The sequence below is a fragment of the Vipera ursinii genome (assembly GCF_947247035.1).
Source record: "Vipera ursinii genome assembly, chromosome: 3".
In the NCBI taxonomy this organism is placed as follows: domain Eukaryota; kingdom Metazoa; phylum Chordata; class Lepidosauria; order Squamata; family Viperidae; genus Vipera; species Vipera ursinii.
The window spans coordinates 34,339,663-34,411,751 of record NC_139516.1 but is presented as its reverse complement, the minus strand read 5'-3'; the positions used below and the strand labels follow the sequence as shown (position 1 = coordinate 34,411,751).

Below are 72,089 nucleotides of genomic sequence, written 5' to 3'. Positions count from 1 at the left end.
CCCTCAATTGTGCACAACCTGCGTTGGCCCTCAAAAGGCAGCAACCCCATGCTCCACACCTGGCATTCCCTCCACTTCCTGCTTAACAGGAATTATGAGTAACTAAGACCACAGGGACTGCTGTCACTAAGCTATGCAGGAAATTTTGCTTTAGGACCACATCACTTAGTGATGGAAACTCCAGTCCCAACTGTGATCGTAAATCAAGGACTATCTCTACACAAAACTATAATCTGTGTTTGATTTTGGCTGTTATATGAATTACATTCAATTTGCAGTGTTGCACGAATCCAGCCATTGTGTTGTAGACTAGAAACATTTACTTTGTGAACAGAACAGAAAAGGGAGTTGTTCACCTGCTCCACATGTGAATTTCCTGGTTCCTGATACAAAGTTGTTACACATCTAAGTTTACTTCATACTTGATATAAAATAATCCCAGCCTTGATGATGAATTAATCCATCGGGACTCACCAGTACACACTGTCATACATTTATACTTAATCTTTTTCAATAACGTAACTTGCGTTTCTCAGCAAGTTTCTCATTCAACATGGAGAAATCCAGCAGTTGCCAGATCACAGGTATTCTTAAAGGCCAGATGTACATTATAGCACAGATGAAAGAGGCCAAGGGCTTTTACACCAGTATAATAAAATAGAATAGCCTTAATTCCAGGGATGGGATTCAAATATGTGAACAACCAGTTCCCTGTGTGGATGCCACTTCCAGAAGTCCATTCTGGGCCTGGGCAACAAAAAATTAGCTACCGGTTCTGCCGAAGTGCTGCTAACTGGCTGAATCCCACCACTGCTTAATTCCCTTGCTCTAACCAAACAAGTAACCAGAATTAGGCTCAACATCTTATCCAAAAGTATACAGAAAAAAGCTATAATCAATGCATTTGTTAAGGTTTCTTAGATCTCATTGTTATTTCCCTTCAACTTGACTACATTCTGTCAAAAACGAGTAAAGCTTGGTTAAGCGGAAACTGAACTGCACAAAACAACCTTCATTTCTGCATCCTGTGTCTTAATTTTCCGAAAACCTTATCAATTCTAATCTCCAGTTGCAAAAAAACATTTTGTACCTTAAAAGCCCATCGAAATAATTATCACACGGACTTTTATGACCAAGTATCATAAAACCCAATCTGGCAGCTTCAGCTTATTTATTTATTGTCACTTCACTTCATTCAGTCAGTCCTATTCCCAAAATTCTTTCTTCCCGTTTTCCCGGTTATTCCAAACGTTTCCTTCCGTTGTCGTCACATTAAGTACACAAGGGACTTTCCTACCGTGAATTTATCGGAAGCGTGGTGGGGAGACGCGGGGGGACATCGCTCAGCGTCTGACCAACCGGCTGGGGCAGAGAATAAGGGCAGACCCAGCACAAACTTGGCATGGTCATTTCTGTCGGCCCAGCCCCCCCCCCCCAAACCTCCCCAGGGACGGAGTAGGCACGGCGCACCCCAAGGCGCAAATTCACTAACTGGATCGGCGAGCACGTTGCTTTTCCCGAGAGTTCGAACTACAGCGGAGCCGGGGAAGCAGAGCGAGAAGAGCGAAGGGAGGAAGAGAAGGGGACGAAGGCTGGGCTGGCGCCAGACTGACGGACAAGTGGGAGGAAGAGAGCTCGCCCGGTCCTGCCCCTTAAGCTCACCTCTTCTAGACGATCTCTGTGTCAGGCTATTTCGGAAGAAGCGGGCGAGCTTCTCTCCCGCCATGCCGTTAAGCGGCTCGCTCTCTTCCGCACCAAGCTGCTGGCCGCCGTCTCCTAGTCCCGCTGCGTGTCGACTTAAAACTTTACACCTGGGAAAAGTGAAAGCGGTGGCAGCAGCGGAGTTGCCGGGCGGGAGGAGCCTTCGGGAGGCTGGAAAGAGGCGCGCTGCAGTTCCCGAGCGAGGCGATGGGTGGAGAGCAGAAGCCTCTGCCTGGAGGAACAACACCTGAAAGGCGGCAGCCTGCCAGGAAAACACCAGGCCGCCACGTGCGCACGCCTCGCTTAAATTGAGACAGAACTCTGCCCGCATTGGTTGTGGGATCCTCAGGCTCTCCGTGTCCGCACAGTGTCATTCAAACTCACAAGAGACTTTTCTCGTACATTTGTACACCGCTGCAGGTCTTGGCCTTTCCTTACCTTGCTAATTACCTCTTTCATTCCTGTTTTGGCCCGACTCAGGGCTTATCCACAGGACATAGTCAAACTTATGACAGCTCATTATTTGTGCAAATTATTCAAATTGCTAATAAAGAGTCGGGCCAAAACAGGAATGAAAGAGTTAATTAGCAAGGTCCATTCAAAAAGCCTTGACAAATACTTAAACATACATTTGCCTTGCCTTCCAGCTAATAAAAGAGAGAAAGAACCTGTGGCTCAGGAAGTTAAAACACTGCCTGATATATAATCAGCCCAGGTTCGAATCTCAGATAAAGGGTATGACTAACTGATGAGAACATAAAGAGTTCGAAATGATCATCTTAGCCTCCCAAATTCTTTATTAGCAATTTGAATAATTTGCATATATATATATATATATATATATATATATATATATATTTAAAAAAGTGCAAATTTCTTCGACGTCTCACGTGGCTTCTGTGGGGCTAAACTGAAATGAAATTTGCTAGATTTTTATTCTTTCAAATGTACTTTGTTAAAGGGACAAAATATACTTTATTATATTCAAAGTTATAAAAACTTGAATTACATCCAGCTTCTTAGAGAAGTACAATACCTGTGCTAAGATCCATTATTTATCTAAATCCAAGCTTTTCATAAATAGTAACACCACCCATACAGGGCAAAATCAAACTACGTAATGGGGGAGTCACACCCATGAAATCCAATTAAAAGTGTCTATAGCAAGAGTGAATGTGTATCCTAGTCCTGTTTGAAGCACAAAGTCAACTTCAACCCTAAGGAGGGAGTGGCAACCACTTCTGAAAAACCTTGCCAAGGAGATTGCAGCAGTTGCCAGGAAGGCTTGAAGGCCCACTTGAAGGCCCACTCCTAGGAAGATGCCAGTGACAAAGCACTTCCAAAAAAAGATTGTCGAGAAAATTGCATGGACTTATTCCTATAGGTGCCAGAATTCAAGACTCACTTGAAGGCACAAATTAAAAAATAAATGCACACTAAACCCCCAAGATGAGAGCAGTCCCATGATACGTTGCTGCCTGAGACATATTGGTATTCACTCCTCCCCATGCACACACTATATACAGCAGTATATATAGTATATTGGTCTGGTTATGGAATATCTATGTGTTAAATCATAGACTTAGTTTCAATAGTAACTGAACCTAGCTATTGTGTTTAATAGAGCATGGCTCATGGCTTAGTATGTTATGCAAGCTTATCCAATTGAAATTTACCGTATTTAATAAACTAGGAATAATCAATCTCTAAATTGGTCAAGAAAATATATGCTCATATTATTAACCTCATCTCATTATTTGACTAAGTAGCTTCCTTAATGGACTGTGGAAATATTGTATCCATGATATTCTTATTAGCAAGCTAATCAGCCTGATTAGTAAAATATATGGGCTATTGTGTGCCCATCAGACAATCAAATTGAAAGAATACTCACTTGGATTTTTGGAATGAAATATTAAATGGTGTGCCACAATATTCAGTCCTAAGTCCTATACTTGAGACATTTTTATTAAAGGGCTTTGGTGAAGAAGTGAAAACATGCTTATAAAATTGGCTGGTTATATAATCTGAGTGAAACAGCCAAATAAATCAAAAACTCAGATTGGTCTTAATAGGATACAGCACTGGTTCTTATCCTGTGGTTTGTGAAAGCTTGAAGAAATGTTATGATTTAAATCTTGAGTTAAATCTTGGGGGGTCTGTGCCCATAGTCTGTGGCCACAAAAGGTATTTAAAGTGGATCAGTGGTGAAGAAAAGGTTGAGAACCATTGGCCTAGAGAATATCTTATTGAAATTGAATAGACAATGCAAAAGTCTTCATTTAGGAAATACAATTCCAATAAAGTGGATTAAGAAGGAGGATATCTGGCTCTGTGAAAAAGTTCTTGGAAAAGTTGATTTCAAACTGCATCAGAGTCAATAAAATAGCGTTTACAAAAAAGGCAGATCCAGTATTATATTGCATCAAAAGAGGTTTCCAAATAAAAGGAAGTAATGGTACATTTTGTAATACAGTATGTTGGTGAATTCTTTCCACAGCCCCTATGCCTCTGTTTACTCCAACAGAGGTCAAGGGTCATGAAGTTATTTCCTTGTTTCTTACCAGTCAAACCTGTAAAAGACAAGCGTTGCATTGCTCTTTTATCACAGACATGCACAAATTACCTTTCAAGACAGTTTTTAGTTTGTTTAGAATTCAGTCATTCTGTAGTTTGTTTGGCCTGCCCAGTTGGACAAAGATATTTATTGCTGGGACAAAACAAGTTTATCAGAACCATCTCAGGTATATCCAGTTAAAGGAAGAATTCCTGTAAAGGGGGTTTAAATGATTTGGGAATATTAATTGTTAAGATGACTTACCTGGAGATATGTTACTATTCTGAAAATACCTGAAGTTAACTTATTCTCTCATAGAGTATAAGGACCTTATATTCACAGAAGGATAAAGCTTGCTTTCCATTGTCCCAGACTGCTAGATACAAAATAGTGTCTTTAAGTTATAGGAAGACAGATACTAAATGAATTTTAGGAAAAGGTTTCAACTATTGCATTTGTTAGTTGGCATAGAATAGACAGCCTTCTGTTAGAAAAAAATCAGTGTGGATTCCTAAGGATATGTAACAGAGTACTATGTAGCTAGCTGACAAATGTGTAGTCCTCAACTGAACTACATCCACATGGAAGGAAGTAATCAGAGGGGTACCCCAAGGTTCCATTTTAGGCCCAGTACTCTTCAGTATCATCATAAATGATCCAGATGAGGGAATTGAAGGAGAACTCATCAAATTTGTAGATGACACTAAGTTGGCAGGAATAGCCAACGTTCCAGAAGACAAATTCAAGATCCAAAAAGATCTTAACAAATTGAATACTGGGTCCAATCTGACAAAATGAAATTCATCATAGATAAAAGTAACATTTTACACTTAGGCAAAAAACCCCAATTCTATAGGTATAAACTAGGTGAAACTTAATGCCAGTAACTGAGAGATCTAGTGGACAATCACTTAAATAATAACCAACAGTGTGCGGCAGCAGCCAAAAAAGCCAGTGCAATCCTAGGCTGCATTAATAGTGGGATAGAATCAAGATCACGTGAAATTCTAGTACCACTTTACAAAGCCTTAGTAAGACCACACTTGGAATACTGCATCCAGTTCTGATCATCAAAAACAAAAAAAAATGTAGAGTCTCTGGAAAGAGTGCAGAGAAGAGCAACAAAAATCCTGGCCTATTTTATATGATGTTTTATGGAAGTGATGGCCAATTTACCCCAAAACTAGAACTGCCCTGCTCAACCAAGAGAATCCAGGGAAAATGAGTTGCTTTCACTGGTATTGCAATCATCCTTTTCTTCTCCAGCTAAGGAGACAGGAACAAAGAAGTCAACACAAGATCAGTTTAAGTCCAGAAACTGGTTTACAACAATGTAAACTATCTAAGGCATGTTGGCAGATTATAATCCCCCAGAACAGAAACCAGAACCCAAAATACCTGCTTAGTATATACTTCATTGAAAACACACAACAGTACAGAGAAATATAGAGTGGTGCCAGGCTTAGAGAAAAAGTATTAGATTTTCAGAGTTAAATTAATTCAAAATGCCAATTAAGCTCCAAAGAAAAGTAGTTATGAAATGAGCCAGACAAAGTTTTGAGCACATCTAAAATGAAATCAAACTTTTGACATAGTCTGCATAATTGACATAGTCTGCGTAATTATTATTAGCATCTGAATAATTTTATTCAAGTATCTATAATTCCAAATCCAAGCCAAAATAGCAATAAATGCAGTTCATTAAATAAATTTCTTTCTACACAATCTGATTTTGGGTATATTTATTTATTTTCTTTACATCCTCCCTCTAAATTGTTCTGAAGAATGAAACACTTGCTCACAATTCTATGACTTAGGAGTTTATCTAATAAAGAAATTATCCTAATACAGATTTTGATATTTTTTTCTTACATCAATATAATATTTTTCAATGCCATATTGCTTAGTAAATGAGTATCTAACATCAAACTAGAATTTTATTTGAATATAACTGTTTCTCAAACAAACAAAATATTGATGGAACTGGGCTCTAATGTAAAAACACAATCTTAGTGAATTTATTTGATGCATTATATTTTTCACCACAAGATGTCAGGGTAACCACAGTGAAACTACTTGGTAGCAAGATGAACAAAAGTACACATCCATATTAAATATTATATAATAGATGTGTATAAAGAATATACAGGAGTGTCTGTAGGGTGTGGTCAAAGAAGTCCAGATGTTGTCCATGAAGGAGCAATTGAAACTTTGCCTGATTTCTGTCTGTGACACACATAAAAAAATTGTGAGCTTTTATTGCACTGTTATATGGTCTCCATCTTGGTTTTTTTTTTTTGGTTTTTTGTTTATATTGTTGCTGCTGACACTCCTGAATACGTAAATGGAGTCCATGTTGCAATTATTCTGACCTTAAATATGCGTCTGAAAATATTTCATGCATGATGTGTATTTTTGTACTGTAAAATAATTCTTTGTGGCATCTAGTGGTCATTCATATTTTTGCAGCCCAGTTCTAGAATCCCAATATATGGTGCATTTTCATACCATCAGGGCTTTTTTTCCTCATAGAACGCTCAGAATGGAGTTCCGGCACCTTTCTTGGATGGAACCTTGTAGGGTAGGGCAAAGCGGGCTGTATGACGTGTGAGTTCCAGCATCTTTTTCTTTTACAAAAAAAAGCACTGCATACCATAAATGCAAATTGCTGGAGGACAAAGCTGGGGAAATCTTATTTGCGAATGAAAAAAAATGGAACTGTATGGGGGGACTCTGCTGTCTGACTGGATTAGGCAATTTTCCATTATATCCATTATATTCCCCTGGGCTCTGCCCAAGCTTAATCAATGAATTAGCCAATTGTGTTTTGGGTTAAATATAATTATTCATCAATCAAAAACCTCCAACAATACTCAGTGTTTTCCTAATATAGTTCCTGAACTTTCACATTGCAATCAATCATAATTGAATCATGTCTGGTGAATAAATCACAATAAAGTCAAAAGTAAACAACACATTATGGCTTAGTGTGCCTTATAAGCCATGATGTACGGTTTAATATGTGGGAACTAAGCTGCTCTACTTTCTTCAATGAACAGTTAAACCATGGTTTAGTGCAATATATGAACCTCATTGGCACAGTATCTGTGTACTAAATATAATTGGAATGGATGTGGCTATTATGGCTGATATAGGATCTCAGCAACGGGAGACAAAGCAGGACTACCATAACTGGGCTGCACTGGATGGCAGCAGATTGAGTTTCTATATTCCACTGCTACCCTCTTAGTCATCTACATTTTTGTAGCCAAAAATGTGTAACCCTAAGACAAAGCCTATTACATTTCCAGTGAGTTTGTGAAATTCTGGGTCCCTTCCATTTGTGGAATCATTTTCAAGCTAGGCAAACTGAGAGCCATTAGAAGACATTACTTCTGCTCCCAAGAGGCCCTAGTCAAATGGTAGGGATGAAAAGGTAGATAAGCCTCAAGCTTAGATTTGCCAGGAAATAATGATTTAACTTGCAGGAGGGGGAGCTTCTTGGCCAATCAGCTTGAAACTCTCCTTTGAACCTCTTAATGAGTGCTGATAATCCCTAAGTATTTGTTGGCATTTGAAACAGTAAATTGCTCTGTGCCTCACACCATGAAGTCCTTTTCAGAAAGCCAAGCTAAGTTTACTCTGGAGCATGTGAGATCAGATATCAGCCGGGGAGTCTCTCTGTTATTGCTTTCTTCTTCCATTCTCTAGCTTTGCAAATCCAGGCTGATTTGTGTAGCTCACCTGGAGTCTCATAAGCCACATGCCGTGCAAGTTCTCTTCTGCATGAAGGAAAATGGATCAGAATGCAAAACAAACTATTTTCCTACTGGTAGGGGAGAGACTGGTGGAACTGTACAAATTGTTACTCATTTATACCATTATGTACAAGGACTTGAGGAACAATCATAACAATCGCAAAAATTGTCTTATGCTTTATAGATGTAGTTGCTGGAAGTAACAGATGCCAAAATAAAGTTCTCAACAAACATGGTTGAATCAATGTCAAGATTCAAGCATACATAAATACAAGCAAAACTTAAATATAAATAAAAGCAGCTGGAAACAATAGTACCATGTTTATATACACATTTTCTGCATTGCATTATTTTCTGTCCTGTAGATTTTTAAAAGATTAGAAAATATGTTTAGTTATTTGGCTTATTTATTAGCGTTACAAACCATGACAGATGTTAAAGCATTTAAATATCATATTGTTAAAGAAAAGTCTTCATCAGGGTTCCATCCAAGCTGGAATAAACATGGCGACTGCTTTAGGAAGAAGGTTGTAGTTTACTGAAGAGGAGAACCAGACAGAAAGATGCTCTGCAGAAAAAGGACTGAACACATGTAGGGAGTGGGTTTTTATACCCTCTGGAGCCTTTTGTTTGGAGCTGCTTCCTGTTCCTGTTTGAGGCTATTTCCTGTGTCATGAACTTTTGACCTGAGTTTGAATGTGCCTTTCTGGTATTCTGATGGTGATGGGTTAATCCTATTATGTCCAAAGGTCATGTCCTGCTTCCCTGGGGCTGGGCTGATGACGCTGGATGGAGTATATAGATTTTAGGTCTTTGTCTTCTTAACCTCCTAGCTCCCTGGATTTACATCTGCATTTGTACACAACTGGTTTCTGCTTGGGGGAGGGAGACTGGGGCTATCAAGAAAAACTGGGCATGTTTTCCTGCCTCTTTAAGATCCTTTGAGGAAATATACTGCTCAAAAAAATAAAAGGAACACTTAAACAACACAATGTACTGTATTTAATAGTAGGATGTCTTGTCTTGTGTTCCCTTTATTTTTTTGAGCAGTATATATTTTTTCTGCCCTTTTAATATTTCCTTCTCTGGGTAGCTGACTTTCCACAATATATGCAAAGGAGGTTCCTCAGTGGGTTATAATGGTGATTAATTCTGTAGCATCTCAGTGGAAAATTTGAGTACCCCAGTAGTTCCTACTCAAATGTTAGTTCTGTTATGTATTAGGCTTTTTAGGAACACCTAAAGCACTTGTATAAGAGTCACCACCAGGAGGCGTTGAACTGTAACTGTTTTGGCAGGAAGCAGTTTCGGCGGGAAACAGGTTCAATCCGATTGGTTGGTTGTGTACCTGGCTAGGTACTGGCCAGTTATATAAAGAGTGCAGGTAGCCCCTATTCCTCAGTATGGTCACTACCACCTAATAAAGAGCTGTTATGCTGTACTCATCGGCCTGGCATCCTTCCTGCTCTCCAGAACCCACTACACAACAGTGGCGATGAGGATGGGATCCTGCTTTGCCTTAAAGAGCTGAATTCATGAGGGGACGGCTTCGCGTGTTGGAGGAAAGAGGCATCTTCCCCCCCTTCTACGTCCGGCTAGTCACCACGCTAGCGGCCTCACATACTCAGAACCAACTGTCTGAGTTGGCGGAGCAGGATCCGAGAACAAGAGGAAGAAGATGCCTAAGGTCAGCCAGCCCAAAGAATTCAACATCCGCCATCCCGAACGGTGGCCATCACACCTGGGGCAAGTCGAGAACTATCTCCGGGTGAACTAAATCGACGAGGACGGCCTAAAAGCGGCGACCTTGCTTTGCATAAGTGGGCCGGCCACATTTGATTTGGCCAAAAGCCTATTCGCACCGACGCCAATCGAAACCATCTCATACAGAGACCTCACGCAAAAGCTGAACGGGCATTTCAAGCCCCGAATGTCCGAGCTGGCCTGGCAGTTCCATTTTGACCAGAGGGTACAACAGCTGGGTGAATCTGTGTCAGAGTTTATCGCGGCCTTGCAACAGGCCGCCGCCTCTGCAAGTTTTCCAACCTAGACGAGAGACTACAGGACAGGCTTGTGTGCGGCCTATGAGACAAGCGACTGCAACAGAGGCTTTTCGCAAGGCCTGATATAACTCTCCAAGACGCTCAAGATGAGATCTTGGCCGACAAGGCAGACGGTGGCGCGGTGTAAGCAGTACAGACTCCCCTGCCCAGCAGCCCAGAGGAAGCAATACACTACGAAGGCGATTCGTACGGCGGGCACACAGATGAGGAAGAAACCAACATCGACCAGATCCAGCGAAAAACGAAACAACGGGATTGAGGACGCAAGCACAGGGAGAGACAACAGAAGGCAGCTCCCTCCCTGAAATGCAGAGGCTGTGGAGGCAACCATGCAGGGGTGAGCTGCAAGTTCCAGTCAGCCACGTGTCGGGCCTGCGGAAAATTGGGCCACATCGCAGTGGTCTGCTGTAGCTGTTTCCGAGAGGGCCTACCCAAGCGACAGTCGGAAAACTCGTTGTCGAAAGGTACCGGGGCCCGGAGCTCGACAAGCGTGGGGTTTTTCAAAAGTTGGAGGGCCATCTGCCGTACCGGGGCCCACCAGCCACTAAAACCCAAACTAAAATTGGAACTCCATTTACAAGGCATTCCTTGTAAAATGGAGCTAGACTCCGGCTCTGCAGTCTCGATTATTTCCGATGAGACATTTAAACTTGTTTGCGGCCGGACCAAGCAGTGGGTTAAATTGAGACCCTCCAGTATCATGTTAACCGATTTCCAAAATGCCCCAGTAAAAGTTAAGGGGGAGGCCACCCTTTCCGTGTGGTTTAAGAGGTTTCAGGAGCACTTGGATGTTATCGTAGTCGAAGGCCGTAGAACCAGTTTAGTCGGGTTGGACTGGTTTGAGGCATTGGGCATTGTAATATCTGGCATCCACAGGATGCAGGGAAACAACATCGAATCTGTCTGCAAAGAGTTTGCAGACGTATTCGATAGTAAGCTGGGAAGGTATACAGGACCTCCCATTTCATTTAAATTAAACCCCAGTGTCTTACCCATTAGAATTAAACCCAGGAGAGTCCCCTTCACACTCAAACACAAAATAGAAAAAGAGCTAGACAAACTAGTAGAACAGGGGGTCCTGCAGCCAGCAGATGGGGGAGAGTGGGAGACCCCGATAGTCACCCCCCTCAAAGCTAACGGGGAGATCCATATTTCTGCCAATTATAAATGCACCCTAAATAAGGCCGTAAACCAGCACGCTTACCCGGTCCCCACAGTCAGCCACATTCTCGCTTCCCTCCAAGGCGGCGCCATCTTTGCTAAACTAGACCTCACGCAGGCATACCAGCAGCTGCCAGTTACCATGGAGACAGCAGCAGCACAAACAATTGTAACTCATAAGGGAGCCTTCAGAGTTAACCGCCTGCAGTTTGACGTAAGTGTAGCACCAGGAATTTTTCAGGAGGTAATGGAGCAAACACTTAAGGGCATCCAAGGTGTATGCCCTTATTTTGACGATGTCCTCATTGCAGGAGAAACAGAGGAAGTGTTAGCAGACAGACTTAGGGCAGTTTTAAAGAGGCTTCGCTCTGCAGGTCTCAAGCTAAAAAGAGACAAATGCAGCATAGGGGTTGTATCCACAGAATTTTGGGGGTTCAGGATCAATGCCAGTGGGATTCACCCTGCAGAATCCTAACTGAAAGCAATTAAGATGGCCCCAACTCCCAAAAACAAGGCAGAACTGCAAGCCTTTCTGGGATTATTAAACTTTTATCACTCCTTGCTACCCCACAAAGTAGCCATAGCTGAACTCCTGCATAGGCTCCTTGATAAAAAAGCTGCATGGAAATGGACCAATGTCCATGACAAAAGCTTCCAGGACCTAAAGGCTCTACTGTCCAACAAGTCCACAGTCACCCATTTCATGGAAACGAAGCCTATCTGCATTGCTTGCGATGTTTCACCCTATGGAGTGGGAGCAGTGCTAAGCCATCTGGAGGAAAATGGTACGCAGGTTCCCATAGCTTACTACTCTAGAACCTTGTCAGGGGCAGAAAGAAACTATGCACAGATAGACAAGAAAGCCCTGGCAATAATGGCTGGGGTCAAAAAATTCCACGACTATCTGTATGGTAGGGAAATCACAGTGTTTACGGACCATAAGCCTCTATTAGGCTTATTCGCCACTGACAAACCAACCCCACAAATACTCTCCCCAAGGATGCTCAGATGGTCCATATTCTTATCAGCTTACAATTTTAAACTGATTCATAAGCCAGGGAAAGAAATGGGCCATGCAGATGGGTTAAGTAGACTACCCCTAGCAAACATAGAACCAGATCCGATGCCAGCTGCACAGATACTGGCAATTCAAGAGCTACCGGAATGCCCCTTCCATGCAAAGGACGTTGCAGCGGAGACAGCCTCAGACAAAATCCTGAGCAGAGTTCAGTCTTGGGTATTCACATGGTGGCAGGATAAAAGTCCAGGCCCGGAATTCCAAGTGTATTTTTTAAGGAGGCATGAATTGTCCACACATAAAGGATGCCTGTTGTGGGGTAGTAGGGTTATTATACCATCAACACTGAGAGGTAGAGTTCTGCAGTCTCTACATGAAGGTCACCCTGGCATAGTTCGCATGAAGGCTTAGCAAGGAGCTACCTTTGGTGGCCAGGGTTAGATAAGGCAGTGGAAGAGCAGGTACAGGGATGCTACACTTGCCAAAGGTCCAGACCTGAGATGCCCCAAGCGCCTGTCCACAAATGGGAGGCAACACATACACCCTGGTCCAGGGTCCATATAGACTATACTGGTCCATTCCAAGGACAGCTTTTCCTAATAGTAGTAGACAGCCACTCAAAATGGCTGGAGGTAGTGCCAGTCCCAAATATGACCATGGCCAGAACAATCCAAGTGCTCAGGAGACTTTTTGCCACACATGGTCTGCCTGACATTGTGGTATCAGATAATGGGGCTCAATTTACTGCTGCTGAATTTCAGGACTTCATGAGAGCAAACTTGATTAGACATGCCACATCCACGCCCTTCCACCCATCAACTAATGGACAAGCAGAAAGGATGGTGAGAACAACCAAAGACGCACTCAGGCGCATTATCATCAGTGATTGGCACCACAGGTTGGCAGAATTCCTATTGTCTCAACACACCACACCATGCATAGCCATGGGGAAGAGTCCTGCGGAGGTCCGTTGGGGCAGATGCCTCATCACCAAACTGGACAGGCTTCACCCCAATAGAGTGGCTTCTGAGGCCACACAACCCCAAACCCCAAGAGAACTACACCCGGGTGACTTGGTTTGGGCCAGGAACTACGGTCTGGGACACGTGTGGATTTGAAGGGTGGTGGTTGACAAAACTGGGCCCTTGTCTTATGTAGTAGGGGTGGAGGGGGGTCGTCAGGTCAGATGGCACATAGACCAAGTAAGGAAAAGAGTTCCAGAACGATCACCAAGCAACCAAGGGGAGAATTGCCCCTCATTGAGTTTCCAAGCTGGCACACAAGCTAGCTCACATCCCCCCTACCAGCACCACCAACAAACAACCGTGTCCAAGCCTGAGGAGGACCATGTTGACACAGAACTGCATCAGGAGAACCCCGATCAACAGAACAGCAAACCTCCCAGGACCGCTGGGCTAACATTGCCACAGGGTCTGACTATGGGGTGGGTCTACCAGAAATGGGCAGCCAGAGCTTACCTGCTGACTCTCCAGTTCAGGAGAACTTGGACATCCAGGATACGCCGAGTAAGGTGCCAGCACACAAGGGGGAAGAAACTGACTATGTGCGCAAATAAGGGAAGCTGGGTGCCTAGGTCCATTGGGAAGATTGGTTGTCATGAATGTAAGTTCATTGTGTATGTATATTGTTTCATCCTTAAGGGGGAAAGGGTGTTATGTATTAGGCTTTTTAAAAAGGTAAAGGTAAAGGTTCCCCCGCACATGCGTGCTAGTCGTTTCCGACTCTAGGGGCCGGTGCTCATCTCCGTTTCAAAGCCGAAGAGCCAGCGCTTGTCCGAGGACGTCTCCGTGGTCATGTGGCTGGCATGACTAGACACCAAAGGTGCACGGAACGCTGTTACCTTCCCACCGTAGTGGTCCCTGTTTTTCTACTTGCATTTTTACGTGCTTTCGAACTGCTAGGTTGGCAGAAGCTGGGACGAGTAACAGGCGCTCACTCTGCTACGCGGCACTCGGGATTCTACCCGCCAAACTGCCGACCTTCTGATCGACAAGCTCAGCGTCAGGAACACCTAAAGCACTTGTATAAGAGTCACCACCAGGAGGCGTTTAATTGTAACTGTTTTGGCGGGAAGCAGTTTCAGTGGGAAACAGAGGTTCAATCCGATTGGTTGGTTGTGTACCTGGCCAGGTACTGGCCAGGTATATAAAGAGTGCAGGTAGCCCCTATTCCTCAGTACGGTCACTACCACCTAATAAAGAGCTGTTATGCTGTACTCATCGGCCTGGCGTCCTTCCTGCTCTCCAGAACCCACTACACAATAAGTTCTAATAGAGCATTTCTACAAGGGAAGAAAGCAGAGATGGTAAGAGAACTAACTGCATTTCTACACATAAGCTAAACAAGTAAAAAATGTGGTATTATGCATGAGGGCGGTCTAGGTACTTTACTAGGCTCATCAGCACTGGACCATCAATAAGTTGGAAAGAAATAATAAACTGAATATCTGACATCTAAACAAAAGACTGCCATGAGAATTTAGCCTTGTTTTTCTCCATTAGATATATATCAGTTGCCTGGAAACCCAGGGATTTCTTTGTAAAATCCATCATGGCTGGCCAAGATATCACAGTTAAAAGTAAATAGCAAGGAGATTTCTTCTCCTTCATCTATATTTCTTTTCCCTCCTCTATACCAAATTTTAAAGCTGGGCTTCCAATGTTATAGAGTAAATAATAATGTGAGCGCCTTGCATTCTTGCAGTTGTCACCCAACAGGATCTCAAACGATTTTATAGACTGTGAAGTGGAATTCATCCCTCACATGCATGCAGGGAAATTCTTTGGCAGAGTCCCACAGCATTTAGACTGTATAGTAACCACTTCAGCTGACACTCTCAGCTTTAGCAGGGCTCTTAGTGAGTAGAATCTGAAAGGCAATATATCAGTCAATATGCCAAGAGCTCTTAATATGCAGTTGTCCTCCTACATTCCCTATGGATATCCTCTGGAACAGAAATGCTCTGAAGAGCCGAACCAACGACTGCTAATAAAGAACATCAGCAAAGATTTTGCTCAGTCTCGGTATAAGTAGTATGAAAAACCAAACTTCTTCCCCTCCTTCTCTTCAGTTCTTTTTTTTTTTTTTAGGTAACAGACTTTAGGATAAGCCCTGTTTCTTTTTTCAGTCTTATATGCTTATTAAGAAAACATTGTCTATAAATTGTGATAAAAATACAATGGGTGAATAGTTCATAATAAGCCATATGTGCTTTCAGTATCACCCCACCTTCGATATATTCAGCTGAAACTAATGCAAACTGAAGATTTTTTAAAATACCTAAAACAGAAAATTCAAAGGACGTCTATCATCAGCAATAATTAAGAGGGTGTTTTTCATTCTATAGAGTTTACATAGAACTTTTGCCTAGAAGATCCTATGGATCAAATGGTATTTTATGCATACATTAGTAAGGAATTTCCCTTTCAGAAGAGAAAAGTTATTAAAGAAGACAATTAAGAGCAGAGAAACGTTGGCTCTTTCATTATTAGTCATTTATATCAACACTAAGGTCATATGAAAGCATGCCTGGAATGTCACAGAGAGATTTTAAGATTTCTGTTCCAAACAGGTGCAAGTTTGGACCTAACTCGGTGACATGTTTTGTTCTATATTTCCTCAAAAGCAGTTCTTCCACACTCTGTGTGTGTGTGTGTGTGTGTGTGTGTGTTTATATTCATTTTTATTTTTCCATTTCTTCCACAAACAAATCAACAAATATACCGCCATACATAGATACATACACTTAAGTTTGGGTGCTGCTCGTCCATTTCCCCTTTCACTGTATCCACCCTCCTTCTCTCTCTTTCCTCTTCTCTACTTTCTTTCTCCCTTTCTCCTTTCTTTCCTACTTTTCTCTTCTTCCTCTCCTCTCCTTTTTCCCTCACCACTCCCTTCCCATTTCTCCCCACTTCTCCTCCTCTTTTCCTCTAACCTTCCTACTTCCTTCCCCCTCCTCTACTCTCTTCCCTCTCTCCTCTCCTTTCTTCCCTCCCATTCCTCTTACGATACAATTCAGGGGTAATGTCCGAGCAGCTCCTTTCCTTAGATTTTCAATATCTATATTAGGTATAATAACATTAATTTTATATTACATCAATATTTCTATAAATCTGACCTTCTCGGTTATGCAATACTGTGTCACCTGGGTCTCCCTCTTTATCTCCTCAATTTTCTTCCATCTAAGTTAGTGTTAGCCATCTTTTAAGCATATTCTCTTTTTCACCCACTCGTAAAATTTTCCCCAAATTTCATAATACTCTGACTTTGTCTTATCTTTAATTATCATTGTTAATCTATTCATTTCCACACATTCCATTATTTTCCACCTCTTCTTCTTCAGTGCCTTCCAGTTTTGTGCAAACACAATCCTAGCTGCAGTCGTTATATGAATAATCAAATATGTGTTCTCTTTACTATATTTCTCTGGTAAAATACCCAACAGGAATATTTCTGGTCTTAGTTCTATACCTTGTTGTATCATCTTTTCTATCCATGATCTGATTATGTTCCAATAGGTTTTAGCTTCTGCACACGTCCACCACATATGATAGAAAGAGCCTGGTATTTGATGGCATTTCCAACATTTCATAGATCTGTCCTTAAACATTTTAGCTAGTCTTTCTGGAGACATATGGCATCTGTAAAACATCTTGTACATATTTTCTTTATATGCTGTCGCCATTGTCAATTTGTAGTTTCTTTCCCATAATTGCTGCCATCTATCTAATTCAATCGTATATCCAAAATTTCTTGACCATTTTATCATTGACTCCTTACCTTGTTGTTTGCTACGGACTTGTGTCCAACCCATCATGACCCTATGGACAACATTCCTCCAGGCCTTCCTGTCCTCTACCATCTTCTGGAGTCCATTTAAGCTCACGTCTACTGCTTCAGTGTCTCCATCCAGCCACCTCATTCTCTGTCGTCCCATTCTTCTCTTGCCCTCAATCTTTCCCAGCATTAGGCTCTTCTCCAGTGAGTCCTTCCTTCTCATTAGTTGGCCAAAGTATTTGAGTTTTAGCTTTAGGATATGGCCTTCTAAAGAGCAGTCAGGGTTGATCTCCTTAACTTGCTCCTCCTCTAATTCCCTATATAATAAGTAGCTATACATTTTTAATCCATTTTTCTTCAGTTCCTGTATTTCATCTAACTCTGTTCTCCCCAAATTAAAACCATCTATTTTAGCATCTTTTTCATATCTAGATTGTATTTGCATTTTCATGTACCAATCCATCTTTATTCCTTGTTCCTCTAATTGTTGTTTGGTTTTCAGCTTCCCCGTGTCTGTTAGTAGGTCTTTATATCTTATAATGTTTTCCATGTTAAACATATTGGGGTATATTAACGCTTCCATAGTTGAGAGCCAGTCTGGAATCCTCAAGTAATGCTTCCTCTTTATTTTCTCCCAAACCATCAATAAAGAATTCCTGATATGATGTCTTTGGAAATAGCTGTGTATTCTATTTTTCCCATACCATATGAACGCATGCCATCCCAACTGTAAATCATGTCCCTCTAATGTAAATAATCTAGTATTCCTCAGTAAAATCCATTCTCTCATCCATGACATTGCTGCAGCCTGGTAATATAATTCCCAATTAGATAAGCTAAACCCACCTCTGAGTCTTGCATCCTGTAACATTTTTAAATTAATCCTTGCCCTTTTCCCCTGCCAAATATATTTCAAAATTATTTTATTTAGCCCCTCAAAATATTTCTTTTCCAATCTTATTGGTATTGTTGAAAACAAAAACAACAATCATGGTAATATATTCATTTTGATTATTGCAATCCTGCCCATTAATGATAGGTATCTTTTTCCATTTATCCAAATCTACTTTGATATGTCTTTTCAATTTATAATGGTTATCTTCTTTAATTGTTATACATCTTGCTGTCAGGTGAATCCCCAGATATTTTACCTTCTTTACAATCTGTATCTTTAACTTTCCCATCAATTCTTTTTTGTTTTGTTTTTCAGTAATATTTTTCACTAACATTTTTGTTTTATCTTTATTAATCTTCAAACCTGCTACCTCACCATATTTTTCTATTTGTTCTATTAATAGAGGCCCTGTCTCTAGTGGCTCCTCTAAGATAAATACTAGATCATCTGCGAAAGCTTGTAGCTTATATTCTTCTCTCTTAACTTTCATACCTTTTATATCCTTATTCTGTCTTATAGTTCTATTTAGTAGCTCTAGTATCAATACAAACAATAATGCGGATAAAGGGCATCCCTTTATAATATTAATCTTTTCAGTCATATCTCCATTAATCATTATTTTGGCTATTTGCTTATTGTAGATTGCTTTAATTACATTTATAAATTTCTCCCCAAAATCCATAATCTGTAGTTGTCTTATCATGAATTGCCAATTCACATTATCGAATGCTTTCTGCGCATCCAAAAACATCAATGCCATCTGTTTTTCAGGATGTGTTTCATAGTATTCTAATGTGTTTAATATAATTTGCATATTGTCTCTAATCTGTCTTTTCGGCATGAACCTATTTTGATCCAGATGTATACATTCATTTAGGAACTTTTTAAGTCTTTTGGCCATGATAGATGTGAATATTTTATAGTCCACATTCAGCAAGGAAATCTTCCACTCTCTGATGCTCGTCTGATGTATATATGTATGAATGAATGCATGCATGCATGTATTAACAGTATTTCTTTTTTATATCAAGTTAAATTTTAAAAGCAAAAGTAAAAACTAATACAATAATAAAATAATGAAGAAAAAAGAAAAAGAAACCAAAGAAAGCTGAAAATACAAGAAAGAAAAAAATGAAAAGAAAAAGAAAAAAATACAAGAAATAACTTTGGCTCTTCTTTACAGCAGTTATAAGTACAATTATAAATTTACTTCTTTCTATTAAGTTACATCATAACTTTCTATAAAATATCCTGTTCAATAATAAAAACCATCGCTTTTCAGCAGAATTTCAACTGCTCAGAGCTGCTGGAAAGCGCTACATTCTGTGAGTTTTGGAAGGGCTGCACCAGGGGAGTGGCTAGGGCCCTGATTGGTTTGCATTGTATTTGAACTGCATTTGGGGCCCTGATTGGATCCCCATCACTTTTCAGCAGAATTTCAGCTGCTCAGAGCTGCTGGGAAGTGCTACATTCTGTAAGTTTTGGAAAGGCTGCACCAAAAAAGTAGCGCGCGAATTTCTCAATTTCTCAGTTTTCTGATCTCTGGTCAATGCATCAAAATTAATATTGAATGGAACTTTTTGAAGAACAAAATCAAAAACAGCAGCGGTACATTCAGGGCAAGTGCATCTGAGATTCGTTGTATCTCAGCATGTCTGGCTTAGTTCAGTGCAACACTTGTTTTGCAGCTGTCTTTTGCAGTACCCTTTTCAAACTTGGAAACTGTCCTATCTGTAAACAAATCACTAGTCTACAAGGACAGATTATATATCTAGGGTCTGTAATCTGTGCTTTTCAGGCAGAAATTAGGTGTCCAGTTCAGCCCTTCTACCCTATTGAGCCTCTGTGCTATCAGCCCCCTCTACCACAAAGATTCTGCAGGAGAAGGGCAATGTGGACAACCGTGGGATCTGGCAGGGTGAGATCTGTGAACCATAAACACAAAGCTTTCGCTGTGTCCCTGCACAACAGATACAGTGCCCTTTCTGACCTTAATAGGGACATTAAGGAGACAGGTAAAGGTATCTGTGATAATAACTCAAATAAGCAGGGGATCATGGTCCAAGATGAAAAACTTGTTTTTGACAGGGAGAAGTATTACAACACCAGTCATGCAAGAACAGAAAGGCATCCAAAAAGAGAAGCCACCTTCTCGTTGGTGATTCAATTATAAGGGATGTAAATTTAGGAAAGGACACAGAGGTTTTGAAAGAGGTCAGGTGTCTTCCAGGTGCTACTGCCAGTAGGGACAAGAAGCTATTTTAGAAGCTATTCTAAAATAATCAAGAATGCCATCAAGGACTGTGATCTGGAGGCTATTGTACATCTTGGCACTAACGATCTGTCCCAAAAAGATGTACTCTCTGTGCAGAATGATTTCCAGAGCTTGGGACAGGAACTTAGCAGAATAGGCTGTAGGCTTACTTTTTCAGAGGTTTTACCAGTGTATAAGGAGCAAAATGGAAAAGGCCAGCGTATAGCAGAATTTAATATGTGGCTAAAGGAGTGGTGTAAAGGAGAAGGCTTTGGTTATATTAGTCACGATGTCTGTAGCTGGTCCAATGAAAAAATGTATAAAAGAGATGGTCTGCATCCATCCAAGAAAGGGACTGAGTTACTTGGCAATAAATTCACAGCTTTTCTGGAGGAACATTTAAACTAAACAATGGGACAATGAGTTAATTGATACAGAACATCACTGTCCCCGGCAATCTAAGAAAATAGGGGAAGCCAGACACCACACAAGTTATGCAGCAAGTAAACACAGGGTCAGTCATAAAGGACTCAAATGTCTATACACTAATGCACAGAGTATGAACAGTAAGCAGGGTGAACTAGAAATTCAGGTAAATGAGGGCGGATATAATATTGTTGCCATTATGGAAACATGGTGGGACGAAACCTACAAATGGAACACACAGCTAGAGGGATTTAAACTATTTAAAAGAAACAGACTAAACAAAAGAGGAGGTGGAGTTGCTCTATATATAAGAAATAACTTTATCTCTACAGAAATAGAGCACAACAATGACGAAAACTGTAAACTTGAATGCATTTGGGTCAATATAAAAGTGGGGAAAATGACATAGCCATAGGTGTATACTATAGGCCGCCCAACCAAGCAGAGGAAATAGATGAACTTTTTGCTAGTCAGCTAACTAAGGTATGTAAGAAGCATATCACAATAGTAATGGGGGACTTTAATTACCCTGATATCAACTGGGAGACAAACTCTGCACCAAGTGGAAGATCAAACAGATTCCTGACAAACCTAGCAGACAACTTTCTCTCCCAAAAAGTAGAGAAGGGAACTAGACGATTAGCCATATTGGATTTAATTCTCACAAACAGAGTTGAAATGATAGAAAATGTCGAAGCCACAGGAACCTTGAGGGGAAGTGATCATGCAATATTGGAATTCAACATTCTGGAAGCACAAGCAATAGAACACAGCCAAACTAGAGTCTTGGACTTTAAAAGAGCTAATTTCAATAAACTTAGAGAGACCATGGGAAGAATTCCATGGATGAGAATCCTAAAGGGGAAAACAACTCAAGAAGCTTGGGAAATTTTGAAAAGTGAGATAATAAAGGCCCAGTCTAGTACAATACCAACAAAGAAGAAAAATAACAGCTCTCAAAAGAAACCAGCATGGCTGCATAAAGAACTCTGATAAATTGAAAGATAAAGATAAAAAGGACAAGTATAAGAATTGGAAAGAGGGGCACATAAGGCAGAATATCAGCAAATAGCCTGTGCCTGCAAAAAATAACAAAAAATGCTTCTTTCAAAATATAAGAAACAAGAAAAAAAATTAAGGAAATGATTGGTCCATTAGTGGGGGAAAGTGGCAAGAAGGTGACAAGCAATAGGGAGAAAGCAGAACTATTTAACTCGTTTTTTGCATCTGTCTTCACACAAAGGGAAAAAACAGCACAACCTAACAAAACCAGTGCCATAAAAAACAGGATAGAAATGCAAGTTAAGATAGGCAAAAAAATGGTAAGTGAACACCTGTCCAGCCTAGATGAGTTCAAATCACCAGGACCAGATGGATTACACCCCAAAGTTCTCAAGGAACTGGCAGACGTGATCTCAGAACCACTGAACTATATTTTTCAAAGATCCTGGAGCACTGGGGAACTACCAGAGGACTGGAAGAGAGCTGATGTAGTTCCCATCTTCAAAAAAGGGAAAAAATAGATCCAGGAAACTACAGACCTATCAGCCTGACCTCAATACCTGGGAAGATTCTGGAAAAGATAATCAAACAACAAATCAGCGAACACCTTGATGCAAACAAAGTCATCACTAAAAGTCAACACGGGTTTGTCAAAAACAGATCATGCCAGACAAATCTTATTACATTCTTTGACCAAGTGACAAAATTAGTGGACCAGAGTAATGCTGTAGATATAATTTACTTGGACTTCAGTAAGGCATTTGATAAAGTAGATCACAACCTACTACTTGATAAGATAGAAAAATGTGGGTTAGATAGCATCACCACCAGATGGATTCGTAGCTGGCTGACAGGCCGTACTCAGCGTGTGGTCCTCAATGTAACTGCATCTACATGGAAGGAAGTGTATAGTAGTACTTCAGAAGACAGGCTTAAAATACAGGAGGATCTGGACAGACTCGAACACTGGGTGCTATCTAACAAAATGAAATTCTGTGGTGAAAAAAGTAAGGTTCTACATTTAGGCAGGAAAAATCAAATGCACAGGTATAGTATAGGTGGTACCTTGCTCAACAGTAGTAACTGTGAGAGGGATCTCGGAGTCCTAGTAGACAATCACTTCAATATGAGCCAGCAGTGTGCTGCGGCTGCCAAAAAAGCACACTGCTAGGCTGCATTAACAGAGGGATAGAATCAAGATCACGTGAAGTACTAATACCACTTTACAATGCTTTGGTAAGGCCACACTTGGAATACTGCATCCAGTTTTGGTCACCACAATGTAAAAAAGATGTCGAGACTCTAGAAAGGGTACAGAGAAGAGCAACAAAGATGATTGGGGGACTGGAGGCTAAAACATATAGGGAACGGTTGCTGGAATTGGGTATGTGTAGTTTAATGAAGAGAAGGGTGAGGGGTGACATGATAGCAGTGTTCCAATATCTCAGGGGCTACCACAAAGAAGAGGGAGTTAAGCTATTCTCCAAAGCACCTGAAAGCAGGACAAGAAGCAATGGATGGAAACTAGTCAAGGAGAGAAGCAACCTAGAACTAAGGAGAAACTTCCTGATAGAACAATTAACCAGTGAAACAACCTGCCTCCAGAAGTGGTGAATGCTCCAACACTGGAAGTTTTTAAGAAGAGACTGGACAGCCATTTGCCTGAAATGGTATAGGGTTTCCTGCCTGAGCAGGGGGTTGGACTAGATGACCTCCAAGGTCCCTTCCAACTTCTTCTTCTTCTTCTTCTTCTTCTTCTTCTTCTTCTTCTTCTTCTTCTTCTTCTTCTTCTTCTTCTTCTTCTTCTTCTTCTTCTTCTTATTATTATTATTATTATTATTATTATTATTATTATTATTATATTGTTAAGTTTTCAGTCAGAATAAACATACTGTCTTTTTTCTAATCAAAGAAGTCAATTTGGCCATCTCAGCAAGCTTCATCACTTTCACTATTATTCATCCATTGAAAGTACTGCCAAATCTTTCTATCTTTGTGCATAAAATAATATCACTGTGATTATCATATATAAAAAACAAAGTTCCATTATTTTTTCCTCAATTGTTTATCCATCAATCGCAAGAACCCTTATGGTCTCCATTATATAACAATCCTTGAAAATACTTTGATTCCTTAAAATCCTTTGAATATATTTGAATCCAAAATTTTCTAGCTTTTTTATACAGCCACCAAGAATGACAAAATCCCTCTTCTTGTTGTTCACATTTTCAACATGAAGTGCCTTTGCACATTTTAGAACATTTTTTCTGGTGACATATATCAATCGTATATCTTTTAATACAAATTCTCTTTTAAGGTAAAGGACTAAATTTTAGTCCTTTCAACCACTTATTTTCCTATTTTTCCATCTGCATGTTTTTGACTTCTGGGGCTTTGGGGCCCTTTCCTCCCCACTCCACTCCTATTTTTAAGAGTTTCACAGTTTCATTTCTTATATTATTTGATCTAAGTGAGATTATAGTTGAACAAAGAGGCAAAGCACTTTTTGGAGCTCGTTTATTTTACATATGATATGAGCTATTGCTTGTCAACCAGCAACATCACTGGTCTTCATTCTCTTATTTCAGGACATTTAAAGAACATAAGAACGTAATCCTAGCCCTTATCCTGGTGGATCTGGTCAGGCTTTGGTTTCTAACAGGAACCAACCAGATGCCCTGGGATTTTCGCATGCTGGTAATGGAGAGATAATTCTTCTTTTGCTGTTGCTCCACTGCTACTGGTATTTGAAAACATGCTGCCCTCAACTTGAAGGTAACTTTTTGTTACAAGTTACTAGTTTTTGATCGACCTTTCCTCCATGATTTATCCAATCCTTTTTAAAGCTGTGCCAGTTAGTGGCCATAGGCACAATATATGGTGGTGAATTCAGCAGGTTATGTATAGTGTGGAGAAAGGTTTCATTTCGTTGGGTTGAGTTTTGGCTTTTTTTTCCCCTTGTCCTAATTTTCCTTTGAGCTTTTTTGGATTAACTTTTGTGTAAATATTCTGAGAGAGGAAGAAAAATGTGCTTCTCCATTTTCCCTGTCCACTTTTTCCACGATAGTAGTATAAGTACATACAAACTTTTAATGGATCTTATCAGTAGTTTTGATCAGTGACGTCATCAAAGTAAACAAAGCCACGTGCTGATTACGTCACCAGGCCATGCCCATAAATGGAAGTGACGTTCGCACCCCTCCTCCCCGGAAGTGACGTGCATAATCCCCACCCCACCCCTCATGGTACAGGACTCACAAGGCCATAACCCTAGCCGGATATGACGTGTCTGCCCAACCCCATCAAAATAAGCATGGGTAACCCTAGCAGATAAGGTGTGATATAAGGTGATAGCCCTATTTCCAGATGGTGCTTGCCAAACCTAATCCCATCAACAAACATGTGGCGGTCAAGCTTCTGTGTACTTGATTACATTAGCCCTAGACTAATTCCATGGACGTGCAAATCCAAAAGAAACACAGAGACCTGTGTTTTTGGGAAACAAAACCCTGCTTTTGGGGGGGGGGGTGATAATTAAAAAAAGCTTTTTATTTCTAATCATTCTAGCCTAATGATGCTTTTAATTTTTGTGGAGTTTTAAAAATCAATACCTCAAAAGCTGGGGGTGGGGGGGGAAAAAGGAACATAGAGCACACTGAGAACGTCAATATCCAGCATGCCCTGAAGGGGGGTGAAAAACAAGTAGGCAAATATTTTTTGGATGGTTTTGCTGTCATAAATGACACCCCCACAGCTTTTGAATTTTATGGTTGTTTTTTTCATGGGTGCCCTGTCTGCTACTCTTAAAAAGAGACTTCAACAACTTACTTGGTTCAACATATGGCACCCTGCACAGCCGTACTAGGATTAAAGAAGAGGACCTCAGGAGCCAGGGTTATGCTGTGCGCTGCATCTGGGAACACGAATGGAGGGCCTTGGTGGAGGCTGACACCTCTTTGAAGCAGTTTCTGGTTGAGAATAAGCTCCCAATACCTTTGATACCTCGAGATGCCTTTTTTGGTGGTAGAACAAATGCTACATGTCTTTACTACAAACCAAAACCTGGTGAACAAATCTTATATTACGATTTCACCAGTTTGTATCCCTTTGTGAATAAGACCAAGGAGTACCCAATTGGCCATCCACAAATTATCTACCAAGATTTTGGGGACATAAAACAATATTTTGGGTTAGCCAAAGTCAAAGTGTACCCGCCAAGGAATCTCTATTTTCCTGTACTACCCCACAAATCAGGGGGCAAATTAATGTTTAGTTTGTGTGCAACCTGCACAGAAAAACTGCAAACTACCCCCTGTAAACACAGTGATGAGGAAAGAGCTCTGACTGGAACATGGTGTACTGTTGAATTGAATGTAGCTTTAGAAAAAGGTTACAGAATTGTTGAAATCTATGAGATCTGGCATTTTGAAAGGGGCTATTTTCAGATTATATTAACGCACATCTCAGACAGAAACAGGAGGCCAGCGGTTACCCTGACTGGTGCAAAACAGAACAGGATAAAGAGCAATATATTCGTGATTATGAAAAGATGGAAGGCGTCTGCTTACGCCGTGAACACATTGAGGTAAATCCTGCAAAAAGGCAGATTGCCAAACTTTTTTTAAACTCGCTGTGGGGCAAGTTTGGTCAGAGCACCAATCACCTGACAACATCTGTGGTGACAAACCCTGAAGAATTATTCAAATACCTTTTTGTGCCCTATTATGATGTTTCCTCCTGTGAGTTTGTGGATAGTGAGACAGCCGTTGTGACGTGGAAAACTGCCAAGAACCATCCCACCAAAGCCTCATGTACTAACGTATTCATTGCCAGCTTTACAACAGCGTATGCACGACTGGAATTATACAGGCTGCTGGATGGGCTGGGCGATAGATGCCTGTATCATGACACCGATTCAGTCATTTTTGTAAGTAGAGAGGGGGCGTGGACTCCACCTTGGGGTGATTATTTAGGACAGCTGACAAGTGAGATTCCTCCAAACACTACGATAACAGAGTTTGTTGCGGCTGGCCCCAAAACGTATGCCTATGCTTTGTCCAACGGTGAAGCGGTGCTAAAGGTGAAGGGAATCACACTAAACTGCAGTAACAGCAAAAAGGTTAATTTTGACAGCTTGAAAGATTTGGTAGATGATTATTGTCTGTCTGGTGCAGAGAGAAAAAAAGAGATCAGGGTAGAACAGTTGGGTATTGTTAGGGTTAAGAAACAGTGGTCCCTTGAAACGCGGGTCCTCCGAAAAACTCTAAAAGTAGTGTATAATAAAAGGTTGTTAAAGAGCGAAGATTACTGTACGCTACCTTACGGCTATTAAGGATGGCAGAAAATATTGCACAATTTGTACACCCTTTCTCGTGTATTATAAGCGGTCCGTCCAATTCTGGCAAATCTTTTTTTATCAAACAAATGTTAGAACATGGTGATGTTGTGTTGTCTCAATTGCCTCAAAATATTGTATGGTTTTATAGCTGTTGGCAACCTCTGTACAAAGAACTGCTTAATAAATTCCCTTATATTAAGTTTATTGAGGGGCTTCCGTCTTCTTTTGAAGATGATGATTTGTTTCCGCCAAATCAAATTACTCTAGCTGTGATAGATGATCTCATGACATCGGCCAGTGAGAGCGATCAAATAGAGAAGGCATTTACACAGTACGTTCATCACAGAAACCTGAGCATTATTCTCATACTACAAAATCTGTTCTTTCAAGGCAAGAAAATGAGAACAATAGCTCTGAATTCCAAATATTTGGTTTTATTCAGCAACCTCCGTGATCAGATGCAAATTGTCACACTGGCCAGGCAGATGTACCCCACTAACACAAAGTATTTTTTAGAAGTATTCCAAGATGCCACTCACAAACCACATGGGTACCTTTTGGTAGATTTGGCAGCCACCACTCCAGAATCCTACAGGTTGAGAACAGGTCTCTTTCCACCTGATTGGCCTGCTGTTTACACAATGAAAAAGAAGTGTAAAAAGCAGTAGCCCGGCTGCCTTAGCACTAGTTCATTTAAGATGTCAGAGAGGGTACGTAGAAATTGGGGGCTTTTAAAAATCTTAGTAAAGGCCGGACCAAGACAGAGAAAAGCCATCTTATGCAATGCTAATAATGACCTGGTGGGGGCTATAGCAGAAATAGCTTTGAACACCCTAAAAGGAAACCTTCCTCTGAAACCTTCACAATTCCGGTCTCTGAAGAGAAAGAAAGGTGTCATTAAAAAGTTGAGCGATAGAAAGGTCTCACTCAAAAAGAAGAAGCAGGCCATACTTCAGTCGGGTGGTTTTATCGGTCCCTTACTAGGGGCAGCTATTCCGCTGTTGACTAGCCTGTTAGCTGGATAAACCATGGATCATGCTGAGAAAATGTATCTGGTATCGCGTCATCAGATGGAGCAACTACAGGGCAGGCCCCCTACTATGGGGGCTACAGCCACTAACCGGTTGGATGCTGAGATGCGTTCCATTCTTCAGAGAGCTGATTTGTCTGAGGATGACAAGATTAAGCTCTACAGTTCTGCATTGCAGAGGTATCTAAGACTAACCAGGCAAAATGAGTCTGAAAAGGACAGACTGAATCTCATTTACCCACCGGAAGAACCTCGGCCACTTCCAACATTACCAGAGCAGCCACCACAGCCATCTCCGCAAGACACAGCGATGGACGAAATCCTAAGCGGTGTGAGCACCCGTTACAGGAAAAATGCGGAACTTTTGCTGAACAAAATGAAACAGCATCAGGACGTCTCAACCTGGGATGATCGCGGTACCTTTTTATACAAAGGGGTCCCTATTCCTGGGACTAATATTTTAGACTTGGTGAAAGGAGCTTCGCAGCACCGAGCCCCTACTGAGAAGCAGAAACCTAAAGGCTGGGATGACTTTATGAATGCTATGGCTGAGGTGAATGTCCCGACCTCTGTGTTGGGGTCTACAGCTGTTAAAGAGCAAGTAGAAAAGTTGAAAGATTCTCTGGTTGTTAAGGATGAAACTGCTACTAGCCCTGACTCTGTTATGACAGCCCCTTTTGGGGCTCAGAAGCCTCTGTTTTCCAGTGCCCCTTCTAGCCCTTGGACATTAAACCCTAGAAGTAGGTTCAGGTTTGGTGACTGGCTCAATTTGTAAAATGAATAAAAACACAGTGAAACAAGTAAAAACGTTTAAGTATTTTTCTTTATTTTACAGTAAGGCAGGCATGTCTGCATGCACTGGTGACGGTTACAGGTTCCAAGCCCCCTTCCCACCTTTATAGTTTTTACAAACAGCTTTACCATTTGATCATTTTTAATATCAACATTGGAGTACATCTTTAAAATATTTTCATAGTCTACTCCTTTAGTCCGGTTCAGTAGAAAAAATGCACAGTGTTGCCCGCAGGTCACAGTGCTGGGGTGCTGCAGTTGGCGTTGGTGAAATGTGTACTTCTCAGCTTGCTGCTCTAAAAACATCGCTATGGAGCCAGGAAAGTCAGGGCTATCCGGCGGTCTTCCATAAGAATCAAAAAATTCGCCATATCCGGGAGATGGGAAGTAGAGGGCCAGCCAGTGTTCACCAGGCAGAGTGTGAGGGTGGGTATTTACAATTAATCCAAAAGGTCTTTTGGAGATCTGTCTCTGGGGTAACAGGTCGCAAGGGTAGACCCCTAGAAAGGCTTTATTTCCAGAGAACAAGTGGCGGAGTTGCAGTGTGTCCATACTCACATATAATCAAAGAGCACATTCCTTGTGTGACTTATTTCAATAAGGTTTTCAAAGATTGCATAGAGAATCATGTTGACGGTGTTGGGGAGGGGTTGCGCAAATCTAATTTCGGCTCTGAGGTTACCGTTCCTGATCAAAGAATAGTGCTCAGAGCACCCCTGATCAGGACTCAAGTCAAAACAATACAAAGTATACCCTCGGTTAAACTCTTCCCTACTGATTAACAGCGGTCTGTCTTTCATGCCTTTGCCTGTGGCCTGCACCATCTGCATGTACTCTCTCACAAAAAGACCGTGCTCATAATCAGGCTGAAGAGGCTTTGCAGGGATCTGCTCGCCATCACAATGCAAGGCGCAAAAATTGACATTGCAGTGTAGAAAATTGAACGGATTTCTTTCATAATCCCCACTAAAAGATGCATTGTCCACAAACCCAATCACTAATTGTTTAGGTAGCTGGCCCAGAAATAGATTTTCCTGATTACACACAAGGCTACCTGCAGGAATGCTGTAAACCTTCATTCCCACTCGATCAATGGGGTATTTAGCATTGGAGGAGAGCAAAGCTTCTGCATGACCGAGGCGCACTCCCGGGGCTACTTTTACACGCTTTACAAAGAAAGATGCCTCCAAGAGTTGTACTTTGTAATTCTTGTTGCCATCCTTCATCACGCAAAATTCATTTCTGCTTCTTGTGAGTTTGACTTTCACATCGACACCGTTAATTAGCAGTCTGTCTTGAAAAAACAAATCGCTATGCAGAGGCCCTAGCAGGTCCCATTTACGGCTACCGGCCGTCTGTCTTGCTCTCGCTTTGAAACCGGAGTTCCCAGCGGCTGTCAGTAGAGTACTCTCCATGAGGTCCGAGTCATCTTTGTAAAAACCGCCAGCTGTAAATTGAGTACCCAGAGCATCACCACCAAAGTTCAGAATCAGTTCAATCATGGCCCGGTAAGAATAGCAATGATGGCTCTGTGTAATGAGCCGATCTCCCAAGGTAACATCCAGCTGATTAAACAGTGATGCTATGGGGTAGTTGGTCAGGGCCACCCTAGCCCCGTCATCAATATCCGTACCGTCAGCCTTTACAATCTTGCAACTCACATACAGCAGGGTGTTGTTTAAATCCGTGTAATGTTCACCATGCCCCGTGATAAAAAATTCCAGGGGAGCATTGGGTGTCAGCGCTGATAAAGGTGGGATCTCGACATAAGTACTGCTTTCAATACTGGTCTGTGTAGGTGCCAGTTGAAAAAGATCCAGTTCTGATTTAACACATTCCTCTGAAGCAGAATGAATAAATGCCATATCGTATTAGAATATGTCTTCCTTGTCACAGGGCTTCCTCTTCTGTGCACGTCTCCTCTTGGTATGGCGGGTCTTTTTCACAAGTCTTCTCTTTTTAAACGGAATAGGCGGGCCCAATGCGTAATTCTTCTTGGTTATGATCATCCCTGATCCATCCTGCCCCCTCTCAACAACACGGGATACAAGATGACCCGCGACATCTCTGGCAATGTTTTTGGCAGCAGATTTCACATGCGGCTTAATGATTTCTAATCCTCGCCTCAAAAACGGCATTGCTTTTCGAAAAAGCCCACGGAACAGGCCCCCTAAACCTGTCCCGTACATAATGGGGGCTCCTCGAAAGCCTGGAAGGCCCCCGCCAGCTTGTGCCCTGTAGTAAGCCACGTAGTCTTGAGGGTTCCCATGCTCCTTGATTACAACCATCCTTCACTTTTCCGAGGCCTAAAATGAAGCTTGACAATCACCTTCCCGTGATAAAAATGCACATTTTTGTCCTGATCGGTTTTGATTTCTATGGTAATGGTATCGATGTGATGTTGGCTGACCGGTACATAATGCGGGCGGTCATAGGTAATTGTGATGACATCATTGTCTTGCCCTCGCACAGGCACACAGCGCAGTAACGGCACATAGAAGTCGCCCACTATCTGGAGCTCTACAATGTCTGTGTAAACATATAATGTACTGAATCCAGGGAACATCCCTAACAAATGTCCGAGATCTCCGCTAACTAGAATGGTGTGCGGTTCGTCTCCTTTAAGATTAATTTTTCGTCCCACCGAATCATAATGTAGGGTTGTCTTAGGTCCATCCTTGGCGTTTGATATAAGCTTGTTCATATTTTCTAACAGGTGACGGATGCTGTTATAGTACCCGCTTCTCAAAGAAAAATGCCATCTCTTTCTCTCGTTAGCAATTTCAAAATATCCAGGTGAAGTTAATGTGTACCAACTATGCGGATACTGTATATCTGCTAGCGCTACTTCCCACGCTCCTGGAAGATCCAGCGCTCTCGCTAATTGTATGGTAAAATTAGAATTTTTGTTTTGGGGGAAAATTGCTGCTGATGCATTGCTGGGTAGGGTGATGTAAAACTCCTCCATATCAAAGATGTTGTACTTCAGACTCCTTAATCCAACTGTTGAACTTTTCTGGCCACCCCTGCCATTTAACCAGGAATTCTCTTTGTTTACCCCTCCCTCTTTTCCGTAATATTTTTTCAATTCTGTAGACGCGTTCTTGATCACTAGGAATTTTTTGCAACTCTTCTGGGTAAAAAGACCCTTGTACCGGCTCTTCTGCATAATCCATTAATCTATATACATCCCTTTCTCTCCGCCTAACCCTTTCTTTGACGATAAATATTTCATCTGTAAAGGTTTGCTGATACCCCTTTTCAAACTTCCCCTTTAGCCTGGATATCCTAACGTGATCCCCCACATTAAAGTTTTCTGCCTTTCTGTCCGATTTTAAAATATTCCCATATAGACGCATCCACACATCTTTTTCATTAGAGTGTTTCACCATGTTGGGGGCTGTCTGGATACTGCAATGGTAAGCGCTATTGTAACTCCGCATGAGGGCTGGTAATACATCCACATACCTGTGCGTATTTTTAGCTGTGAAAAATCTCCACAGCTTGTTTTTCAGAGTTCTATTAAACCTCTCTATAACCGCTGCTTTAGTTTCACTATGTGTGACAAAGTGATGTATGCCATAGCGTTCAAAAAGCTTCTTTACAGGCTTGTTTAAAAACTCTTTCCCGGCATCTGACTGCAGCTTTCTGGGCGCCCTTCCTGATTGGAATATACTTTGGAAAGCACCGGCAACCCCTCGTCCAGACTTATCGGTTAAACAGACTGCCCAAGCATATTTGGAAAGTACATCGATTACCGTTAAAATAAATTTTGTGCCGCTGTTTTCAGAGGCAAATCCTGATAAATCCACAAGGTCAGCCTGCCATTGGCAATCTATGCAGGAAACTATTGTAGCGTTCCTGGAGAATTTTATTCTTGCAGGCTTATGCAGGGTATAAGCTTCTTGACCGGAAAGCCATGTCTTGACTTGCCTCAAGGTTAAGTTTTTAAAGCGTTTCCTCCCAGCCTCAAATAGGGGTTTTATTCCACCATAGCTACCTGGACCTTCCGGCGTATAATACAGTTCCTTTAGTACATTTTCACACTTCATTCTGCACCGTTCAAACCTTACAATAAACACACTGCGCTTTAGCACAAACCTTTTATTTGTAATTTAGACGCAATTATCATCACGTTCATTTACAGAATAATATCCTTCATCATTACTATCATTACCGGGGTCATCTGTATCATCAGTATCTTCATTCTCTGTAGGCATTGTACATATACAATTCGATGCGCCACAATCACATTCTATATAGCAGTCATTTGGAGTATCTCTTTTGAGATCAATCTGTAGACAGCATGGACAATCAGACAGAGACGGGGCTAGGTAATATCCGGGGTACCCACCTGTTTAAAAACGCAAAAATAATCCATTAGTAAAACCCTCTTTAACTCTCCTTTTATTATATAATATTAACGGCAGCATGCATAGTAAAAAGACAATTCATTTACCTAGATCGACCTCTGCATCCTCTTCATCACTTGAGACGTTTGTTATTAAGGAGGCGCCAGCATTATAGCTATACCCCGGAACAGAACCTGGAAAATGTATTTAGCCATTAGCAATCACATTGTTAACGGTGGGGTTATTGCGCTTTACACATTTGAACACATAACAGGTTTTTACTTACGCGGTATGGCATCATCTTCACGACACACCATCTCCCGCACGTTACAACAGGGCAAGCGACATTCAGACAAGGTAGACCAGGAGTAGTCCGGGGTTTCATCACGAACATCACAGCTCATCTTATGGAAATCTTTCCAAAGAGATTGTGTCGCCAACCAAGATGCAGCAGGTTCTACACCCTTTTTATTATTTCCTTCACAAGTTCCCATGACGCTGTTAAAATAGATCTACGCTTTAAAGTTTCCGAGTTGTCTGTGGCCACGCGCATGCTCTATAGCAAGATCTTACAGGTCATGTCCAGACATGCCCACAATACACATACCTAATACATCAATCTGTTCTGGCCATTCAGAAACGCTTCGCTTTTGCTGTAAGGTTAGAATAAATTTTATTAAATCTCTGCTATGAACGGTTACGCGTACATATGAATTCGAGGGAGTTGCAAATGCCAAAATATAAGTCTTTAGATTTTTACAAAGGTAAAAAACCAGCTGTGGGCTTTAAAAGGCCTGTGGTTTTTTCCCCCTACATTCAGGGAAAATGTTTTTAAAATTGCCTGATTTAAATGCAAACCCTGGAAGCCTTTTAGGTGATCCTTTTTCCCCCCCACCCCCAGCTTTTGAGGTATTGATTTTTAAAACTCCACAAAAATTAAAAGCATCATTAGGCTAGAATGATTAGAAATAAAAAGCTTTTTTTAATTATCACCCCCCCCCAAAAGCAGGGTTTTGTTTCCCAAAAACACAGGTCTCTGTGTTTCTTTTGGATTTGCACGTCCATGGAATTAGTCTAGGGCTAATGTAATCAAGTACACAGAAGCTTGACCGCCACATGTTTGTTGATGGGATTAGGTTTGGCAAGCACCATCTGGAAATAGGGCTATCACCTTATATCACACCTTATCTGCTAGGGTTACCCATGCTTATTTTGATGGGGTTGGGCAGACACGTCATATCCGGCTAGGGTTATGGCCTTGTGAGTCCTGTACCATGAGGGGTGGGGTGGGGATTATGCACGTCACTTCCGGGGAGGAGGGGTGCAAACGTCACTTCCATTTATGGGCATGGCCTGGTGACGTAATCAGCACGTGGCTTTGTTTACTTTGATGACGTCACTGATCAAAACTACTGATAAGATCCATTAAAAGTTTGTATGTACTTATACTACTCACGATATTCACTGTTTTATACACTTTGATCATGTCCCCTTTAATCACCTTTTTCTGAGTGAAGGCATTCCAAGCGTTCTAATCTTTTCTTACTGTATAAGGATATACAATAGTTGAGATAATTTTGTTTGCTCTATTCTGAACTTTTTCCAGCTCTGTTTTATTCATTTTCAAATGCAATGATCAGCACTATAGAGTAATTCTAATCTACAGTTTTATTAAAACTCTGCAGTATTCCAAATGTGGGCATATTATTGAAAATAAATATTGAAAAGAAAACTATGTGAATTACAATGACCTCTATCCGAGGTCATCATAATTTACACAGTTTTATTTCTAACCCATTTCCTGTTGGATCCCTAGCTTTTAATGTTTACAGCTTTGTAATCCACTCAGCAGCATGCTTGAATGTTTACGGAATGTGTTCCAGATGGTACTGCATTCAGGAATACATGGTCCTAATTTAATTTTTACTTCGTCATTTGTTGTTTAAGTTCTTACATGTTGCTATTATTTGGCATCTGCCGATATATTGGGCATCACAATTTATTCTTGTAAAAACTGATGTACACAGAGTAAATCCATGCTTACTGATTAAAAGTGGGACCCACTATGTTCAAATGTGATTAAAATTGCAGCTATAAATAAGCAATATTATATCATCAGCTGGGTCAAAGGAATTAATGTTTGCAACTCAAGTACTATGTCTGCAATGCAACTGATGTAGTAGAATTTGATCTAGGCAAGTGTCCACATTTGGATATGTTAAGTTGAAGCAAAGGTGGATATGTATTTTGAAAATGAACATTTGGCTGAAGCAATCCTCATTGACTCCACTGGCTGCTAAAAGGGGGATACTTTTCCATCGTTCTCCAGTTAACAAAATGGGGAAATAATCCTGCAATACTATTAATTGCCCATGGTTACTGTACTTAAAGCTAGGAAAATGCAGCTCATCATCAACATGATGCTGAATTCAAGCATCATTAACTAGGAAAAAAATCCAAAGTATGGAACAACGCAATGTGTGATCTGAAAATTACCAAGTCAGTCATTTATATGCATATGCACATATTTACTCCAGATTTCCCCACCAACACAAAAGGTTTCCAGAGACTTCATTTTTCTCATTGTTTCTGCATCTTTTGAAATGAATTAGAGCAAGAAGATAATACCTCTTAAAGTTATGCCTCACAAATGAGGAGTTAAAACAAAGACTAGGATTTCCTAGTGGATGAGGTGATCTTTGAACTTCTTCCCAATTCTACAGTTATGTGGTTGCTGCCTGTCCCATTACATCAAAAGTAAAGGATATTTCTATGGTGCTGGGAACACACTTCCAATCAGTGCCTTGTTGACTGTCCTCAGATGTAAGTCTCCTTTTTGTTCTTGGATTCTGAAATGGAGAACAGAAATAGGAGGATTTGCATTTGCCACTTTAAAAACAGAAAGTGATGTCTTCTATTGGTCAATGTATGTACTTCTGAGACACAGAACAGAATTTGACCTGTTATACAAGTCACATGACCACCTCCTAAAAAACAAAGTTTAGTTGCCTGGCAGCATTTCCATGCGTCAGATACTTATTAGAGCTCTCAGCTGCTGCCTCACACCAGGGGAGTGAGGTAACTTGTGTGAGGACAAACAGGTGGATAGATACTGGCAATACTCGATATATGGGCTCTGTCACATACTATATCTACATATGGAAAGCCCAGACTGGGTTTTTCAAATAGAACCAATAGGCAGATTGAAGTGTATATGTTAGAAGCATCCCAAAGGCATTTTTAATCTAACCCTTTCCCTAAAATCAATATAAATTTACATGTGTGTTTGTTTATTTATTTATTTATGCCATAAAGAAAATTTCCACAGTCTCACCTCCAAATTCAGATATATTGTGTACCTCTCTTCACGAAACCGGTCCCTGGTGCTAAATAGGTTGCGGACCTCTGTTCTAGTTTATATTCCAAAACAGATTTTGGAAGCAGAAAAGAAAGAAAAAATGAAGTAGAGTGAGATTCCATTTTAACCAACACCCCCTAAATGATGAATGTCTTTGTTTCAAGGTTTCAAAATATGCTGTTTTTATTTTCCATCTTTCTTTTGGTAATCCAAGTTGGCTGATCTGGAGTCTCCTCTTATTTTATCCTCACAACAACCTTGTGAAATAGATTGGGATGAGAAATAGTCACAGTCTCAAAGATCCCCAAAACTTTATGAATAAGTGAAGGTTTCCATGAGAGTTTTCCATTCTGACCAGATTTTTTTAAAAAATACATTGAATTCAGTGAGATTTCATTGCCTTAAACCTATCCTGACTGTTCAGATTTTCAATGAATGAAATTGTTAATAAGACACTACATAAAGTACATTCCCAATTATTTAGAACAGACCATAATACACTGCCTTACTAAAGTGACAATCTCCTGAATGAGAGATTCTTCATATTGCTAAGGCTCACTCACAGCTTCTGTCATAGTTCAAAAGTAGGCTAGATATACAATTGTGTGGCATGCACATACTGAAAAGCTGTCTGATTTATTGTCCAATGATTCACCATTCTGTAAATGAATAATTCCAGACATGGAAATGCTGTCTTGTTAGCCTAGAAAGGTATATAAAATACATTCCTCATTCCTAACTATCAATAGCTAACAAGCTTTTATGAAAGAAAGATTGCCCATGTGATGTTCCATTGCAATATGCAATCATCAAGGAGTGTTCGTTCAGTACATTCTTAGGAATATTCTCAGTGTCTGTGAGCTTAGCCATAGTTGACCCATAATTTGTAGAATAAAATTGGGTTCACTCAATATACTGCTGTAGATAAACATAATTGGACTTAAACAATATGCTAGGTCACAAAAAAAGCAAATCACATATTGACTTATTGTGAGAACCTAGCCAATCTCTGTGGGCAATCAACATAATCCACAAGGGCAAACAACATAACAACATAATCCACAAGTGATACATATTGAGCATGTGCATGACAGAGATGCAGGAACACAATAAATGTGAAAAAGATTTTCTAAATAAAGAAGTTTAAACTATACAAAATGCTTTGTTTCAATAAAAGTATTTTATTTCAGGTTTTAAATTTTGTAATATTATGAGATGGAAGACTCATAATACTTCAGATATTGAATGAAGACTATAATTTGCATATATTAATTTTGTAAATTCAAATTACATTTGACGCAGTTGTAAACTTTGAAACTAATATCTTTGTTTTAAAGAAAGCTAAATTTAGCAACATAAATCCAATTAGATTTACCCCATCATAGATGTGAAGTTTGAACTTTTGATGTTTAATATCCATTCAACTGATGAGATTGGAGACTGTTTCTTGGATTGGAGATCGGAGACTGTTTTTTCATTAAGTTATTTACACTCCAAAAACAAAGAAAAATGTTGCTGTGGCTGATTTTTGAGTCATCCTGTGTGTTCTTCTTCACTCTCTCTAACCATAAGAGAAAGTTGCCCCATAACTGTTTTTATTTACATAAACAATTTTTATCACCATCCATCTCACAACAACAATTTTATTGGCATAGATGATTGAACTTTTCAAAAAACAAGACATAGCTTAAAAATAAACCCTCAAAACAATAATATCATGTCCATCTGAACTCTAAAATCCATTCCATTTCCAGTCAATGAAGAAAAGAAGTAGACAAGCCAACCAATAAGGCCCAAATATCTGAAAGAACATCCAGGTCTCTAATGCCTTATGAAAGGCCAACAGTTTCAGTGACATCTGGTGCTGTGGCAGAGGAGGCATGACTCAAGTCCCAAAAGATAACATTACCTAACAGAAGAGAAATGGAGCATGCCAATCTACTGGTGCTTTAAAAAAAATGTTATGACGCTGCCCTTTTCTCATGCTGACTCTACTTCAGATCCATATTTACCTTATCCATAAGGTAAAGTAGTGTTTCTTTCTTCTCCCAACAATGGTATCATAGTACCTGTTAGCTAGCCCAAAAAAGAGCTGATAAGGGGTTAGGCGCATAAGGGATATTAGTGTTTCACCGCGTGGCCCGCCCAATCCAATCAGGCTGTTTTCAGGCAACTTTTAAAGACAGATTTGGAGCTCTTGTGAAAGAGTACAAGATCCATGTTTCACTCTCTATTTCTCCTGCCAGCCTGAAAAATAGGTGATAGGCAAGAGCTTAGGCCACCCGCCACCCTTGCCTGTTTAACTACTCTTACACTCTTACAGAGGCACACTGAAGCTGTGTTCAAAAATAATATTATAAGCCACAGAAGATGGGGAAGAGGCCCTGTCAATTAGCTTGTTTTTAGAGCTATCATCTCTCTTGCTTTACTAGACTGTGTGCTCACCCATAAATCTACAGTACAGGACCTGAAGTGCAGAGTAGTCTAAGGCTTCAATGCATCCTACAGATTATTTGTTGTGTGAACATTGCCCTATATAAAGCAGAACAGTGACAGCTCAGAACCATGTTTTGACAAATGGTTAAACCCATGATCTACTTGTCTATTAAATATTTCCTTGCCAGCAGCTGACACAAGAGGAATTCAACAGTTTCCTTAAATTGTCCAGGATCACATCTGCAAAGACAACATCAGTTATTGGCCTTGTTACTGGCTCCGCAAAGAGGACAACACACACTAGCACATTTTTGTACTACTTTATGGACTGGAGGAAAGTACAATAGATAGAATATAAGGGAGCCTACAGATATGTGAATCACATCTTTTCAAATACAATTTGTTATTGAGTTGAATGAGGAGCTCTCCCACAGGTTGCTATGAAGGAATGAAGAAATGACTGAGTTTCCTATTTTCTGAGAGTATAAATTCCAATTGTTAAAAAAATTAAGGTTCATTTCCTCCTATGCAAGACACTGATGGAAAACAGTAAAATCTATAGCTGTTCCTATAGTTGTATATACTCAGCTTTGTTGTGTATACTCAGCTTAATTTTAAATGCTTTGTCTATATTTCCTATGTTATTTATTTACTACATTTTTGCTCTTTTTTGGAAATTGTTTAAAGTATTTTATCTCACAGAAGTTTGATTATAATAAATACAGTAGGTAGCTGTGCTATTAAATATAACAAAGAAAATGATATTGTTGTGGCTGAAGCTACAGCTGAAGACAGGTGTGTAAGTAGATTTTTTTTTTAGAGTTATACCTCATCATTGTTCCAGAAGATCAAGCAGCTTATGTAACGTTTACTTTTCCAGTTTCCACCCTCTGCCATAAACCTGACTGGTCCAAAGTTTCTCCGAGAATTTCCATGGGTCCCTCGACCTGGTCCAAACGGTGACTATCTTCACTATTTTATTTCTCTCACGAACTTTTATGAGAGAAATTCAAGCCCAAGAATTTCAGAGCAGAGGTTGAATTTTCGGAAAGGGGTGGAAGCTCCATTGCTTCCTCATGTTATGCCCTTTAATTTCCAAAATTTCCTCCAAACGGATTAAGAATAGATACTTCTATGCTTGGAAAACTGCCCCCGTATCTCGCAGCTACGCCTGATGCGGGGGGTTTACTCAATCCACAGCTCGCAGCTGCCCGTCCTTCTAATCCTGCAGACAGGTGGGCCAACGCCGGGCGAGCAGAGGGCGGTCCGGAGGCGACTCCTCGACCTATAAACCGGCCTCCTCCGGTAGAAGCAGAAAGCGAGCGCCCACCGCAGCTCCTTTCAGCGGACGGGAAACTGGACCGGTTGACCACCTCCGCCCGTCGATGTCTGACCTCGAAGCTGTTCCAGCGGCTCCAGAAGTCGCCCCGGCCGCAGGTCCGGAGGATTCCCCGGCACCTAACCTGGCCGGAGCGAGAAACCAGCCAGCGCCCGAGCGCACCCTGCCCGTCGAGGCAACTTGGCAGAAGACCCAAGAAGGTGAGAGAGGCAGACGGGAGGCGGTGAAATGAAGAGACGGGAAGGAGTACTGCATGGCCCTCTTTCCTCCAGGCCACCCAGATAGGGGATGCGATGGATAGGTGGTGTGCTGGATGAAGGGGGGGGGCATTTCTTGGTGACCTTGGTGGAGCAGTGGGCTAATGCCTCCTTAAGTAACACCAGCTGCCTGCAATTAGTGCAGGTTCGCATCCCACCAGGCTCAAGGTTGACTCAGCCTTCCATCCTTCCGAGGTAGGTAAAATGAGGACCCAGATTGTTGGGGGCAATAAGCTGACTTTGTAATAATGCCGCTTGGGGGTGTGTGTGAAAGCCCTAACAAGCAGGCATATACATAGAATGAAGGCTACTGCTAAGCTTGTAAGCCGCCCTGAGTCTTCGGAGAAGGGCGGGATATAAATGTAATAAAAATAATAAATAAATAAATAAATAAATAAATAAATAAATAAATAAATTTCTCCCCACTCGACGTTCATCTTCCAAGAAAAAAAGCAATATAAAACACTCATATTCCGATCATTTCCTGTGATGCTGGTGACAACACTCTTTAAAAATCACTGTCTTCTCTGAGGAAAGGGTTGTGCTAGGTGACAGGTAAAGCTAGCTAGAGATGATAAGCATTATAAATGGGATGACACTAAAATGGTGACCAAGTGCACTATGAGACAGGCACACAGATGCTGGATAGACGCTTGTGTTAAGACATCTGACACCAGGACATATTTCATAGCATTTGTTTGAGTATGTCATTGGGCACATGTCATATACACTTACTTCGCCCTCAGATGCCCATGATCTCAATGCAATATGTGAGACCAGTCTAGTGCTTGTCAATTCTTTGATATCTAGATCAGCCTGTCCCATCCTTGAATACTGTGGATAATTTAATTCTAGAGTATTTAGATTTTGCATTGGGCATACTTGGGAACATCTAGTATCCATCAAGCTGTGGAAGATTGATCTAGGGAAAGCATAGATCTCATTAAATAAATGTTTCCACATCAGTCACTCTTAATCACAGATATTCATGTCTGCCTTAAGTCTGGTTCCCAAATAATTGGTTGTACAGTTGTAAAGAGCCTCTTATATAAAGTTTCACCCAGCGGGAAACTCAGCACAACTAGACTATTTGGTTCAGTGGAAATCCCTATGGATGGATATATGTATCCTGCTGCGGCGTCTCAGGGGATTGGGAGTGGGAGGCACAGTTCTTTGGTGGTTCTCCTCCTATCTCCTGGGACGTTCGCAGTCGGTGTTGGCAGGGGGGCAGAGGTCGACCCCAAGGTCTCTCGTTTGTGGAGTTCCTCAGGGGTCGGTCCTCTCGCCTCTCCTGTTCAACATCTACATGAAACCGCTGGGTGAGATCATTCGTGGTTTTGGAGTGGGTTACCACCAGTATGCTGATGACACCCAGCTTTTCATCTCGACCCCAAACCACATCAGTGATGCCCTCAATGTGATGTCCCGTTGCCTGGAAGCGGTCCGGGAATGGATGGGGAGGAACAGGCTTCAGCTCAACCCGGACAAGACTGAATGGCTGTACATACCGGCATGTCAGGATATTCAGAGTATTCCATCTCTTAATATCGGGGGCGAGTTATTACCCCCCGTAGATAAGGCTCGCAATCTGGGTGTCCTCTTAGATTCACAGCTCTCCTTAGAAGATCATATAGGAGCTGTGACTAGAGGGGCCTTCGCTCAGGTTCGTCTGGTGCGCCAGCTGCGACCCTATCTGGACCTGGATGCCTTGCGTACAGTCACTCATGCACTTGTGACCTCTCGTCTTGACTACTGCAACGCTCTTTACATGGGGCTGCCCTTGAGAACCACTCGGAAGCTTCAGCTGGTGCAGAGTGCAGCTGCACGAATGCTTTTGGGGGTTTCCCGATACTCCCATATTACACCTCTGCTCCGTGAGCTGCACTGGCTTCCAGTTGCCTTCCGGGTGAAATTCAAGGTGCTAGTGATGACATACAAAGCCCTACATGGCATGGGTCCGGATTACCTACGGGAGCACTTGCTGCCAGCGTCAACATCCCTCCGTCCTGTGCGCTCCCACAGAGAGGGCCTCCTCAGGGTGCCACCAGTCAGAGAATGTCGGCTGGTGACCCCCAGGGGGAGAGCATTCTCGGTGGGTGCGCCAATCCTTTGGAACCGCTTACCAGCTGAAATCCGGATGGCCCCCGACCTTCGCTCCTTCCGGCGTGAAAGAAAACTTAAACTAAAAACTTAAACTAAAAACTAAAAACTTATCTATTCCAACAAGCCGGCCTGGCCTGATGGATTGGGTTTTACAATTTTCTCACTCTGTTACTTTATTGTATTCCCACTTTATTGCTCTGTACACCGCCCTGAGTCCTCAGGGAGAAAGGCGGTATATAAAACAAATAAATAAATAAATAAATAAATAAAATAAATATGTTCACAAGAGCCCTAAAATGTCAGAATGCATTGCCAATTAGAATCCACTGAAATTAGTCCATGGCACAGTACTCTACTCATACATTCATCTGGGATGCTGATTAGAATTAAAAGTTGTTTGCAACAGGTAGTGATGCGTTTATGTTAATCAGCAAATATTTTTAGATTGTCCAGCTAAGCCATTTAGAAAGAACTATGAGTTAGCACAGCATAAAGGTTGCACCTGTAGGAATGGCAAATGATTTATTAATGCTTCTATATTTATAGTGGCAGCATCTTTCAGTGCACCGCTGAATTTGGCAGTAGAGGATGTGAACGAGAGCTCTGTGACTCTAACATGGGATGGTCCTGAAAATGTGGGCCCTTCTGGTCTGGATGGATATGTAGTGGAGTACTGCAAAGATGGAAGTAGGTTTGGTTTTATTCCCTTGCAAGAATGAAAAATTGCAGCATTGGGATATCAACTAGTATGAAAGAATTGTTTCTCCTCTTGATAGTTGGCAGCCACAGTCAAAGAGAATAGTATGGGAGAGGGATAGTTTTGATGTAATGTTCACTAAAATCTTGAAAATTGTTGCTCAGTTGTTTTTAAAAAATGTCATGTCTACTTTTGCTAAGTAGTAGCACACTTGATTACCAATTTACCAATTTACATACTTGCTCCATTTTGCTATACAGTAGATACGGTGGAACAACCACATTATAACATTATAAAGTCTAGAATTTGACATGAGCCTTTTTCTTAAAGAGTGTAAGGTGGGAAGCTATTTCACAGAGGTAACTTCTCTGCAAGTGCTGGTTCTGTTCAACTGCTAAGTAATGTGAGCTGCAGAGTGGGGCAAGAAATGTGCAAACATCCACTCAAATGTAGAATTACTCAAGGGAAACCAGGAAATAAAAATCTTGGTTATCTGCTACATTTTTGTTACATCATTGGTGCATGATTATGCCCCTGTTTCAAATAGAATTTTTGTAACAAATGTTTATATCGGGAGGTTAGATAATATATAATGGAAGCTGCCAAAAATGTCCCTCATAGGAATTTCATAGGTGCCCTGAAAAAACTCAGATTATCACTAAGTGGAACAAAGAGTGAATATTTGTTGCTGTCTTTTAATGATCATCCAAAGGTTTCCAGCTTATAGAGAAGGTCCTCGAATTCCTACAGTCATAAATTATGATGTCATAAAGCAGGTCACTAATGTGACTGACCCAATTTTACAACATTTATATATACACTTTTTTAAAAATTATGAAATCTGCTTTGGAAAACCTGGCTTAGGACATTTCATTTATGAACGACTCTATAAAATAAGTAAATGATATATTGATGCCATCATAGGCTGAGTGGGTTTTTTAAAGTTAGCTTCACAACATGTTATAATGACAATAATGATGAATGAAAACTGCTAAATTCATCTAGCATTGATGAGGTAGCAGCTGATTATTTCCCTTTTTCATTTTGAAAAGCAGATGGTTTACACAGATTGATTAGCTGAGGTGTTAGAATTCTAATACAAGAGGACAAATAACTTCATATAAATACATTACATTGAATTTAGCTGTTGGTACTGCTTGCAGAGTATATTCTGTTTCAAACTGTTTGTGGAATATTTCATTTCTCCCAGTTTCAACTTGTATGAATATATTACTATATTGTATAGCCACTTGATGTGTTTGGAGGGCTATTATATTAGTTCACTAATTATATTTCTGATTGATTACAACTTATTAATCTTGAACCAAGTAACATATTTGTCAACATGATAGAAATGTCTACAAAAGAAGATCTAAATATACCTAAAAGTTTTCATGGTAACAATAAGGAAGCAAGACAATAGGGATAAAAAAACATGAGAGCTGAGATTCTGTGCAGTGGAATGGTTAGAATGTTGGACAAGGAGTGAAGACACTCAGGTTTAAATACACTCTTGGCTGTGGAAGCTCACGGTGTATTTTTTTGGCCCTTTGCTCTCAGCCATTTGATGTCACAGGGTTATTGTAGGGAATAATTGCAAAAAGGAGTGCTATGTGGGGTCAACTGGACTATATCTATTTATAAATCAGTTAAGATATATCTACTGTATTTGATAAGAAGTAAATAAGTTATTAGACAACATGACGTTGTATTTCCATGTGATAAATAATTTCAAAGAGCCCAATCTCTTCTATACTGTACCTAGTCAAAAACATCTTCTATGCTCAGTAATCTTCAATTTTCATTTTTAACTAAACTGAGTGGACTTTCCCAGTATTTCCAAACATGGTGTTTTCCATCTTCTATTGTTCCCAAACCATGTCAAAATACCTCTGAAGAACATCAGACTTCAGAAGGCTACTTTTTGGAAAATAATAAATGTCTCAATGTTCCTGAACAGATTTTTAATATTCTTTGCTACAGAATTGCTTGCTGCTGATCTTTTTCCACATTTTTGTTTTAGCAACAAACTGGGTGACAGCCAACAATAAACCCTTTCTTTGTATTCGTTACACAATCCACAACTTAATATCTGGAGAAAAACTTCATATTAGAGTGAAAGCTGTAAAAGGTAATGCAGTTAGTCAACCAGCATTTCTAGACCAGCCACTTCTCATCAGAGAAATTCTTGGTACGTATCTGTAAATATGTGTTTGTGTGTGTATGTGTGTATGTGTGTGTGTGTGCGTGTGTGTGTGTGTTTGTGGATTAAGGATAGTGCCTGGGAGAAGAAATATGCCATAATTTTTCCAGCCAAGTTGTCTTTTGACCCACTGAGAAATCATTCTTCCCATTGAGTTTAATTTCAAAAAATGGCATGGAACAAAAAACAAAACAATCTCTTACCTTTTTTTTCATGTCTATCAATTGTCCTCAAGCTGGCAATCCATAGTGATACATTTCAGTTTTTAAGAAGCCAGAAGATCTGTCACAGCACAACATTGATTCCTTATTACAGCCAAAGGTCAGTCACTTAAAATACCGTAGTCTGCAAGCAGTAAACGATCTAGACAACAGAAAAATACATAATAAAAGAGGTAGAGAGGGTGCTACAACTGTTGAGACAAATGGATTAACATTATGCTGGCAACTATTCTTTGTCTGCAATGTTTCTTTGTCTGGATCTGAAAGAATGCAATTTAGAATTTCACTTAAAATATTGGCTGTATTAAAACATTGGCATTTATATTGCGAGAGCTGAGCAGATGGACCATTTTAACAAGACGTCCTAATGTGAGCAAATGTGATATTCCTATTTTTGACAAATATATTTGAAGCTTTAGGGATGGCTTTCGATTTCATGCCACCTTACAAAAATCATAATGTAGGCACTGCTAGATATAATCTAATACACGTAATTCATATTTTGTCACTAATAGTATTAATATTTTCATCTGAACCAAGATTGTAATGACTACGGTTACAATTGGATATCATTTTCTTGCTCTTTTATGATTCCAGATTATTTGTTTAATATATTTATTAAATATAAATAGCCAGATTATTTATTTCATATATTTATTAAATGTGAATAAAATGTTTTTCCCAGCTTAAAAAGGTAATATATTAAAACAAAACCAATGCCAATGAGAGATATAAAACGTGAAATAATCCCACAGTAAGCATGCAATGTAAAATTGATCAACTGCAAATGCAAAACATCCAATTATTTATTCCTGCAATTTATTTGCCACTTAGTTCCAGAAAAGCTCTGAGCAGTTTTCAAATGGTATTAAAGTAAAATAGAATTAGAAGAAGTAATCAACCTCCCAAACCCAATTTCCTCCATTTCTTGGCCACTGAGAACAATTCTAGCAGGAGTGTTTGTTTACTGCTGGGATTAGACCACAGCAGGTTTTCCAGGACTACAAGACCTTGATGGTTTTCCAGAATGACAATGGGGCTGGTGCTGAGGTGACTCTGATGAAGCACTATTCTGAAAGAAAAGTACAGCTATAAAAGAAGTCATGCCATTGTCCTGGTGACTACAATCTCACAAGGATAGAATTTAAAGGTTCTTTCCCCCACTGGATTTTATGCATGGGCAGAAACCTTTTGGAGAAGACAGTCCTGTAGTGTCCAAGTCCTGAACTAGAGGATTACTGATCACAAATTGATAAAATAAAATACTAACATAATTCAAGCACCCTGAGGAACAGACAAATCTTAGTATGAAGCAATGTGGCTGCCAGATTGCTCTCACAAATGGGGAGGGAGGGATATCTCTCTAAGAACCTAGAATGAGTAAATATTGAGTAAGTATTAAATAAGTATTTGCAAGAATTACCTAAATTTAGCTTTCTACAGACCATGTTTGAAAGCTTAAAACTTGGACTTGGAACTGGGCCTGATAAAGAATAGAAAGCCAGGGCAGACATGACATGACTAACATATTTTTGGAGAATTGGCGAGTTAGAAGAAATCTTACAGTAGATCTTGATTTATTTCGGATACTATCTATTCCAGTTACTGCATCATCCACTGTCATCCAAGTCCACTGTCTACTATTGGACAAAATAATGTTGTTTGCTTTGGGATATTGTCTTTATTTAAAACTGTATATTAGCTGGAAAATTTCATCTCTTTGCAGCTGATAATAATGAAGGCTGGTTTTTCAAAAACTGTGATTAGTTTATATCACATTGCAATTTATATCACATTGTTATATGCTATTACAGGTAGTTCTCCACTTAAAACATTTTGTTTAGTGATCATTCGAAGTTAGAATAGTACTGGAAAAAGTGACATGACTATTTTTTACCCTTACAACCCTTGTGGTCGTGGCGGCACAGTGGTTAGAATGCAGTATTTCAGGCTAATTCTGCTGACTGCTGGGGGTTCAGTCCTTACCAGCTCAAGGTTGACTCAGCTTTCCATTCTTCTGAGGTCGGTAAAATGAGGGCCCAGATTGTTGGGGGAAATATGCTGATTCTGTAAAATGCTTAGAGAGGGCGGTAAAGCACCGTGAAGCAGTATATAAGTCTATTGCAATTGCGATTGCGATTGCAGCATGCCCATGGTCACTTGGTCAAAATTCAGTTGATTGGCAACTGACTCATATTTATGATGGTTGCAGTGTCCTTGGATCATGTGATTACGTTTTGTAGTGTTCTGACAAACAAAGTCAACCGGGAAGCCAAATTCACTTAACAACCATGTTAGTAACTTAACAACTGCCATGATTTATTTAAAAACTGTGGCAAGAAAGGTCATAAAATGGGGCAAAATTCAGTTAACATACGTCCCACTTAGCAACAAAAATTTTGAGCTCAGCTGTGGTTATAAGGTGAAGACTACCTGTAATTTACATGCTATAGCATTTGTAAACAGAGAATCTAGAGCAAATTGTTCTTGCATTTGGCTGTTTAACTAACAAGATTGCTTTATCTATGCCTCTGGGAACCAATTAACATAGAGTGCTTGCATTCTTCCTTAGAGGCAATTAGGACCAACTGTGATGGAATGTTAAACCCTAAGGATTATTTTTTATATATAATTAATTTTAAATTAGCTTTCTAATAGTATCATATTTTAGCACAACTAGTTACTCTGGTTTTCAATGACCAAAATGAAAATAATGCTAACCTACTGCATTGGAATAGCCTATAATTATTGCATTCTCCAAGTCTCAGCATTTTTTTTTATTTAATCCTTTTAAGAGACAAAAAAAATCCTTCTGGCAAGATGTGACAATGTAAAACAGAAGACTGGCAGATAAAAAATTAAATGTTCCAGATTTTCTTTATTCCAAATGTTGTCTTCCACCCCCCCAAGAAGAGAATTTCTTTACATCTATAGGAAGCTTCAATCTAGAAATTCAGTCTGGACAGTTCAGTCAAATCACTCCTTCAAAATGAATCTTTGAATCAACTTGGTCCATTGAATCAGGCATCCTTGTACCAGCTTAAAGATTTAGCAAATTTTTGTGCATTAAATCAACTTATATTAAATCAATTTATACCAGTTTATAAATCCTCGGTAAGACCACATTTGGAATATGGCATCCAGTTTTGGTCACCACAATATAAAAAACATGTTGAGACTCTAGAAGGAGTGCAGAGAAGAGCAACAAAGATAATTAGGGGACTTGAAGCTAAAGTATATGAAGAATGGTTGCAGGAATTGGGTATGTCTAATTTAATGAAAAAAGGACTAGTGGTGATATGATACCAGCATTCCAATATCTCAGGAGCTGCCACAAAGAAGAGGGAGTTAAGCTAATTTCCAAAGCACCTGAAGGCAAACAAGAAGCAATGGATGAAAACTAATCAAGGGGAAAACCAACCTAGAACTAAGGAGAATTTCCCTGATAGTTAAAACAATTAATCAGTGGAAAGATTTGCCTCCTGAAGTTGTGGATGCTCCAGTAATAAAGGTTTTTAAGAAGAGACTGGACAACTATTTGTTTGCTGCTTGAGCAGGGGGATTGGACTAGATGAAGACCTCCAAGATCCCTTCCAACTCTGTTATTCTGAATCACAATCCTGAATTGAAAAGATTTGATGAAAATCATGTCAAAATAAATCTAGCTGATTCAATAATTCAAACTAACTCAGAAATTTTAGTTGGATCAATACTTCTCTATTTTTTTGTTTGAAAGTATGAAAGTCCATAGAGGCTTCATAACCTACAATTGATGAAGGTACCTATTTTAATGAGAAGCAGTGTAGTAACTGTTGATCATAAGGGGAAAAAAATCCAGAATCAAAACAGGCAATATCTTTATTGGACCAACTAAAGTTGTACAAAAGTGTTGTTTACGTAGTAGAAATTAGTAACATATTGATATAATTTCGCTTTGTCCAGAGCAGCCCAAGATCCGACTTCCACGCTACTTAAGAGAATTGTACCTGAGGACTGTGGGGGATATGATAAACCTCTTGATCCCATTCTGGGTATGTGAATCAGAATCTCTTTGCAATTATTTCTGCTCTTTTGGCCTTGTCTGAGGAAGAGTTTATAAATTCTGCCATTTATTCTGGAGCTCAAGGCAGCACACATGGTGTTTCCTGCTGTTTTCCCCAGACACTATGCACTATTTGGAACAGGGAGTGAGTGAGAGAGACAGCACAAGAGGCCCAAGGTCACCCAGTGAGCTTCCATAGCTGTAGATGGATTTAGAACCATCTGGGTCTTCCTGCTCCCAGTAAAGCAATTTAACCATTACATTACATCACATGAACATCACTGAAGAGACAAATGTGAACAGAGAGTAGCATCACCTATACCAGGGCTTTTCAATCTTTTCACCCATTGTACCACTTTGAGGATATGGCAACATCTGAGTACCACCAGTCGCCTAGCAAGTGTCAAAAACTTGATGACCAAAAAAAAGAAAAAAGTGATGAACTGCAGGTAGTCCTCGAATTACAACAGTTCACTTAGTGACTGTTCGGAGTTACAATGGCACTGGAAAAAGCCACAGCCGAGCAAGACACCTGCCTGCCGGCCTGGCAGTGCTTTTCCTTCTGTCCGAGGTTTTCATTGTGAGCATTTCTGTTGAGGATTGGCAGTGGTGGTGGGGTGGTGGTGGTGGTTTGGCTTTTATCCCCCCCACACACATCTGCTGGGTGGTTGCAGCAGGTTTTGGTCACTTCACATGACCCTGGGAAACTGTGACCATCATAAATATGAATCAGTTGCCAAGCATCTGAATGTAAATCACAAGACCCTGGAGATGCTACAACATTACAGCTGATTGGTGCTTCTTCTGGGCTCAGAAGCGCCAGGATCAGCGCCAAGCTCCAGCTGGAGCCTGGCGCTGATCCTGGCACTTCCACTGAGCCCTGACAGCCCTGCAGCTCCAGCCATCTCTCACTCAGGATTGTGCGGTGCTGCCACTGGTTCATTCCCCTCCCCTGCTACCACTTTTCTAGGATGGTCGTGTACCACCTGCCAGGTGCCAATGTACCACAGGTGGTACCCGTACCACTGGTTGAAAAGCCCTGACCTACACAAAAAAGTGAGTTGTAGCAAATGGGATTTCATTGGGCAAAATAGAATTAGAGAAGAAGGAATTGACTTGATTTAAGTTTTGGAATAAATCTAATTGCCCTTGAAGATGTCTAGTTGAATGAGAGGAAACCTAATAGGCTTGAATTCAGAGGAGCAAGTTAGGTCTACAGGCAGAATGCTACACAAGCTATGAAATCCTAAGGTAATGCCCAAATTATTCTTCTGACCGTCTGAATAACTGACAAGTTTTAGGTTCATAAAAGCATTTGATTTGTATCTTGCCAGTCTTGTGAAAGCTTTCATTTCTTAGCAGTTGATCTCTGAATACTGAAATGTATCCTCTTTTACCTAACAGAATCTCCCTTGTTAAAAGGAGCTTACCATCTACACTCAGAAAGCACAAGCAGTATTTTTTAGTCAAGTAATGGAGTAGAAGGTTATACAGTGTCTAAAATAGCTCTCTGCCAAAAATAGGAAGCCATGTGGATTAGCACAGAGAGGCTTTGAAAGGGGTATAGCACTCCATGCATCTCCTTGGTTCTTGGTTATTTGCAGACGGAATCATCTATGGACCTAGACTCCTCTCTTCAAAGAGCAGCTGCAGCTCCAGCTTCATTGGACTCACATTTGTATTAATATTAGCTAACCTTTATTTTGTTATTGATGTTGTTGTTTATAGCTTAGAACGTTGGAGTTCTAGGGAAAGTTTTTTCACCATTATTTTATCTAGATATAGATTTCAGAGCATGATACAGTAAGAAAAAGAGATTACACAATTTCATTACAGTCTGTCATCATTATCAGTGCATAGCATGCATGAAGTACAAATACAGAGTTTATCACTTATTTGCAGATAAGAAAGTCTGCAGAAGTCTCTTGGTAGGCTATATAAATTAGTACATAAACTTTAGCTATAACATCTCATCCAAGCAATCAGGAAGGAGCAATAAAAATGCATATATCAATGTAAAATGCATTATCAAGAAAAACAAAACCAAACATCTTGGTGGTTCTATAATCACAGTAACAAATATATTCATTAAAGTGGGTGTTGTTAAGTCTTCTACCTAACAAAGTACATGGGAGTTCAACATCAAACAGTAATAAAGTATTTAAAAACCTTAGCAACAAACACAAATATTTCACAAGCCAGAGACTTGCTTAATTCCAGAAAAGCTCTGAGCAGTTTTCAGATGAAAGTAAAATAGAAAAAAATAGAAGAAGAGGCAACCAACCTCCTAAACCTAGCTTCCATCCATTTCTCAGCCACAGAAAACAATTTTGGCAAATAGAGAGTCAGTTTGGTCTAGTGATTAAGACACCAGGCTAGAAAATGTTCCATGCTAGGACATGAGTGAAACTGCATTGATGTATCTTAATGTTGGGCAGAGATAGACAGGGACAGGTACTTCCTCAAATATTAGTGTCCCAAGCCATTTAAGGCTTTAAATCACCAGAAATGTTTGGGAAGGTAATGAGTTTTTTTCTGTAAAATTGATGTTAAATTATTTCTGTATTCTCCATGCTGTATTATTTCTGTATTCTCCAAGTAGAGGATGCCTTTTACTTATCTAAACAGGGCATCCCTATGAACAAGTCCTTCCCCCATCTCCTGACTCACATACAGAAGATTTAAACAAAAACAATGGCTTTCAAGTGATAATATATCAAGAGCTATTGACATCATAGAAATGGAAATGTTCTTGCTTTAAAAATTCAAGATTTAGATATTTCTAAAATAAATGCCTTCCTGTAAGTGTTCCACCTCTGAATGAGCTTATGGAAAATATGTTCCTGGATAATGGAAAATGTGATTCAATATTATAGTTCAATCACAGAGAGTGAAAACAAATTAACTATGGTTTTAAGGTGGAATTTGAATGTATTTTCCCCATGAGATTTTTAGTCTTCTAAAGTAAATTGGCTTCATCTTTGAAACCTCGCCTTAGATATTCTGCTCATTGGTATTTTAATAAGCATTGGCCTACTGTGAATCCTCATGAAAAACTGCAAGCTGCAGAATGCTGTGGTAGATTAAACTTTGTTTGTAAACCTTAGTTAAATAGAATAATATTTAATATTATCCATTCATTTTCGTGTCCATTTCTTAGGGAAAGCCAAAGCCACAAGTGACCTGGACCAAAGAAGGCCAACCTTTGGACCCCAAACGAGTTGTTATACGCAATACTGAGAAGGATTCTGTATTCTTTATGCGTGCAGCACAACGTAAAGATTCTGGAAAATACCAAATAAGTGTTAAGATCTTAGATGAATTTGAAGATGTGGCTACCTTTGATCTCCTGGTGATTGGTAAGGACAATGAAGCTATGTCAGCTGATAAATTATCTAATATTTGAATGGTATAGATGCTTCTCCATTGAAGCAAGCTTCTCTAAAATGGGAATCCATAAAGTTCAATTTTTTATGGGATCAGCTGTTTCTAGTATAATTGGACATTGGAGGATTGATTGTGATATATTCCTTCTATTATATTCTTTCTTCTATTTACATAATTATTTAAATGAAAAATGTAAATATGAAAGATTAAGAGTTGTTTTTGCTTATATTAAAGCTATAGCCCCCCAAAATGGTTGAAGATGGGGCTAACAGGGAATCTTAGTTTGAAAGAGACACATATTCAGACATTCTTATAGTCCTCGTTTAATGACTATTCAGCAACCATTTGTAGTTACAACAACTGAATGAGTGGTACTTATGACCAGTCCTCAAAGTTCCGATCTTCTCAGCACCCCTGCAGTCCCATGATGGTGATCTGGGCGCTTGGCAACTGGCTCACACATATGATGGTTGCAGCGTTCTGCATCACACGATCATCCTTTCCAGCCTTCCTTTCTGGCTTCCCACAAGCAAATCCAAGGGGAAAGCTGGCTGGGAAGATTGCAAGTCATGCAGGTAAGTTGCTCACGCTGTCTCCCATCCAGCAGCAGCCATCCCAACTTAGCCACTTACCTGCCTAGTGATCTCCTTGCAAACCAACCAACAAGGACCAGCAATCCTTGTTTAACAACAGCAACAGGGAGTGTCAGAATTGCCAATGCTAAGCGATGTGGTTACGGGATGTTGAGCTTTACAATTGCTTCACTTAGCAATGGAAATTTGCATCCCAATTACCATTGTTACCTGAGGACTACTTGTCCAGTATTTTGATTTCTGTTGGAATGTGAAGTGAAAGTGAATGCTAAAGCAGACAAGAAATTCTATGTTTAATTTTCAGCATCTCCAGAAAGGGTTGGAAAAAACTCTTGACTGTAACTCTAGAGACTGTAACTCCAGTCAGCGTTAACAGTATTGGGCTAGAGAAATCAATGGTGTGACAGTATTTTGTCTTGCTATGTATTCTGGTGTCTCTTTTGCATTAGTCTGTGCTTCAGGAGAAGTATGGTTACACTGTGTTTCTCTCTCTCTCTCTCTAGAAAAGCCAGGCCCTCCTGAGAATCTGAAGGTGGTAGATATTTGGGGCTTTAATGTGGCATTAGAGTGGAGCCCACCCCAAGATAAAGGCAATGCTGATCTCAAGGGCTACAAAGTCCAAAAAGCAGATATGAAGACTCAAGTAAGAGCTATTGAGTGCACAAAAGACAGCCTTTTTTTAAAAGGGGGGGTAAAGAATGGGGGAAACTGGAACTAAAAGTCTTGCAAGGATAATGGTGTTTTTATAGCCATCTTTAATACATATGCTTCAAAGGATTTAGCTAACCTATTACTATATCACTTATGATAAGTTTTTACCTTAATCAAAACTTAGAACATTATTTATCAGCTGGTATAAGCCAGCAAATGTCATTTAGGCCAGGGGTCCCCAACCTTGTCCACTTTAAGGCTTGTGCACTTCAACTTTATTTAATCTTGTTTTAACGTTTGTATTTAGTATTTTATTCTGCCCTGTGAACCGCCCTGAGTCCTCAGGGAGAAGGGCGGTATATAAATATTATTAAATTAAATTAAATTAAACTCCCAGAATTCCTCAGTCACCTGGGAGTTGAAGTCCACAAGCCTTAAAGAGGCCAAGGTTGGGGACCTCTGATTTAGGCTATGTTTGCCTGGGCCCTGATTCGACATAGGCTGGAAATAAGGGAAGGAACCATTCTAGAACATTAGAAAGACTTTTCTGATGGATTGCTAATAGTACTTTCCTTTCATTTCCACATGGAGCCCCATTTCCATCTGTCCTGTTTGCCATCGTTCACTCCCTAGAGACTAAAATGGACAATGTGAAATTTGAGCGGGCCCCAAACAAGGAGTATATATCGGAGGTGGTGACCCTTTGAGAGCTGTATGCAACGAAATTTCATTTTGATGTATGCCGATTGGTGTACATTCAAAGTGACAATAAAGTTATCATCATCATTACATAATTTTATTCAAACATTATACAAGTAGTCCTTAGCATACGACTACAATTGGGATCAGAATTTCCATTGCTAAAAGCTGGTTGTTAAGTGAGCCTTGCCCGCATTTGCAACCCTTTTTTGCCATGATTGTTAAGCAAATCACTGCAGTTGTTCTGAATCATGAGGTCATTAAGTGAATCCAGCCTTTTTTGAAATTTCTTACTAGTCTTGATTTTGTTACCATCAATTGATAAGATCTTCTTTGGCATAAAAGTAACTCCCACCTATATAGAATTTGCCCCCAGCTGAATTAGGGGTTGGAAACGAGGTGAGGAAATGAATAAGAATAATGTTACATTATGGAAAATCCCTGGAATAGTTTTTTTAGTCTTTTAAAAGTACAATTAATTGGGTTATACCTCGATATGGAAAATGAAGATAAATCATGGTTAAAAAAATAGTACAGTTTTTTTAACTGCTAATCAACCATAGTAAATAACTTTATGAATCAACGTCTATTTAGTCCAGCAGATATATTTCCCTTGGGAATCTTTCTTCAGTCCTCCAGAAATAATAATATGGCAATATAGTTTGCCTTTTTAACAGATGTTGGTGCTGACTGTCCATTCAAAATCCCTGAGACAGACTTGGTTCCTCAGCTATTTCTTTAAACCTGGGGTTGTGGCATGTTTGGTAGAAATATAGTTTGTTATATTTCTATTTGTATATATGTCTTGAGATGTACAATCTCAAACAAAAACACACACACACACACACACACACACACACACACACACACACACACACACATACATACATACATATATATATATATATATATATATATATATATATATATATATATATATATAATACGGTTAGCATATATATACTTCTAAGTCAGACATGTCAAACTCATGATGTCACGTGATGTCATGCAACTGTCATTGCTGGCAATGAGGTGGTTACGGCTTCCGCATGATGCGTCCAGCCCTGTTCTAAGTAGTAACATGTGAGAGCTGTCTCTTTAACCCCTATATGTAATTTGGGAGTCAAGGCTAAATCATTGCTCTTGCCTTTTTTAGGCCATGCAAAAAACATAACTACTTTTGTGCAAAATGTTGAATTTCCTGAACTGGGTGCTTTAATGTTTAAAGGTCTTTCTGCCTTGTTCCGCAGCAATGGTTCACAGTTTTAGAACATTACAACCATACAAGCTGCACAGTATCTGATCTCATCATTGGCAATAGTTACTTTTTCCGAGTTTTCTCAGAAAATCCTTGTGGTCTAAGTGAAATGCCTGCTGTCACAAAGGATGTAACGCACATAACAAAATCAGGTAAGGCTAATGAAGCATGATAGAAAAGTAGAAAGATTCTGCTGTTTCTTCATTACAGGTGTGGGCAACTTGAGACCTCAGAGGTATAATGGCACTCCAAACTATTCAAGATCCCAGATCTTCCCAGATCAAGCCATTACATTTTGGGAACTGGCAGTACTTTCTTACTGTTTTGAAATGAGAATCAAAAATATAGTAAATCATAAAATATCAGCTCTTCAGGATAGGCCAGGTCAAGACTGGATTACATATTAGCACAAGGATTACAGGATTTGTTGTGGTAGTATGTAATATGTGCCAATAAGGGTGGCGAAGTATGCTTACCTGTCTTCCCTCATTGCATCTGCAAATGATTGCCCAGCAGCCCTGCTTTAATAGATCGGGTCCCTTTTAGATAGGGGGGAATCAGGTTTCTTACAGACTGATGTGAAAAATATTCATAGCATCTGCCACACAAAGTCATTTGACTTTTCTCAAACTTAGAATATGGCTGGGCAGAAATGAGATAAGAGCCCTGTTATATGGGATGATTTCTAGCTGGTTGGTCCTGAGAAAATGGACAGGATCCTTATGGCTAGGGGTTCAGCCACGTGTATTGTTGGTCCATGTCCCTCCTGTTGGTTAAGGCCTCTTGGGAGGTGATATGCAGTTGGATCCAAACTGGTTAATGCCAATAAATGTTCCCTCTTCTCAACAGCCTATCTTTGGACTCAACAGTTTTAGACAAATTTCATCCAGTCTCTAGCCTTCCCCTTTTAGGGAAGGTTGTTGAGAGAGTGGTTGGGGCTCAGCGATAGAGAGCCCTGCATGAAGCTGATTATCTGAATGCTTTTCAGTCTGGGTTCAGACCTGGTATAGTACCAAAATGATATGGACAAAGCTGATTCCCAGTTTGGGAATCTCCTAGACCATGGCTACTGCTCAGTGAGAAAGTGGTGGCCATGACCAGAAGGGTCTTCACACTGATTCATCCTGTGCACCAATCACATTATTTCCTAGATTAGGAGGCTTTGCTCATAGTCACTCATGCCTTGGTCATTTCTTGTTTGGATTACTACACTGTGCTCTATACAGGGCTGCCCATATGCCTGAAATCCACTTAGATGCTACAATTGGTCCAGAATGCAGATTTGCATTCAGAATTGCAAGTTTCTATTACTATTACCTTATAATAAAAGTAGTAATATTAGTTTGTTAGTATCAATACTATTATTATTAATAATATAATAATATTTTAATACATTTAATTTTAATATATATTTAATATACAGTATTTATTAAATATATTAAATAATATGGTAATATTAATGGTAGAAGGACTCACTGGAGAAGAGCTTAATGCTGGGAAAGGTTTAGGGCAATAGAAGAAGGGGACGACAGAGAATGAGGTGGCTGGATGGAGTCACTGAAGCAGTAGGTGTGAGCTTAAATGGACTCCAGAAGATGGTAGAAGACAGGAAGGCCTGGAGGAACGTTGTCCATAGGGTCGCGATGGGTCGGACACAACTTCGCAGCTAACAACAACAACAGTATTTTCCAAAGCACCAGAGGGCAGGACAAAAAACAATCAAGGAGAGAAGCAACCCGGAATTAAGGAGAAACTTCCTAACAGTGAGGACAATTAACCAGTGAAACAGCTTGCCATCAGAAGTTACAGGTGCTTTATCACTGGAAGTTTTTAAGAAGAGACTGGACTTATCTGAAATGGTATAGGGTCTCTTGCTTGAGCAGAGGGTTGGACTAGAAGACCTCTAATATCCCTTCCAGCTCTATCCTGATTAAACACTTTTCATGATTTTGGTTTCCAAGTCTGGTCTACCTGGAAGGGCTAACATCAATCCTGCAAGTCTGAATGCGCTTTCCTCTCTCCTTTTATCTTCATGAGAATTAGGGAAGGTTTTTGTCTGAAATCTTTTCTCAGGTTACGGTTCTGCTCTGGATTCAGGTTCTTTTATCTGACTATTATCTTTATAGCAGCTCTCCTCAAGTACCAGTTCCTCAATGTTAATGCTGGGCATTTTACAGCCCAGGGGCTATTCCAGTCTGGCCCATGGAGCCAGGTGGTGGCAGAGGGGCATCAGCGTAAGTGTATGTGGAGATTGGGTGCTGTTGGTGGGGTGGGACATTGTCAGTGGGGGTGGGCTGGTGTCACAGTGAGGGTGGGGCAGCAGCCCTGTACAACAATCCCAGTTTTTCATGTGGCCCTTGGGGGGAAAAATTGTCCACCACTGTTCAGGGTCATTCTTCTATCCATTATACTGCTGACTCTTATATTAAACTGAATGGTTATTTTGAATTTCTTTCTCATACCTTTTTTCCCAGGTCTGAGTCTCTTTCTTGCCTTAGCTGTTTTTGCATACCCTTTTCAGGGTTATCTGTGCACACCTCTAAGTTAAAGAAACCCCAAATTCATCTGCAGAATCCCCAATTCTTTAAAACTTTTGGCCCCTTCTTTATAAATGAGTAATTTATTCTCATTTTTACATTGTTGCCCTCATCCTCAATGAAAGATTACCTGCCCCCACTTTCTGATAAATTACTTTCTGATTCAGAAGATCTCAGAATAAGGTCTTCCTGTTTTTGTAGGAATCGTGTACAAACCAGAGAAGTTCTGTAGCCGGGATTTCTGTGAAGCTCCCAAATTCACTCAGCCACTGATAGACAGAACCACCACCCAGGGCTATAGCACCCAGCTCGTCTGCTGTGTCCGAGGCTTCCCAAAGGTGGGTTCTGTCATGGGATGGGATGCCTACTGGACTGCAACAAGATAGGATACCATAGCAGGTATAGGAAGGGTGGTGAATGGAGATAACTAATCTCTTTTGCCCTTAAAAAGAAAGATGGATTTGTTAAGTCTCTTTCTTACTGCTGATCTATAATGCTTTGTTGTGTATTATTTAACCTACATTTACACAATGGTGTGTTTATTTTTGTAAAGGTTTTCATCACAATTTTCATTTAAAAATATCAACTTTTCCCCCCAAATGTTTATTTCTAAATATTCTCCCTCAGAACATAGGATTCTCAATATATCTACCTAAATTATATAAATAAATCTTGCCAATACTTTATTGAATTGAGAACCGGATCACTGCACTGCACCAATGCAGGAAATGTAATAGTAATGGTTAGCTATATTTCAATCCTCAGATTAGATTATATCCTCATGTTCTTCATATCAGACCTTGCAAAAGTCAAATTCCCCAGGCATCAGACTCAGTAGTGTCAGCTTCCCATTACCCTCCGCAAGCCCATATTTGCTTACACTGAAAGAGATGCATCCTACTCTCCAACCACAAATTCCACCTCTTCTAAAATTTTATGAAGCAAAGTGATGTAAAAGACAAGTTTAAATAGTTGCAGACAAAATGTCTGACTTCCTGAATACCTGACAGTTTTTTCCAGAATTATAGTAGCTATAGAATTCAGATAGATATGTAGTAGTTATACAACAAATAGGGGGGGTCAATGATGCAAACTACAATAATACTGGTAGATAACTTGTATAAATTAGCCTCACTGAATGCAGACAATGGAGTAACGAATAGAAAAAGTAATGAAGAGAAATAGTTTATATACCTATGCTAACTACTGGGGAGCTTATGCTAACTACGGGGGAGCTGCATTTTGAGATATTTATGCACTTTGGTGCCTTTACTTGATTTTAGCCCAAAGTGATCTGGATGAAAAACCAAAGGGAGATTCAAGAAGATCCAAAATATCTAGTGCACATGGACCAGGGGATTTGCTGTCTAGAAATACGCAAGCCTAGCCCTTTTGATGGTGGTATCTATACATGCAAAGCTGTGAACCCTTTTGGTGAAGCCTCTGTAGATTGCAAATTGAATATAAAAGGTATGTATGTAGTTTATCTCTTGTTTGCGTTTGAATGCTTTGTTGCAATTCCAATAAATAAAGTTGTGGAACCTCTGAATGATTTCCATAGAGACTTACAATTCTTTGTGTGTAGAAATTTCATGCATTATCATAAAGAAGGGGCAAAATACAAAAAAGACTACATTAAATAGTGATAACCCAGTGAAGAGATCCTAATATATTATAACCATTAAACTGAACCAAAGGGATAAAATGTTGACATGTTTCCAAAGTTTACTAGATAGAATTGAAATCCAGTGATCTGCCATCTATTTATTTGATTCCTGCAGTTACTTCCTTCTAGGACATGTCCAGAATTACTAACTTACATGGCAGTTAGTAGTTCCAGGAAAGATGACCTCACATACAAAGAATATTTCTTAATTTCCCAAGGAAGCATTATATGGCAAGTGAGAGTATGGTGGTACCAGTCTTTAATATAAAATAGGAGTTGCCAATTGTTGCCAGCCAACTAAACAAAATTTAACTTCTTGCACAACTCTTTCAACTATTCTTTTAAACTGCTTTTTGGCGGAACAGAGTGTTGGACTCTCTCAATTATTTATATATTTATTGGTTTGGATTATATGCTGCTCTATGTACAAAGACTCTAAGAGACTTAGAATATATCAACACAATAAGATTAGGATTTTTAAATTTCATAACGATGGACTTAATCTAGTGTGCCACTATTCAGGGTTAGCATGATCCTCATTTATTGCCAGAAACCTTTCTGAAGAGCCATGTAATGTAACAGGAAAGGAATGTGGTCCAGATAGTTGGAGGGAAGGCTGTTCCAAAAGAGGAGCCTGCCTCTAAAAAGTTCAAATATGGTTCCCTCCGTACGACATTCTTCTATAAGGCCTCTCTGTCAGATCATATAATATTGGGTGGATTTAACTCAGAAAACTAACTTGGAAACTAACTTGCAGCCATTGCGGCTCCTATAGTACATACTAATAGTATTACATTGGACAAACTTTGTGTGTTTTTAACAACCTGGATTCATTTTCAGAGAGTATTCAATGGAAACCCCATGCGGAGCAAATTGCAGCAGTCCAGTTGTAATTTGCTGTGCATGGAGTTCCAGTCTGCAACTAGTGTACAAGATGTAATTGTACAAAGCCCCCCTCTCCCCGCTCCCAGTCATAACCTTCACTTACTGTTCAAGCAGGAAACTTGATTTCAGGAGGATCACTAGATTGTGAACTAAGTTCTTCCAGTGAAGCCTAGCCTCAGATTCATCTGACTTTGGGATCCATAGCCATTTGCTGGGATTCAGGATATGCCTATTTCCACCATTAGTCTCCAGGCACTGGATCAAGACATGAACTGCATCTTCTATCTACATTAGAGTGGAAATATATAAGTGGATATCAACCACAAATGATGAAATTTCATCTGGTAGCTTTGTGTAGATATTAAACAGCAGAAGGAGAGGACTGGGCCTGAATACTCCATAATAGATTGTTTGAGGGTTTGCCCTCTCCCCATCATAATTAACTCTTAAAATAGGAGTTGTTGTTTTTGCAAGAGATGTGGATGGGAGACTGTAGGTGAGTTTTTCTAAAGCCTTTATACTGTAACTCCAAGTATTAATTGACGTATTTTATGTCATGCAAGCAGATTTGGGCAATCTGGTTCATCCAGATTTTTGGAACTATGACACTTGCAAGCCTTAACAATTGCCAAGATTAAAGTGAATTGTAATTCATAGAATATGAAGGATACCAGATTGCCCATTCCTGCTGGTAGGATTGGCACAAGATATCTTGTTTCTCCTCCTCACCCATCTGCTTTGGTTTCTATCACCTTAATTGCTTACAGCAACTATATCTCATTCACCTCATCCCCAAATCAGAATTTCTGCTGCTGTACAGACAACAGTTCAGATATACTCCCAGGACTTTATTTGCAATCCATCATTCTAGGAAAATGAAAAAAAGAGTGGATGATTGTTTTCTAAGTAGTGGATCAGAACAGTAGTATCTTTTCTGATTTGCTGCATGAGCAATGTGACTTGCAGTAACTTACTGGAAGGCCAATGTTGATGTCATACTAGCTTGGTTCGTGGTGTTCAACTAGAATTTACTAGGATTTGATAAGTGTTAGGAAATTCCATTTATGGATTTCTGCTCCTTCTTGATGCCCTCTGGTTGTTTGCTTGCAGATGTTTTATTACCGAATTAGGCAACATCATTATGCATAGATGAAGTTACCTAGTTGGGTAATAAAGTGTCTGTATACAAACACAAGCTCAGAGAGCACCAAGAACGCCACAGTTTAACTCCACAGTTCAGTCCTGAGCTACAGAAATTCTCTTTTACAATATTGAAATTCCATCGAGCAGAGAAGAGACCTCGGTCAGTATGTACAAATACACACATGTACACCCAGCAATATACAATAATGTTTCCCAGCTAAGATAAAGTATGTGCATGTCTTCCCTTGGGAATCAGAATAATGAAATAACATGTTGCATCTGATCAAATTTCAAGTCTAAGAAACTCCACAGACAGGCAGTGTTTCTCCAATAGGATCTATTTTAAGTCTAATTATGCAGTTGAAATATTGATTTCTCTAATGTTCTATAATTGGCAAAGAAACTCCTGTCTGCCAGTTGACTGGCTTTCATCTATAATAGCTCTAGCCCAGGTTAATATTTCCAATATATTACCAGCATGCAATTTTTTCTTTCAGATCTCTTTTGTTTAACCATAGTTTGAGAAGTAAATATCTCCAAGTGAACGCTTAAACCTTATGGCATCTTTCTGTACAATAGCCTTTGTATTTTTCTAGTTCTTTTTATCTTTACTAAAGTCAAGCTTGTTCCATCATTAATATTGCCAGGAGGGCAAAAGACCCACATTGTACAAAGGGATCTGAATGGGTCAAAATCTTAGATACTAGTTCATGATTTTTCTGTTATGTCTGCAGTTCCAGAATGATGATATCTGGGAAATGAGATGAAGAACAAGGTAGGATGAACTGTCACTTAAGTCAGTTGGAGATCATTAGTTATCAAGCTTCCTGCAAGCTTCAAGAATCCATCTTAGACCTGATAACAATCCTGGACCACTAATGTACTTATGTTGGTGCATTAAGTTCTCTGAGGCAAAAACTGAAAAATGCAAAATTATTATTTTATATAAAACTAATAGATTACTCCCTATCCTGGAATATCTTTGAAAAATCATAAAGTCCTGATAGCATGTTTATCTACACCATTTACTAGTTAATTGATAAAACAATGATCAGCCATCTGTTGTTTTAAAAACAGATCTAGCTTTTCTTTTTTGAATCACATGGTCACATCTTGTGATAAATCTCATTTATCAAGATGAATTATAGTCCTACTACTCTAGTTTACTGTCAAGAAAGATAAGGGTCATTTTTTAATGTAAAGGCAATCAGATCTAAATTCTTTGCTTCATTTTTTTAAAGTATAATAGCATGAACAGATATTGGAGGGAATTTGGATTACATTTGTAAGTCTCCTCATCTTATATAAGGATCAAATTTATTTTTATGTGCACGTAAGAAAGATTTCAGTTAGATCAAAGGCATGAATGTATACAATAGTGGGGAAGAAAATGCTTATCTCATAATCAGCTGTAGCTAAGTGAGCTCCAGCCACATACTTGTGATTTTTGTACTTGTCTGTAAAGAAAGATATTCTTTATCTTAACTATTTCCTTCCCTCTCTCTCAACCAGATCTTGCAAAATTCTCTTCTGGGTTCTCAGCTCGGGAGAGTCCTTTACAGTTCCTAGATGGGATCTGCAGCTTGGAAATAATTTTACCACTGTGGATTTTCAAAAGCAGAAAGTTCACCTGCTGCTGCACTGGCTCTATAAATAGCAACTACATGTTTCCTGTAATACCAAGATTGTCATCTATGCCTCTTGATATTTAGCCCTGCAGAACAAATACTGAATAAAGAAATATATGTTATGAGAATGAAATGATTCCTGTAGAGAATTCAGAGGAGGGGGGGGCAGGAGTGCTCCTATCAACCTTTCCCAACCTTGTGTTCTTCAGTGTACTGGACTTGCTATTAAGGTTAGGGAAGGCTATTCTGATTCATTACTACTCAGTGACTATGTTCCTTTTCTTTCTGTTGTCATTACTATCTAACATTAAGCCAGGATTTTTTACCACCAATTTCATTTCAAAATGACTCTAGGTGGCTTACAGCATAATGAACATTAAAATCATTTAATATAAAATGACAGAACAGACAAAATAAAATAATTAACACTAGATGGAAAAGGAGGGAGCCAGATAAATGGATTGGGGGCAGGTGGAATTAGATTTTAATTAGTCAACCACCTCCATTGTAAAATTTCCCCCTATCGGGCTCCAAGCCATCTGGCAGAACCAGGTTTTATGGCTCTCACAAAAAGTCAGGAGGGTGGGAGACAATCTCACCCCAGGGTATGAGATGTTCCAAAAAGCAGGAGTCACGACAGAGAAGGCTCTTCTGTTAGACCCTGCCAGCCAAAATTCCTTGATCAAAGGGAGCTGTAGTATGCCCTCTCTGCTGGCACAGGTGGGAGGGAGAGTCCCACTGGCATGAGACAGTTCTTCAAGTACTCTGGACCCATGCCACAAAGGGCTTTATAGGTGACTACCAACATCTTGAATTTCACCAAAAGCAAATTACCATGCAGTGCAGCTCATGAGCAGTAATATAACATGAAGCAGCCTAGGGGCCCCAGGAACTACTTGTACCACTTCACTCTGGGCCAGCTGTAGCTTCTGAACGCTCTTCAAGGCTAGCCCCATGTAGAGTGCATTACAATAGTTTAAACATGAGAATATCAGCTTGGCTTGCAAATGACACTGTATAGAATGGCTAAATGTACACCTAACATTAGGATGAAATCAGCCAATTACTGTCTTAGCAATCATAGGCATCTATGAGCATAAGGGAAACAAATGTTGGAACATGTGAAGACATTAGATAAATGTCATACTGTAACTTATATAGTTGTGTCAGATATAAGGGCACAAGCATGCAATGAGCGTGTTTGCATGATAATGTCATGGTTTGTGGTTTGTTGCAGAACCACTGGCAGTATGCGTAACTAGGCATATATAAGTATAGTAAATATAGTGGATATAGGTTTTTTTCTTGCCATATTCTATAAATTAATTTAAACAGTAAAACAGAAGCAAAAGCTTTCATCATTAGCCTCTGATATTACCTGGTGAGTAGGAGTGAATTGCCATAAAGCAGGGTCTGATCTGTGTCAGAAACCAACTTGGTTTTCAGTTAAATTAATTTTCAGATTTGTATTTCCTGTTATATTGTATAAACTAACATAGGATTATTGTATAATCTTCTGAAAATTGTTTGGCTTTTCGTTCTACAATATGGCGTGATCTATATACAAAATACATGTACATTTATGTCCCTAGTCAACATAGTCTAATGTCACCACAAGCTTTTCTTATACAGTTATTCATAAAAAGATTACACAGTTAAAGCAACATCACACCTCCTTTTTTAACACACCTTTATTAAATTTCAAAAGAAGATAAAATACAAAACAACAAAAAAAGAGTGGGGGAAAGGGAGTCAAAAGGGAAGAAGTAAAAGAAAGGGGGGAAATGGGGGAAATGGAGAGGAATAAACTATTTTTTTTAAAAAAGAAAGAAAGATTTTTGACATATACAATAAACAGTTGTACAATATTTATTAAAACTAATACTCTATTAAAAATAAAACATTGCTATTTTTTTATAAAACACATGCACACCAGTGCTAAGATTATATAAACTTGTTCAGTAAATTTGTCACATTAACAGTGACAGACTTGAAGATATCTAAAATAAATCCTTTGGTACTTGTGAATTAAATCTTCAGTTGGTTTTTCATCCACAAACCTTTTTGCTTATTAATATCATAGAATTCAAGTAACAACTCATCTTTTGAAAAATAAGAAGCAGCAATGTTTTTTTTCTGGTTTTACAGCCAGGAAAATGTAGATGAATTCTATTCAGTTAATTGAAATTATAGACATGGCATTTAGTAATTTCCAAATATGTGGGGATAGTAATTATAGTACTAAAACTCTCCCAGAGTATGCTACGCCTCCCAAGAATCTAGCATCTCCAGTTTCCTCACACGATAAAAGGTACCGAGTTGGAGAAAGCTAAAAATCTGTAGTAGCATTCCTTAGTTCCTGTCTTCTATCTGTGTTGAGATACAAACATCCCAAATTTCCAACCAGATAATAGAGGATGGTGGCAGCCCTGTCCTATCTGGAATCAATGGTAGAAATGTAAACCAAATAGCAAAGTTTGTGGTCTGAAATTATAGGGTAGCTATCAGTTTTCTCCCTCGATTTGCCATGCATTGGATCCTTAATTGCAGAATAACTATGTCACTAATGAGCTTCCCTGAGCACAAAACCACAAACCGAAGCCTTTCTGTTTTGAATTGGAGCCAATTTTAAACTTTCCGTTTAAAAACCTACTACTGCAATGAATCATACAGAAATGAGATACACAACTGATAAAATTTTCATGATAAAAATTCAGCAGAGGAAGTTAATAAGTATATCTAGAAAATTATCCAACCTAATTAGTGCAGGTTCGCATCCCACCAGGCTCAAGGTTGACTCAGCCTTCCATCCTTCCGAGGTAGGTAAAATGAGGACCCAGATTGTTGGGGGCAATAAGCTGACTTTGTAATAATGCCGCTTGGGGGTGTGTGTGAAAGCCCTAACAAGCAGGCATATACATAGAATGAAGGCGACTGCTAAGCTTGTAAGCCGCCCTGAGTCTTCGGATAAGGGCGGGATATAAATGGAATTAAAATAAAAATAAAAATAAAAAATAATGTTCTAATTTTTGAACATTTCTGATGCAAATCCATACCTATGATTCTCCATAATATTCTCATGATATATAATTGTTCCAATATTTTTTAGGTTGAGTAGCAGACTTTTCTGAATTAGGCAAACTATCAGTTATTTTAATATACTATTTTGTTGTAGGAACCAGTTTGCTTGAAATTCCCTGTATGAAAAATCCCCATATTAATGTTATAGACATTTCATTAAAATATGGGTATTTCATTATGGTCACTTGCAATTCCTATACAGAAGGAGAAGCAGATAAATGGCTTCCAACATTACTTCGAGAAACTAGATGACTTGACTAAGAGTGCATACTTAACATACAGTACACAGCCATGTGTCTGACTTCATGTGAAGCAATTTACATAAAGAAAGAAAACAATTTATTTTTAATAATAATAAATTTACAAGTAGAGGAAGGAAATGTTTATTTATTAAATTATCATTCACTGTTTCCCACATATCAGCAAAGTCACCTTTACAGAATAAATAATATTCAGCCAAATATTCTGGCTGAAATTTTTTGAGAACATGAGTGAGAACAGCCAAAGGTCTGCCTTGAGACCTCAGAACACCTTTCTGGATCCCCATCGGCATGTTATTTATACAGCTACATTCCACTGTTCATAATGAACTATAAATGTCTTTTGGGCTGCCAGACGGGGACCAAATTCCTCAGGGGGTGAGGAATATGAACTTTTTTGATGGAAAAAGTTAACCCTTGCCTTTATTCCCAGGCAAAAAGTAGGTTGTAAAGGGCAATAGTTGCATTATATTTGTTCCACAAAAAAGGCATTGTTAAATTAATGCAATTATCAAAAAATAAAGCAAACATGTTGACTTTACTGTGATAGATATGGCCTTATCAGTGAACAGATGCAAGCCATACCTTCATCATGCATTAATCCCAAATGGTGAACTTCTATGAATACAGTTTGTTCCAAAGTACAAGACTATGTTGATAAACTCTGTATGGTCCTAACCTCTGTTGAGACAGCATGGATGAAAGAAATAGGACAAGCATCCATAGTCTTTTTCATGACCACATTTTGGGCGATCTCACATCAATATTAACTGAATCTGGCAAAGAAGAAAGTTAGAACAGTGTAACATTGAACATGCATGTTACTTGTACAAATGTATTTATTTCTTTGATTTATAGCTTGTCCAGCACCAAAGTGACTCCGGGCAGTATTAAAACTAAAAAGCCAATGTAACAAATTAAAAAAGAGAATACCAAAACAAACCAAGACAGATCAAACCAAATAGAACAAAAGCAAGCAAAACACGGAACTTCATTGTTATCTTAGCCAGATAAAGCCTGGTCTTACACAATTCAAATCGTTCACATTGTTGAGTCTATTTGTATAAATAAATTCATCTGATTAACATAATTATTTGATTTAGGAAATTGACCTATACATTTTGGCTATTTGAACTGCTTTGAACTGAATGTGCAAATAAATATGTCACTGTGCACATGCACAAAAGGCATTTGAATTGGCCTGAATATAATCATTTTGAAAGCCAGATTAGACAATTGTAATTGATTTGTCACTTCAACTTAGAACTAATTTTGGAAGCACAATGGGATTCCATCAAAGAATTGAAAACAAAAAACCACCCCAAAATGCATTTATGTGGCAGACAGCCAAATTACCAAGAACAAGTACAAGCAACCTGAAACTGTAGAACTGAGATCAGAAAAGCAGTAGATTGTAATAAGATGAGGTTAGTGAATGATATTAAGAATATCAAAAAGTGGTGTTTTAGATATGTTTGAAATAGAAAAAAAGCAACTGCTCCATGAAGAAAGCAAAATGCTATTCAACTCGAATTTTGGCTCAGTCTTCACCATCGAAGAAAAAAGAAAACCTGTAGGTGGATGAACAGACAAGATTGAAGCTTATGGCTGACAGAAACATAGCCAAAAGAATACCCGCTTACGTTTAGTGATATTACATTTCCAGGACCAACTAAATTACATATTATTTTATTTATTTATTCTATTAAATTTGTTGCCACCCATCTCACTGCAAGTTTATTAACAGAACTTGCTGATGATCTGGCCAAACCTTTATGCATTATCCTTGGAGAACAGACGAAGTCCTGGAGAACTGATGAAATCCAGATGAGGGAGGAAAAGAAATGTGGTCTTTGTGTTCAAAAAGAGCCTTGGTGGAACAGTGGGCTAATGCCTCCTTAAGTAACACCAGCTGCCTTCAATTATTGCAGGTTCACATCCCACCAGGCTCAAGGTTGACTCATCCTTCCATCCTTCCAAGGTAGGTAAAATGAGGACCCAGATTGTTGGGGGCAATAAGCTGACTTTGTAAAAATGCCACTTGGGGGGGGCCAAAAGCCCTAATAAGCAGGTATATACATAGAATGAAGGCTATTGCTAAGCACATTGTGCTTTAGATTGTAAGCCGCCCTGAGTCTTCGGAGAAGGGCGGGATATAAATGGGATTAAAATTAAAAATTAAATTAAAAAAGAGAAGAAATAAAATTTCAGCAAAATGCAGTCTGGCACTGATACTTGAGAAGATTCTAGAATAGATCATAAACAGATCAATCAGAAAGAAGCTTGAAAACAATGTAGTAATTATGAAAAACCAGCTTTCCATTTCAAAGAAAAAAATCTTGCCAAACAATTTTTTCTAAAAATTGGGTAACTTCCTTCCTAGATTATGGGAATGCTCTAGACACAGTATGTCTTGACTTCAGCAAAGCATTGATGCAGTTGCTTTGTTTATTTTGTTTATTCCACTTTGATGGGACCATAGCTCAAGTATTTTAATAATTTAGACAAACTGCAACTTGTTCAGAGAAGAGCAACATGAAGATCGGGGGCTAGAAACGAATTCCTGTGAGGAAGGATTGAAGAAGATGGATTTAGTCTTGAGAAAACTTGACTTTAGAAAAAGTTTCCTAACAGTAAAATCGGTTCAAGAGTGTCACCATTTACCCAGGGTAATAATGAGGGTTCCTCTTCACTGGATGTGTTCAAGTGGATGATGAATAACCTCAGCAGGGCCCTATGATTTTACGAAGTGTTTCTGAATCAAATCTCAGAACTGAATATTCACCTGATGCACATACTGCTGTGTCCATTGGAAATTCACGGACATGACTGAAAATATACACAGAGCTACTATTTTAAAATTGAGAGCAGGTCAGGATAAAACTAAAATCTGAACAGAAAACTAAAGGCCATTCATTAAAGTCTTCATAGGCTTGGGAAAAAAATAGCCTTATTCCTGGGCTTGCTTTTTACAGAAAGTGGGGGGGAAATTGCATAAGACTGGAAAATATTGGCTAATAGATTTCCCAGAAGGTGAAAACATTTCACCTTTGATTTTGATTAATAGTTTTATTAAGAGAAATAGCACATTGTTTTCCTCACTGTTTCAATGACTACATTTCAGAAGCAGTTTTCCCCAACTGTCTGATATTATTTTAGACATGACCTATTTGCATCCAGTTGAAGTTACAGATTCCATCCTGACATAGAGAAGGATCTGCCAATCATTATTATTGGCATAATGATCGAACAGAAAAGATTCTGCTGGGATGCATCAGGTTTTTCCTAGGCCAGGGGTCAGCAACCTGAAACAGTGAAAGAGCCACTCAGAACCGGTTCCCTCACAAAAGGAAAAACTGGGAGCCACAAAAAATGTGTGCGCATGCGCGTACATGCGGGCATGCGCAGAACAGGGTTTGACTGAAGAGTGGAGCCAAGGCGAGATATGCACCTACCCTGCATATTTGAATTGATTGGTTGAACTTTTTTAGTCCCACTTTTTTTTTGCACTGCACATGGCAGAGGACTGGGAGCTGCAGGAGACGGCTGAAAGAGCCACATGCGGCTCCGGAGCCGCGGGTTGCAGACCTGTGGCCTAGATGAATCCAGCTATTATTGGGGCTAATGTTGTGAAACATATGGACATGGGTTGAACTCCACCATATTCTTACTCTCTAAAGTATTAGAAACAAAATATTTATGACTCAATTTCCTAAAACGAATTGACTAACACAAGCAAGCCACTAAAAAGATAGCGCTGAATGACTGAGCATTATAAAACCAAGCCCACTAAGTAGGAAGCACTCAGTGATTGAGCATTGAGTGTTTGCAATTCTGCTACAAAATAAAGTCAAACTCTGTTCCTGGCATTAGCACAAATGACTGCTCTATGCAGTTTTCTTGATAACAGAAAGGATTTTCCACAGCTTGAGAGATACATTTAGTAGTTAAGTGCTTATATTTCTTCATAAGAAGTCATTCAGAAAGTCTTTTATCTCATGTCCATTTTCTGAATGTCTATTAGAAGAGTCCCATCAAAATCTTCTGTTCTTTATTTGTTAATTTTACATCCCATTTTTCATTCAGAAATTTCATCCTCCAATTTTCCCCCACAACTTTACCTTGAAAGTAATCTATATGGTTTAATTTCTATAGCAATTGCATACAACGAGCTAGCATTTCTTACATAATTTTAACACAGGGAATCACTTTTCAAAAGGTACAAGAAGTGGAGAAATTATAATTCGGTGTAATGATCATATCATTCATCTGAGATAATTTTCTGGTTTAGCCATATCCTGGAATAATCATATCACAACACCAATCAGAAAATTCAAGCAAGATACATTTACCATAGAAATTGTTCACTAATTCTCTTCACTCTCTATAGTGTGCAAATCTGATCAACAATAAACTTCCTTCCAGACAGCAATAAATTTAAAGTTGATATCTTTCTGTTATAAGAAAAAAGTCTTGTGTCACTAATAGATTTACTATGACA

At 39.6% G+C, this 72,089-nt stretch overlaps 2 protein-coding genes across 3 annotated transcripts in view; one reads left to right on the top strand and one right to left on the bottom strand.

Annotated features, from left to right (window-relative positions):
* The window catches only part of DENND2D (DENN domain containing 2D), a 47,042-nt gene extending 45,200 nt beyond the window's left edge, over nucleotides 1-1,842 (bottom strand). Inside the window, exon 1 of the mRNA XM_083358257.1 lies at nucleotides 1,663-1,842. Within this exon, the coding sequence (XP_083214383.1) occupies nucleotides 1,663-1,726 (64 nt within the window). The 5' untranslated portion in view covers nucleotides 1,727-1,842. The remainder of the gene's footprint in view (nucleotides 1-1,662) is intronic.
* Nucleotides 1,843-24,188: 22,346 nt separating this feature from the next.
* MYBPH (myosin binding protein H) lies at nucleotides 24,189-65,458 on the top strand. 2 transcript variants are annotated; one of them, XM_083358585.1, is made up of 12 exons: nucleotides 24,189-24,407; nucleotides 40,170-40,477; nucleotides 43,184-43,324; nucleotides 45,358-45,525; nucleotides 49,701-49,789; nucleotides 52,961-53,159; nucleotides 54,284-54,423; nucleotides 56,381-56,540; nucleotides 59,127-59,263; nucleotides 60,209-60,395; nucleotides 63,354-63,394; nucleotides 64,132-65,456. In XM_083358585.1, the coding sequence occupies exons 2-11, from the start codon at nucleotides 40,324-40,326 to the stop codon at nucleotides 63,362-63,364; spliced, it is 1,386 nt and encodes a 461-aa protein (XP_083214711.1). In that variant the 5' UTR covers nucleotides 24,189-24,407; nucleotides 40,170-40,323; the 3' UTR covers nucleotides 63,365-63,394; nucleotides 64,132-65,456. The 2 variants fall into 2 exon arrangements, with proteins under 2 accessions (XP_083214711.1, XP_083214712.1); XM_083358586.1 differs by lacking the exons at nucleotides 24,189-24,407; nucleotides 43,184-43,324; nucleotides 45,358-45,525; nucleotides 49,701-49,789 and having other exon boundaries at nucleotides 39,937-40,477; nucleotides 64,132-65,458.
* Nucleotides 65,459-72,089: the final 6,631 nt, after the last annotated feature.

What these genes read in the sequence shown, in the direction of transcription:
- MYBPH (XM_083358585.1), top strand. Translation starts at nt 40,324, where the DNA reads ATGTCTGACCTCGAAGCTGTTCCAGCGGCTCCAGAAGTCGCCCCGGCC. An exon ending in AACGCACATAACAAAATCAG is followed by an intron (nt 56,541 to 59,126) that starts GTAAGGCTAATG and finishes CTGTTTTTGTAG; the next exon opens with GAATCGTGTACAAACCAGAG. An exon ending in GTGTCCGAGGCTTCCCAAAG is followed by an intron (nt 59,264 to 60,208) that starts GTGGGTTCTGTC and finishes ACTTGATTTTAG; the next exon opens with CCCAAAGTGATCTGGATGAA.